General features: G+C 42.0%; 1 protein-coding gene and 1 long non-coding RNA gene across 7 annotated transcripts in view; one reads left to right on the forward strand and one right to left on the reverse strand.

The window, feature by feature from the left end:
• Nucleotides 1-19,999: 19,999 nt before the first annotated feature.
• Nucleotides 20,000-49,497, reverse strand: PEX2 (peroxisomal biogenesis factor 2). Of its 6 annotated transcripts, none has more exons than XM_039527909.1 (3): nt 49,148-49,497; nt 42,124-42,168; nt 20,000-22,172 (listed from the first exon to the last, which is right to left on the reverse strand). In XM_039527909.1, exon 3 carries the CDS (start codon nt 22,153-22,155, stop codon nt 21,238-21,240), a length of 918 nt encoding a protein of 305 aa, XP_039383843.1. In that variant the 5' UTR covers nt 22,156-22,172; nt 42,124-42,168; nt 49,148-49,497; the 3' UTR covers nt 20,000-21,237. The 6 variants fall into 6 exon arrangements, with proteins under 6 accessions (XP_039383843.1, XP_039383839.1, XP_039383841.1 ...); XM_039527905.1 differs by having other exon boundaries at nt 42,046-42,168; XM_039527907.1 differs by having other exon boundaries at nt 42,031-42,168.
• A 6,592-nt stretch (nt 49,498-56,089) lies between these two features.
• The window catches only part of LOC120398348, a 24,346-nt gene continuing 8,346 nt past the window's right edge, over nt 56,090-72,089 (forward strand). The window contains exons 1-2 of the long non-coding RNA XR_005594332.1: nt 56,090-56,578; nt 59,949-60,179. This is a non-coding gene — a long non-coding RNA (uncharacterized LOC120398348). The remainder of the gene's footprint in view (nt 56,579-59,948; nt 60,180-72,089) is intronic.

A 72,089-nucleotide genomic window follows, 5' to 3' on the forward strand; every position in this document is an offset into this window, starting at 1 on the left:
GGAATGAATATAAACGCTTAATTTTATTAATCTCCTTATATTGCTGCTCATTGTTCTGAGTCACCAAAATATGCAGTTTCTGAAGAGCCTGACACTCTGCTTTTCTTTCCCTGCTATATTTTAAGAAATACATATCATGTATCGCTTGCTAATGCTTTCTGTGGGTGGAGATGAGTAATTAAAGGCTTGTGAAATCAGAGCAGCATACGTTTTATAACTGATAACATAAATTCAGTGGATTATTGCAGTTCAGCATAGGGATTAGCTTGTGCTATTTTGTAAATAAGCACAAGAAACATCCTTAAAATTAAATTGTCAAGATTTTCAAAAATTATTAGTGATTTTGGGTGCCCGGGTTTGAAGGGTTCTGATTTTCGGAGCCTAGGTGCTTGGCACTTTTTGAAAATCAGGTCCCTTGAAAGAGTCACAGCTAGGGCATCCCAAAATCACTAATAGCTTTTGAAAATCTTGGCCAGATGTTTTTAATTAGATATAATATATCTTGCAAAGGGTGGGAGTTAACTTCTATTTTTGTAAAAAAAAGAATGGGCTGTAATCTGTATTGAAGTAACTTAGTAGTTTTCTTTTTCGTGTTAAAGTGTGTATCTGTAATAGGGTGTACATTTGAAGCGAAAGGCGAGAGCCCTTCTTTTTTGTTACTACTCAGTTCCAGCTTGGCTCTGAGCATGTGTTTAAGTATGATCGACTTTCCCAAATGCTTGTGGGACATGAGGCAATGTTGTTGAAGGGGAGGAAATGGTCTTGGGGAAGCAATCTAGGGTTTATAAATAAGCCAGTAGTGGTGGCTCCCCAGGCTTTAGGGACCAAAGCTCTGAGTAGCATGAGTAGGTAGACTGAAACACCTCTCTCCCCTCAGTGGTGATGGATCAAGGTGGAACCTGGTTTCAGCCACTTTCTATCTGAAAACAAGAAGATTGGACAGCCTAGTTCATAATGGCAGCCATGTTAGTTACAGCTTCTGGTAAGCTGTGTAAGGAGGCTGTTGGCCCCTTAGAGTATGTCTATACTGCAACTAAACACCCATGGCTGCCCATGTCAGCTGACGTGGGCTCACAGGGCTTGGGCTAAGAAGCTGTCTAATTGCAATGCAGACATTTGGACTCAGGCTGTAGCGTGGGCCATCTACTAAGGCTGTCTCAGGGATGCTGACCCTGTGAGGTGGGAGAGTCCCAGGTTCATCTACATTGCAATTAAACAGCTCATTACCTGAGCCACAAGAGCCTGACTGAGCTTACATGGGCAGCCATGGGTGTTAAATTGCAGTGTAGACATTCCCTTACTGAAACTTAGTGGGTTTTTTAGTTGGCTCTCTCTGAATACCAGAAGAAAAGGGAAGGACCAAAGAGGATTGAGGATCCTGAGACTGACAGGTCCCCAAGGCCAAAAGGAAGAGACCAGCACTCCAAGTCAGCTGGATTGATAGGGCAGGCAGGCCAATGAGGGAGTTGCGGGGCCTGTCCTCCGTGTGAGTTGGAGCCCCCAGGGCACAACCCGGGAAAGCAGCAGCTCAGAGCAGGGGAGCTAGAGCAGCAGTGACCAGCCGCACCGAGGGTGAGCCAGAGGCAGGGGCGGCTCTAGGCACCAGCAAAACAAGCTGGTGCCTAGGGCGGCAAAATCTAGGGGGCGGCAAAAGGCTGGGGCCCCAGCTCATCCTGCCGCTGCAAGCAGAGGAGCGGCCCGTCCCCTGCAGCCGGGGGGGGGGGGAATGGCAGGCTGGGCCGGCGGACCTGCCGCAGTCATGCCTGCGGGAGGTCCACCGGAGCCCCGGGACGAGTGGACCTGCCGCAGGCATGACTGCGGAGGGGGCGCTCGTCCCGCGGCTCAGCTGGACCTCCCGCAGGCATGACTGCGGCAGCTCAAGCGGAGCCGCCGGACCCGCGAACCGTCCGCAGCCGCGGGAGGTCCAGCCGAGCCACGCAGGACCAGTTGTCCCTCTGCAGTCATGCCCGCGGGAGGTCCGCGGCTCCGGGGCGCCTCCCACACATGACTGCTTGGGGCGGCCCAAAAGGTAGATCCACCCCTGGCCAGAGGCAAGCTACAGTGTGGAGCTGCATGACCAGAGCTGGTATAGCAGAAAGTCAACCCAGCGGCAAGTAAACTGGAGTGGTGAGCAGCTGGGGAGAATGAGGTGAGGATCCTGAGCAGAGGGGGCCTAGTGGAGAAAGATATCACCCGACAAGAGGGCCTTGAAGGCTGGTTTGGAGGGGGGGACACAAACCTGATGGGAGGCCTGATTCCAGGGAGAAAGGTCTCACCACCAGAACCTGGAGATATGTAGCCCCCACCAGAGCAGGTGCCTTACCTGTGGTATAACCAGGACACATCCAGGTCCTGGGAAAGAGGCCTGGGATGTGTAAGGAATAGGCTGTGCATGTTCTTGCATTCCAGAGACTATTGTTTATGGTGTTCTCCGTGTTCATAGTGTGGGGTTCCTTATTCCTTTAGTCTTTTCAGTTTTCCACTTATTCTTTTTACAGTTGCTGTTTAATAAATTGTATGTGGCTTAAACTCAGTGTAGTGATCACTGGGGAAGTGAGCGCTCTGGAGTGGGGACACTCTAGTTCCTGTCCTGTGTGACCCATGACGAGACTGGGGATTAAGTCCCCCCAGCTAGGATCCGGGACCCACCCTTATCATGGGTACAAGGACTCTTTCACATAGGAGAAAGGAAGAGGAGTGCTCGAGGTCAGGCAGGCATCCAGGTAAAGGGAGTTGGTGCAGACTCAGATCCTTTCACCATCTAGTTCCACTGGAGTAATATAGAAGGCAGGAAAATTCCTCATGGTAGCGGGACCATTCCCTTGCTTCCATGTGGAATACAAGGAGCATTGATAACACTACTCCTTTCCATTTATCGAGAGAGCAAGAAAGATCCAGTCTGTGCTTATGGTCTAACCTGGAAGAAGGAGACAAATACATCTACATTTTTATTTTTGATTTAGTTGAAATCATTTTGCCGCGCAATGAGTTTGAGGCAGACATCTCTGAAGAGTGTCTGTGAGCCAGTGGATATATTTTGCTAGGTATTTTTTGAAGTAGGTTGAAGTTAAGACAGAGTCCTCGTACCCCTGATAAAACTGTAGGAGGCTGTGAGAATAGAGTTGAATGTAGAACCCACTCCTCCTTCTATTGAAGTTAATTGGATTTTTGCCAATGATTTCAATTGAGAGCAGAAGCAAGTCCTTAAGTAACTTTTGTGCAGTATTTGGAAACGTGTAATACAATGATGTTTGACTGAAGTTACATGTTTTCAGGGATAAGTATGATGTTACTGGAAAAATGAAGGCACGGTTAAATCATGAAAATGAATGGGAAATTTTAAACATCACAGTACCAAGAGTACTAACAGCAAATCAAGTAGGAGATTAGTTGAAAATAAGCCAAAAGTTGCTCTTTTTGATCCCTGCTTCACTTAATTGAAAATACCCATCTGAGAGGATTTGGACCACTGAGTGCAAAAACTTTAACAAATATTTTAGCTGACATCAGAAACAGTATAGATAGTCCATTCATTGTTGTGAAGCTGCAGGGAACTTAGAGGGAGTAGACAAAGACATTTGTATAGATAAGACAAATCTGTAAGATGTCCATAACTTTGATTATATGGAGATTTTGAATTTCTTAGATGTGAGCATTTCACTTATAGATCACCAGTTCAAATCTTGTCCCAGGAGACTGGTAGTGGGAAGTTATTAGCAACTAGAGCTGTTCATTTGCCAATATGAAACCAGTTGAGGCCTGATCTAGCAATCCTTGCTAGATTCCTTGGGTTTTGCGCTCCAGTCAGTGCTTAGGAGTCCACATCACAAAGACCATCACTAAAATTTGCAGCATTTAAGCATCAGTCAGTCAAATAATTAAATGGGCATAAAGACTCAGCCACCTTTCTGCTTTAGTTGAAGTCTCTCCAGAACAGAGGGGTGGTGTGGTGTGCTGAGGAAACTTGTAAGCTTCTGCAATTCTTTTTTTGTGGAGTAAAGAACAAAAAGGACCTCAGACTTCAGAATTATTGCTTATGCACCTTCCAAGTGGACTAATAACTCACTTATGGTGAAATTCATGCATGGTTTGGAGAATCAGTCCTCAGGCTCCATTCCACATAAACACTGTCTGGGGTGGGGTGGGAAGAAGACCATGACAGCTGAAGTAGCCACACACCAGTGCTCCTAGATCCATATTCGGTAGTCTCACTGCTTATTGGAAATGAAAGAGCTGCAACTGCTATTCCAGCCATAAGATGAATAGTAGCCAAGTGGGGATAAGGGGTTGCACAATAATGGATTGAGGCCTCACCAGCTCTTTGGCACTGCTGCCACATAGAAGTGTATATGTTGGAATACAGTAGATTTCAGCATTAAAGAGATTATGAGCTCTTCAAGCAGGGACCATCTTTTTCTTATGTGTTTGTACAGTGCCTAGCACAGTGGGTCCCTGATCTTGGACTGGAATAGAAATGATTAAAAATTATTTGTTATTTTTAATCATTTCAACACGTTACTAAATGTTGCTTGTGATAGTTATGCAAACTATGTTTCTAAAGGGTAGCATAGGACTGTTTTCTTCCACAGGTTGTTTGTCAACATAGTTAAATTAATTTCTGGGCCTGAGTCCAGAATATAGTAAAATATTGTATGATAAGGTTGAAATTGAAGAGTATTTTGGCATTTAGTGTCATTAGCTCCGAAATGCATATAAACATACGTAGTAAAGGAAGTGAAACAACAGCTTTTATTTAACAAAATGTCTAATGGAATTTTACTGTGAATGAGAAATCCATGAAAGAAAAAACAAAAAAGCAGTTGGAGACAATACAATTAAAATTCAAGTTAGGACCAGGTCGGTAAAAAGACAGAGGTCGATATCCTGATACTGTGAAGTATTGAATGCCCTTAACTCCTATAGCTGAAAGCCATCAGTATCATTGATTTAAATGGGAGGTGAGGGTCCTTAGCACCTCAAGTGCAGGACCCAATGTAGGAATATAAGTAAATCTTGACAGAAATAAAAGAAAATACAGTAAAATTGACAAACTATTTCTGTTTGTGTTCTGTTTTTTCAATACATTGAAGATAAATGAGAAGTTTGGTCCACTAAAAAGGAAAGTGAGAAACCTGACACAGGAGATAAAGAACTGGGGACCTTGTTAAAAAGACAGGTAAAGATACTGCAAATGTTTACTCACGTGAATATTCTTATTGATGTGTAAGTAGTGAGCATACGTCAATAAACATCTCTCCTGGTGGAGGATTCGCATGATCAGGTTCATATTTAACAATTTATTTTTAGATGAGGGTGATTCAGTGCAAGAACTATATTTCCTGGTATGGTAGAGAAGTTAACCATCTATACTAAACATTAAAAGCTAGAAATGTGTCCTATGCAGGTAACAATGAGAACAATGAAATCAAGGTTTATTCTTTCTGAAAAATAGATGAAGTACCATGTACATTTCATTTATATCACAGATTTCCTTTATGGAAAAGTCTTATAGAATCTAACAGGCATAAGCATCCAGCACCAGCTACAGTTGAGGGTGCATGGTACTCCCTGGTATACCCAGGGTATTCCTACACTGGACCCAGATCTACCTGCTTTTGAAACTAAGCCCAGTACATCTCGTTTAAAACTACACATGAAGAACACCAGTAGCAGCTGGAACCTTTCATCATCTCTTGATATCATTCACCTAACTCTGAAAGTAGTTTGTTTGCACTATGGTGTTAGCAGGATTGGGGCCTTCGACTCTGGATTTTAACCTTGTTTTGCCATTCACTATTCATCCTTCCTCAACTACACAACCCCACTCTCCTTGCCTGTTCTTCTTCTCACAATTCCCTCTCCTCCTCTTTCACACCATTTCCCGCTCCTCTTTCTCATTTAAACAATTGCTACCTCTTATTGTCTCCAGCTCTGAATGCCTGCTCTGCAAACCTCTCCTCCCTCAATGTAATTAAAACAAATATCTAGAGAAAGAAGAGAGAATGATGGAAATCAGATGCATGAAGTCTTAGTACATATATTGTGCAAAATGCATCATTAGGGGGGCTTCCTATGATTACATGCCAGCTCTAGATAATTTAATCTGATTACATTTACAAATATCAAACTGAAAAGTGAGCTGGCTTGGGGCCACAATTGTGTTCTCAGTTTTTGTCTTTTGTCAGTAGGTATCATGAGAACCAGGTATGCTTAACTGATTGATTAAAATTACTTAATCACTTTGGCTCTAATCCTCTAATGTATTTAGGTGTCTAACTCCCAGGAATCAATGGGAATTAGGCATCTAAATACTTTCTGAGGATCTGGGCCAGTGTGTGTTACATTGTGTGTATCATAATGTTTTCCCAGCAACTATGACTGTCAGTCAATGAGACTATTCATAGAATAAGTTATTACAAATTTAAAGGGGGCAGAATGAGGCCCAATTCATGCATAATATTTTTTTCCGTTAGGTGTGGTGAGACTATTAGGGTACATAAAATGTAATTCATATGCTTTATATTGCAGTGTATGATTTCTATTTATTTAAGTGCAAAGAAAGGGGAAGAAAAAATGGGGAGCAGCCATAGATTTTGCTTTGAATACTTTGTCTTTGCAGGCATGCATTGTGCAAGGTGGCACAACTCACTGAGAAGGGCCAAAAAGTATCCCAAAGTGGAGTGTGGCCAGAGGCAGATTAGGGGCCCTGGGCCACAACAAGTGGGGGGCCCTCCCTACCCCTTCTGCCTGCAATCCCCCACAATGCTCCTGCCAGGGAAATTGGGTCGGGACACGGGGGCTTCCCCTGCCCACCTGGTGCTCCTGCTGGGGAAATGGGGTCAGGGTGGGGAGGTTTTCCCCGCCCGGCACACCCACCCGCCGCTCCTGCTGAGGAGCAGGGTCAGGACACGGGGGCTTCCCCTGCTCCCCGGTAGAAGAGCTGGGCAGGCAGGTGGAGCAAGCCCCCGCACTCCAACCCTGCTCCCTGGCAGGAGCACCGGGTGGGCAGAGCAGATTGGCGCAGGGGTGCCTATTTTTCCAGGGGCCCCCCAATTGGCCAGTGTCCCTGGGCATGGGTCCCATTGGCCCAGTCGCTAATATACTACTGGGTGTGGCAGTTACTAGACAAGCTTAGTTGCTGTTTTATGGACCTCTGTGGAGCACTGGGAGGGAAGCATTTGTCATCCCTAGAAGCTACACAGCCTATGGAATGTATATTTGGCTATTAGCTAACTGCTTTAAACTGGGATTCTCTCCCAGTTCAGCAGGGAGTAGGGGCAAACCTGAACGAGGTGAGGGTTTTTAGATTGTTACCTGATTTGGCTGGGTTTATGGGGAAAAGATAGTGCCCTATCAAATGAGAGCCTTATGAAATCTGAGGAGTGGATACTTTCATCAACCTGCTTAACTACCCTAAAGTCTAGCCTAAATATCCCTTGCTGCAATTTAAGACCATTACTTCTTGTCCTGTCCTCGGTGGTTAGGAGAACAATTTATCACCCTCCTCTTATAACAATCTTTTACCTACTTGAAGACTCTGTCCCCCATCCGTCTTCTCTTCTCCAGACAAAACAAACCCCATTTTATTTCAATATTTCCTCATAGGTCATGTTTTATAGACCTTTAATAATTTTTGTTGCTCCACTCTGGACTGTCTCCAAGTTGTCCACATCTTCCCCAAAGTGTAGTGTCCAGAATTGGTCACAGTACTCCAATTGAGGCCTTATGAAATGCTATTATACGCTTATGTCACTTACAGGCTTTTAAACTCAGATACATATTTTCTGAGAAATATTTAGATTAAATATTTAGAATTAACCAAATAACTTAGTTAAAAGGGAATGTATATCTTTACTACTTATCAATGAAAACAGTGTGTAGATTAATGCTTTTGTTCACTTTACAGTGTCTGGTCCATTGAGCAGTAGAAACTTCAATTCAGTTCAGTGTAGTGTTAATTCAAGGTGGTACTGTGAATCCTGTTCTAGTATTTCAGCAGTTTTTTCCTAAGAGTTAACAGGGTTTTTGTCTGTGATAAGCCTTTGTTGTTAGGTGCAGGAGGAGTTTTTAGTGTCCAGTCATTGCATGAGTACCTCATTTCCTGTTTTGTCCACGGGTCTTTCAGCTTATAGGTAGCAACTTGTTAGAGGCACTAAGCTTCTTGTATTCAATTTTGATGCACCGTTTGTTCACTCATCCCCTTTTCAAAATGCTGATGTGGACCAATGAGACAATTCCTACTTCACATATAGAGCTGAGATGGTCACAAGGATCTGAGTTGTATTTTATGCATCATCTTTTCATAGCACCTGAGAAAATAGGGCAAATGTCTTGTGGTTTCATATTTAGAACTGCACAACATTCCTGTGTGTTTGTCCCAAAACTCAAGATCCATAGACTTTCAAATGCAAATAATCTCGCTTATGCTTTCAGGGCTAGATCTTCAAGTTGTGTAACTGGTTATAGCTCAGCTGAAGTCAATAGAGCTATAACTATTTGGGGCAGGAGAGCACCTCAAAATCTCTGTAATTTAAGAAAACAGATGACACCTATCTGTAACATTCTAGTCTCTTCAGGGTCATGTGACTGTGTTGGCTACCTTTGCAGTTTTGTGTTTCTTCTCAGATTCTAGTTTCTCTCTCTCTATTTCTTTACAGAAATGTCCAACTTGCAATGTGCTGGGATTTATTAAGAATTGCTTTTGATTACTTAATGCTTTTTAATCAGTCCACTGCAAAACAATAACAAAGTCACTTAGGGCTGGTCTACACTGGGGGGGGGGGATCGATCTCAGATACGCAACTTCAGCTATGTGAATAGCGTAGCTGAAGTCAAAGTATCTTAGATCGATTTACCTCTCATCCTCACGGCGCGGGATCGATGTCTGTGGCTCCCCCTGTCGACTCCGCTACCGCCGTTCGTGCTGGTGGAGTTCTGGAGTCGGCGGGAGTGCTTTCGAGGATCGATATATCGCATCTAGATGAGACGCAATATATCGATCCCCGAGAAATCGATCGCTACCCGCCGATACGGCGGGTAGTCTAGACGGACCCTTAATTCATCTGTTCATTAACAGTCATAATTTAGTTAAGAATGAAGAACAAAATACCTGAATGAATCTTCGGTATCTGACTCACTACTTTTTTATTCTTTCTTTTTAGTCTTATTTGACTTATGTTCTGGAATCACTTCATTTCTTTGTCTCATCTGTGTGTCTGTGAACTTCTACTCATACAGTTAACTAGTGTTTTTAGAGCTTTACCTTGGTTGGTTTTACCTTAAAGATTTTCAATTTGCATTGGCTTTTCAACATATGAATTAAATTTTTCCTATAGACTTTGATAGAACATAGATGCTTTAGATACCTTTATTCATTAATCAACATTTCCTATTGAAAATAAAAATGCATTATTCTGTCACTTGTGATTATGCTCTCCTAGCAACTTTCTTGAACTGGCACTTGTCATTTCAATGGGTCTATGTCCAGAAAGCTTTAGATAGCTAAAACTGGATAGGTGATTCTCTGCATAGTTTAATCCTTTCCTCTATATGGTATAATTTTAATTTCTTACTGAAGGGGTTGATGTCTTTCATTTCAATACACTAACGATAGAAATTACATTTCATATGTAAACATAAACTAGATCACAAAAAGAAAAAAGGGAAGTTCTTTTCCCACAAATTCTACAGGAATCTGTAATTAACAAGCTTTTTGTTTTTCATTCCGAAAACTCTGGTGAGGCATAGAAAATGCTTCTGTTTGCTGTATCAGGTCTCAGACCTATAATCCATTGACATGTATATTAATTTAAAACCCACATTTTATAGGTGTTGTTATCAGTGTCAGCTATGCATTTTCTACACATCTGGGCCTCATTCTCCTTCCACGTTCAATGGGGTGAATCACAGTAACTCCAGTGAAGTAAATTGAGTAACACCAGTGTAAAACAAATGGACAAAGAGAATCCGACCTACAAATTTTATAAAGTTCAGTATTGACCCTGGCCATATGTTTTATTGCCTGTATTATTTCTGGGGTTGCAATAGGGGCAGGAAGTATGTCATTGTAATCCTCAGTGAGCATATTGAGGTTTATAAGTTTGCAATACGGCTAAATTTCCTTTCCATTTTTTTCCAGCTCAGAGGACTGTAGTGTTCGATAAAAATTGGAGAATTCGTCTCTAGTTCCTTTTTAACTTTCCCCTTGTGTCTCTCAAAACTCATAGTTACAATTCTCTTATTCCTTTGCTGCTTTAATTTTATGTTGTTATACTAGCTATCTTCTAATACTAAAATTGCTTAGCATAATACATATGTTTTTTCTGTTTGTCCATTAGTCAAAATTTACAGGGTTAGACTTTCTCTGAAAGATCTTACTATATATTTCATTAGACAGACATTATCTGTTTGTGTTTCTGTACTAGTTTCTTTAATTCCTTCTCTGAGTTTTTCCTGGCTTGAATCCTGAGTTTCCCTTTCCTATTCAGTTCCTCAGGCTCCAATCTTCAAGACATTCAATAAAACTCATTTCAGCCTACTGAATTTTCATTTACATAAATTATTCTAACTCACTTTTTAAGGGTAAATTAAATCTGTGATATTTTATTACTTTAGTATTAATTAGACTTCATGCCTTCAATCATGCTAACTTCCCGTATCCCATCATGCTATACCTGCAAGATTCTCCCTGTCCTCCTTTGCCATGTGCCCTTTCTTTCTTCAAATCCCTCCTTAAAACTTCTCTCTTCAATTATTCCCTCCTTCCTTTCATTCCTCTTTAATAATCCACAGAATCTCCTTCTGCTGGACCATAATCTTGTATTTTGTCTTGGGTATATTTGGCTCATTTTATCAAAATTGTGTAAACTCTTTTGGTCCAGCAGCATTGTTTATGGCTCACGTGGTATTGGGAGCTATATCTTTAAGAAGTTTATGTTCCAAGACAGGGCATCTGGATGAGGGTGCTGAAGAAGCCCCAGTTCTGTTATGCAGAGGCAGTTGGAACTGCATCACTGAACAAAGAGGATCCTTTCAAGCAGCTTGCGCCTAGAGTGATTACTCAACACTGCTGCTCTGATCCTGCAATCTGATGCACATTGATAGATTATGGCACCTGCACAGAGCCACGTTGATTATAGCTGAGCCACATCCATGTTTATGCTGCTATACCAATATATTTTAAAATATTAATAGCTCATAACCTTTTCTGTGCATATTGTTAGAGAGTAATGAAATCTCCAGCATAATTGGTCCATCATCCAATAGATGTATACAACCCCTTTGCTTCACTTGTATGTTTAATGACTTAGGCTTAAATCCGCAAAGGTACTTGTGTGCCTAGGTCCCAATTTTAGGCACCGTTGTGACCAGAAAACCCCTGTTCAGCATTCACCTAACCCTGTAGGTGCCTAAACTCACTTGGCACCTAAATTTGGCCCTAGTCACCTAAGTTTCTGCATGCACACTGCTGCCTCACTCTAGATACCTGTCTCCTACCTAAGCTCCAGTGCAATCCATGAACTGAGGTGCTCCTCTTTCCTATTTTCCCAATTTTACCCATAGGGCCTGATCTGATAGGCATGCTCAAAGGCTGCCTATCAGATCGGGTCCCATTCAAAATAATAGTGATGTCAATGCCTATGTTATAACTTTAAGCCTGGTGGTGAGATCACTCATTTGGGATGTGGGAGACCCAGATTCAGTTTCCCCCTCTACCTCCTGGGAGGCCTGCCTTGGTTGATGTAGAAGGAAAGGCCACCCGTTAGACACACACAGCATTGTCCCCCCTCTCTGCATTCTGGTGGAAGCCCCTTTGCCTAAGCGCCATAAAACTTTGGAATGTAGCCAGGACAGGAGGGGCCAGCTGTTCTCTGTAGCATTATACCTGCTGAAAATGTAGATTTCTGCGTGGAAATCTGATCAAGAGTCAGTACTGCTTGAAGCAGTATTAACTTCTACTGGACTTTCTCTTTTGCTGCTGCTAATGACTACAGGGGGAATCTATCCAGGAAAGAGAGGAGTCAGAGAAGCAGCAACGAAAGAGTGCAGTTCTCTTCAAGTATCAGAGGGGTAGCCGTGTTAGTCTGGTTCTGTAGAAGCAGCAAAGAATCCTGTGGCACCTTATAGACTAACAGACGTTTTGCAGCATGAGCTTTCGTGGGTGAATACCCACTTCTTCGGATGCAAGTCTCTTCAGTGCAGAATCTAAAGATGATGGAGGTGGGGCTTCACCTATGGACTAACTTCTGCTGAAGAGAAGATTTGAGAAATATTAGGCCAGTTGAAGTCAATGCAAACTCCCATTGACTTCAGTAGAGCCGGGATTTAACACCTCATGGTGTTTCCTAGGCCTTTTGTCACCTTCTGCAGATTTCCATGGTGGGGTACAATGTAGCCCTTAGAAATTAAAGAGTGATCAACACATGAATGAGTATGGTGAGATTTTGGAAATAACAAAAAAAGCTGTCCCATAGATGCAAGTATTGTTACATGTCATTTAATTTGCTATTCCACCCTGTTGAATCAAACCATTTTACACTCTGTTTAGTTACTCTGTCCATTTCTAATTATTGTTGAGACCACAACTGCATTGAAAATCCTGTGGTTATAAATACAATATATGGGAAGATCGATGCCATATTAAATATATCAAAACTGAGGACATAGAAATGAAGACAATATATGTTAGTTAATACGGATCTGAGATGAGATCTTGGCCCCACTGAAGACAACAAAACTCCTATTTACTTCAGTGGGGCCAGGATTTCCCCCATTACCTATGTTGTAATAGTTACGGATCTCCTTCAGAATCTGTATCTGTATTTTCATGAACAAATTGTATAAAACTTTTATATTAAATGTTGTTTTACATATGCACCTAACTTTAGCATTATTCAGTGAACTCTTCCGTACATGCAAGGTGAGTCTTGTGTAGAAATTTTATTCCATAATTTTTCCCCCTCTCTCCAGATATTATATATCTTAGCTTTCAGTGGGGGAATTGAGAACTTGTATATTCCAAATTTGCAGAACTTGGGGCCACTGTGATGATGTATGTGAGTTAAGAATACTCAGATGCAGGACTGGATCCTAGATTTTGTTCCACTACTTTGTGCAAGTTTAGGGAATTTTTCTTCCTTGATGATGTATTCAGAGTGGCAGCCATAGTGAAGGCAGAGGGGAAAATAATGAAACAGCTGTACATACTTAATTTTGCAGCTTTTTTTCAAATTCTTGGAAGTGAGAATGGGACCTACTGGCAGAACCAAATAATAAGGGTTGTTCATTTACAATCACTTAGAGTTGAACCTAGAAGACATAATGGATGATGAAACAATGAGTTGTATTTTTTTCTTTTGCAAGCCTCTGAAAAAGTCCTGATTTATAAAGTACCAAAGAGTATGAATCTCAATCATCATATGTAAGTTGTTGGGCATTCTGTAACACTCCATAATAGTATCCTATATCTTAAGCTCATAAGGCACAATATGATTATACATGGATTGTGACTAAGGCTATATTTAGGCCTGCCATTGCTGTGTTCACTTCTGTCATATGACTTTGAATTTAGACTTGGTATAGCTTTAAAAATTGAATGCACTAGCTATCTAGCTCCATCTGTCCTCTGGAATCCCTGAGATTCTTAAACATTGGTGTCTAAACTTGTTATCTAGGCCTTCACATATGTTGCAACCTTAACATTTTTAACATAGCAATTTGTGTAGAACTGCAAAAATATTGTACAGTTTAGTTAAAGAATAGGAAGGTAGGAGCTGAAACAAATGACTTCACTTTCATTACTGGATCTAGTTATTATTGTAGCACCTAGGAGCTCTAGTCAAGTCATGAACTAGTACCTCATTGTGCGAGATGCTGGATAGCCACAGAACAAAAGACAGTCCCTACCCCAAAGAGCAAACCAGTTAAAAATTACCTACTTGTCTCTTATAATAATAATTATTATTAATAATTAATAAATAAATAAAAACAACCTCTGTAGAATTTATTTTGTTGACTTTATCTATGTATTCCACTACCACTAGCTTTTTCTCTGAGGGAAAAATTTAGCTCTGATGTTTGCAGACCCAAGTCTTGGAGTCATGGGTTAGTACACCAATGAAGTTCGATGTTACCAGGGCCCTTTAAATCACCGCTGGAGCCCTGCCGCCGCTACCCCGGGGTTGCAGCAGCGGGGCTCGGGCAGCGTTTTAAAGGGTCTGGGGCTCTGGCTGCTGCGGAGCCCCGGGCCCTTTAAATCACCGCTGGTGTCCTGCCACCGCTACCCCGATATAATGGTGTTTCACCTATAACGCGGTAGGGATTTTTGGCTCCCCATGACCGTGTTATATCGGGGTAGAGGTGTATGTTGTATAGCTTTTGGGCACTTGACCTTTTTTCTTTTAGTTCTTTCTGTCTCACTGGTGGGCGGGGGGGAATGTGAAATTTTGTCAGTAGCATTTGTTGCTTAGTATTGGTTTATTAAAATTAATCAGAGAATATCAACATCTTAAAAATGAACATTAGTAGGTGATAATTGGAAATTTCTTTATTTTGAAACCTTTGTAATTCTTTACTAGTGGCATTACAAACTCCCTAACTGTAGGACTGAAGAAGAACTATGCAAACATGTTACTTTTTGGGTAGGCAGTGAATAGAGGACTTTTTCTTTCCAACTAGTTATTCACTTGCATACTTGCTATGGAATCAGCATGATGGGTAAGTTGATAGCCTGTATAAGAAAGTAAAGAATGGCAGGCAGATTACTTTATGGTTATTTTGCAAAACTGATGAGACAACAAATGATATGCAATCCTATTACAAAGACTAAGCACAGCTTCCTCCCCCCGCCTTAAAAAAAAATCCTTACATTCCTTGCATTGGGATTGGGTGATATGATTCTACAGTTCAGGGAGATTGGAAATTAAGAACATCTGCAATGAAATTGGTTTTTTGTGGAAAACTGATGAATCACTTACTGCCAATGACTGGAAGGAAAAGTACTTGTTTATGCCCTTATGTAATGAATTTTTATGAGGTGAAGTTTGCTGTTTATAAAAAATACACTTTAAGCTGCCGCTGATGTAAAATAATAGAATTCAGAATAATGCATCACTACCTAGACAGTCACTAGTAGAATAACGTCTGCTTACAAAACACCAAAACAGTGCTATTACTTCTGTAATGAAATTAAAAAAATTCATCCAGCCTCTCATATTCTTGTAAGAGAAAAAGTATTAATAGGGACACAGTCCACATTTGTCAGAGCCACTTACATACCTTAAAATATGACAATTTTTTTCATATTGTCTTTTGAACCCCAAAATATTTTCTTCTCCTACAAGAAGTAGGGCTGATGTATATTGTCGGAGAAAAATTACTCCTAAGCAATTATTCAAAAACAAACTAAAGGCAATGGCTCCCTGTAATCTTAGGCATCTAAGTACAAGTAACTATTTAGATATCACTCACCACCACATATCAGTTGGCTATTGTTGTTTGTAAGATGTGTACTGAAATTTAAAAGACTCTTGCTTTCTTAGATTAATGTAGCTACATAAAAATTGTTCTATAGATGGTTAAAGAAAATAATTTCATTTCTTTTGAAGGCTACACAATTTCTTTGAGAGCTGACATCAGTTAATGTTTTGCTTTGTTTAGGGGGCAATGGAAAGAGACACACCATTAAGTGATCAAAACTAACTAACAGTTGGGATTAATTAGTAACCTCAAATATGCTCAAAAGGAGCATTCTGTGCCTTACAAGGTAGGTTGTGAACATTTCAATATGAACCCTAATTTGGTAACCGTCAGTGGCAGTAGTAGAAGCTATATTGTGAAAACTCCCACTGGAAATTTTGGGGGGAATTAAGATTGTGAGAATGTCTTGCTAATTTTAAGAAGCTAGGTGAAATATTTTTTTCACAGTATAATTTTGGAGTTATGGTTAATACCAATTTTTTTTTTTTTGTAATAGAACAGCACTCAGCTGGAATGCTTCAATAAAAGATTGCATCTTTTGGAATTACAAATTGCCTTTGCCCACAGGACCCCACCAAATATTTCCTGGAGAATTTATAGGCAGTAAATAGGAAAAACACTAAGGGTGAGATCCACAAAGGGGGACTTAGGTGCTGTGATAGCATTGAAATGTCTAACTTTTAAGTGCCTAGAAAATCCTGGGAAATTTGTGATCCACAATGCCGATTTAGGCACCAAGGCTACTTATATAATGAATGGGGAGAGATAAGTACCTTAGAATCTGATCCACAAATCCAACAAACTAGGAACAAAGCCATCTAAGCTAAACTCTGGGATATACCAATGAGAGGGGTGTGAACTTAGCCTTGCCCCTATCATGAAGATAGGCTCCTAAACCCAGGCTGCAGGGAAGCACTTACTTCTGTTTGTGATCCACAAATGGGAACCTGGTGCCTGGACTGAGGCGGCTTACGCATCTAAACCACTTCTTGCAGGAATTACTTATGCCCCTGCCTCTCAAACCAAAACAGCCAGAGGCGGAGCTGTTGCTGCCACTGTTGCCCTTATAACTTTTAGCCCCATGGTTATAGAATTTGCTTGGAATGTGGGAGACCCAGGTTCAACTCTTGCCATAGGCGGGGCAAGGATTTGAAATGGGGTCACCTACTTCTCAGGACAGTGCTCTAACTGCTGAGCTATGGGGCATTTTGAATGGGGCAGGGGGGAAGCCCTTAATCTCTCCTGTTGAAGCTGTTCTGCTGTGTCCTACCCACTATCCCACAGGTCTCTTTCTTTCTCTGTCTGGTCTAATGACTGTTTAAATATTTATTCCCAGTGGAACAGTAGGAGGTAGGTAGGGGGAGATAGGAGACCCTGGATTTGTCCCCTCCTGCTCCAATCACTCTTTCAGTATTTATCCACAATGGAACAGCTTCAACAGGAGAGACTGAGGGATCCTCACATCAGAATAAACCATAGTTCAGTGGGTCCTCACTTGAAAGACAGAAGATGGGAGATTCCTGTCCAAATCTTTTTCTCCTCCCCTGGAAGAAAAGGGAATTTGAAACAGAGTCTCCTACATAACAGATAAATGCGCTAACCACTGCCTCCTCTTCCAGCTGGATTTGGGATGGAACCCAATCTGGTAAACATGCTCAGTGGTCACCTACTGGATCAGGTCTTGCATGCAATTTAGGTGACCGAATGGCTCTCTTTCCCTGGTTCAAGAGTTGTTCTACGGATTGAAGCAGGAGATAGGCATCAGGACACCTAGACTGGGGAGCAGTGTGCTTGTCCAGAGTCTAAAACCCAGCTGCCTAGACAGCAGAATGTTAGGTGCTGAGTGAGTTTAGGTGCCTACAGGGTTTCATGGACAACAGTGTTGCCATGCAAAGGGACTTAGATGCCTAACTCTAGAGTTTAGGTGCCTAAATTTCATCATGCATCACACCCTAACAATTATAACTTATTTCTAACAACTAATACATTTTGCATTTTTTTTTAAAAGAAGCCCTGCAACAATCTACTTATACCAAACAATGCTAATTGGTGCCCAGGTTGAAATCTTCAAGTACTGTGTTCTTTACAGCTCTTCCCTCTTTGGCCTGGCATCTCTACTCATTTGACATATATTGCTAGTATGTCAGAGTTTCTTAAAAAGGTATTTATAAATAGTTATATGAATATGTCATAATACTGTCAAAATATGTGGCTTAAAAATTGAATATGATTAGGGCTCGTATGATGGTTTAACAGTTAGCATGGCAGTTCTGCAAGGAATCAAAATTATTTTTTTCCCAGGTTAGCAGGGAACGGGAGATGAAGTTATTTCAAGGAGCAAGGTAAACTGACTCCAGTTCTGTTGTGAGAAAAGAGTGATGCACAAGTGGTTGGGAAGATGAAGAAGAGGCATGGGTGTTACAGAATCTCAGTCTCCCTAAGAAGTATAGGTAGGAAGAAAGCACCATGTATACTGTGTTCTGTAATTGTGGAATCTTTCTTTCTCTGTACTTTAGATAGTAATTGCTAGAGAGAATCTTTAGCAACCTGAATATTGGATTTTACAAGAACCCAGCAAACTAAGGGGAAGGTCAGCAGAAGTTAGCACTACTTGAACACTTGAGAAAAATGCTAAGTCACACTTTCAGATTACTGGCTTGACAGTGTTCCTTTAAAGGAAAACATCCTTTTGGTTTTGTGATGGGGTGTATCTACCTGCACTGGCCCCGTAGGGGTTAACTGTGCATGGCAGGCTGAGGAAGCCACACCCCTTCATCTCTGCTGGGCATGCTTAGCCCGAAGAGCCAGGGTAGCCCAAAGGACTCTGACTGCTAGATTGCACTCTCCCGTTTTGTGGATGAGGCTGTCAGAGAGACTAGCAATTGGGGTGTAAGCTCCCAATTGACAGTATGTGACTGGACAACCCTTGATGGGATATATCTACCCCGCAACAGGCTTATCTCAGCAATATGAAAGTCCACAGTAGTAAGTACTTATCTCTGTTAATAGTCTATTTAAAAATAGTGTATGTGATGGTTTGGGGGACAACTTATGTATGTACAACTTATGAATGCTGTTTAATATTATGAACTCACTACATGCATCTATCAAACTACAAACTCCATTTTGTTTTCTGAGCACCATTTTGATTATTACTGTTCTGTGCTATCACCTTTGCTCTGTAGCCTCCATATTGACCTGGAACACGCTGAAAGGTCAGGAGAAATTCTTGCACCTAGCAGCAGGCTAACAACACAGGGTAATTAAACCTTGATGATTGTCCATTCAAATGGAAGCACCTGGGGACAAAGAGCTGGTTACTGGCCAGGGCAAACTAATTTTTCAAGGCCAGTGGTGACCAAGTAACAGACCAACTGGTGGGGGAACTCTGTTCACCTGACAAGGGTTTGAGGCTGACCAGGAAAGTCACATCACTGTGTCAACTAGAAATTTATAAAAGAAATGGTCTCTCACTGGCCCTTTTAGAGAAGAGACCAGAAGGTAAGGCTATGTAGGAGATAAAGAAAGGACAAGGAAGGCCCCAGACTCCCCAGAGAACTCTGACCAAATTCCAAATGCTTGAGTGGTATTAAAAAAAACCCCAAAACCCCTGAAACAGAATTGCATATTGGTGTTTCTTATTTTGCATGGCTTTGTCTAGCTTGTGTTGTCTAAAGTAAAGAGTTATTATTTTAGAAATCCTGCTACAAAATCTGTGTCTGTTTGCTTCCACCTATCACATGTCCCTGAAGGTGTAAACTATAAACAAGAGTGGTGATCTGGGAAAGGGTGTGCTCAGATACTGAGAAGTCTTGGGAGGGTGGGGGGTGTAGGGCAGGCATCCAGCACTGATTGTGGGGTCTAGCATCATTGGATCATGGAATTCCACTTCTGACAAAGACTATCAGACAGAGTCTATGCCCACAGTAAGCCTGGCACCCAAAGACAAAAGACCATGCTGGAGCCTAAAGCTTAGAGCACATGGGTTTGGTGTTGGGATTCAAACACAGGGGCCGGGTGAGCCTCTAGCAGGGTGATCTTGACCAAAGCTGTGACAGGTGGAGTATGTATACACCACAGCTGAGTGTGTGTCCCAGCCTTGGTAGACAGATTTGTGCTAACAGGGCTCAAGCTAGTGTGCTAAAAATATCCATATGAACCTTACCATACTGACAGAGGCTTGGGCTAGCCACTTGACTCTTCACCTTGAGTCTGAAAGCACATCTTCATTTTCAGACTCATTGATACAATGAAGAAGTGCATTCAGACATGCAATAAGGAGTAGAAACTAGCTAAACGGTATATAGTAATAAAGGCTGATAACTTCTAACAAAACTCAGAGTTCTGGTACAGGGTACATAGAACTTACACCAGTTATAGGCATTGGTTCATTCCACAGCTGCACTAGTTACTCTGGCAACATCACTGTTCTAACTGTAGTTGAACAACAGAACTCTAACCAAAGATTTAGTTTAAAAAAAAGACTGAAAAAAGTCATCCTAAAAATAAGGGATTCAGACTGTTGTAATAGAAAGTATCAGCAGACTTTGTTTTTATTATATACACCTTTTAGATGACACTATAATTAGTGATATTTTATCCATACAATAAATGAATAAACATAACAAAAGGCAGTTATCTTTTTAATAGAACACAAATTAGCTGAATTTTTTTCCCCATATCTTTAGGAAAGACGTACATTTTAGGAATTTTCTGTTGTCACAAAATACAGCAGCAGTTAAGATCCTATTTTGAAAATATAACATGAAATTTCAGTGTTAGAGGGAAGCTGCCAACTACTGAAGTTTTAGCTCCAAAATTTCCTCCCTTAAAAATATTAACCCAGTGTCAAATGTCTTCTAAATAGTTTGGAGGGGAGGGGGGAAGAATTGGTTGTTTTGACTCCTCTGCAGCCAAGATTTCACCTAATTACATAGTAAAACAAATAAAATAAAAATAAAATCTAGTATTGCTAAGGAACCGCCCCCCAGACACACACACTAAAACATCTGTTATTTATGACAATTTCAGAGTTTGGTGCTCTGCTATTGCAGAGCTGTACTGATAATTGATATCCAGTGAAATTGTGGTACAACAACAATGGAAATAACCAAAGAGACCCACGTTTATCACTGTGGTATATGAATGCCTATAATGTTTATAAAGGCAATAAAAGTACCCTATGACTTATAATAGATTAGGGTGGTATCCACTTAGTAGCCTGGAATGGTAGATGCATTTGGTTGGGACAATTAGGGAAGAGATTCACTGCAATGAATTTAAACTGACTTAATGGTGCAAAGTGGCAAAAACTGTTTAAAAGGTACTTTTAAGCCTATTCCCCAGTACTAAGAGAATATGATTTTTTTTTTTTGCTGATATATCCTAGGGTGCAGCTCTCCATTTTCTTTAGGTGGTCTCACTACTTTATTATAGATGTTAATGAGTTACTTACCTCAAAAGTAGTTTACAAGGAATGTCTTTTATGGTGATTATATAAGGCAGTTGATGAAATATGTGGATAGCTACCAACAATATAGTCCCATTAATCTTTGATTATAATTGGAATAATGGTTAAATTACAATTTTATATTAGTATATGGAAACTAATGTCAATACAGACTTTATTATATCCACAGACATAAGACAGAAAGATCAATCTGCTGTAAACAAAGATGACAATATGATCAATTTAATAGTGGTTCTGAATATTATACAGTTTACTCTAAAGTATGTGCTTCAAGTGCACTGCAAAAAACTCTAGAGGGTGTGAACTTCTGTCATTTCAATCTTGTATTTCAATGGCTGAATACTGTGTACCTCTGTACCACACTTAGGACAGGTAAAATACATGTCAAATAAGCAGTTGCTTTTAATACAATAGTAGCAGAAAACATGTGAGCAGCCTATGGTATGAGGCATAGTTGGCCACTCCCCACATACAGAACATTCCTTGCAATGTGCTGCTAAAGTGTTTTCACTGTTGGAAAAAACTGAAATAGGCAAAGACCAAGATGAAATTTTGAGTTTGAGCTTTTGCATGTTAATGAGTGGTAGAAGATAGATGAGAAATTCAGCAAAGCCATGCCAAAGAAGTTCCCTGTTCATGTATTCAAACCCTATTTGACGAACATTCTGAGGCCTACAAAAGACAGATCTAATTCCTAAAATACGTTCGGTAAATGTTGCAAATTTTCCTTTCTGAAGGAAAATCAGAAAGTTCAGTAGTCCACAAAGTTTTAAAAGTCCAGCTACAAAATTAATGAAATGCTTGGCTCTGAAGAATGAGTCTAGTTGGCGACTGCTGAACAAATCATAGCATCTTTCTTCCAACCACCTTCCGCCAACAGTGCAGATAAGATACCATAACTTCTGATGTTTGCTCAATGGCTGATATTTCTGTGTTTGAGATAAGTCATTCTTGTACTGAATATTCAGAATAGTTTGTCCCACAGTTGCATTCTTAGAATAGATGGTGAATCTCCACAAGAAAAGCCATAAAAATGCTTTTACTTCTGGTTCAATGTGAGCCAACAGCCCTGGTTTAAATCCATGAAAACAGCTGGAAAACTGGGACCAAACTAGCTGTTCCAAGGCTTTGTTTAGTTCAAGAGCATCCAGCTGACTTATTCTGAGCACAGGGTTCACGCTCTCTGCATTACTGCCACTGGAAGTCATGTCTTCATCACAGCTTTCTAGGAATAAATACAGATAAGCTTATAGTATAAATTTAACATTTTGCATTGTTTATACTTTAATACAGTTCATATAAAATTGTGAATAACAAAATTGAACAAGCAACAAAGCCATCTCTTTAGGAAATATTAATGCAATATTACACACTGCAACCAGCACCATTCAAGAAGTGTCATTAATAACATTACTTTCCATCTTAAAATTACTTAAACTGCACTATTATTCCACACAGTAACACAGCTGTATCCTCTTTGAGCTATTCATGATACTAATCACACATTTAGTACTTCACTATAAGACAATGCATTGCCTGATGCTAGAAGAGTGATCAAATACTAAAATGAAGAGGAAGATTATCAACAGTAATTGTAAAACAGTACACTGGTTTATGGAACTTAATGTGGCAAATAGGTATAGTAAGTAAACTCTTGAGGGGAAAGTAGTGAAGACAAACTTTGCCATATCAACACATCATAAGTTGCTGATAAACTATATACTACAGACGATATTAGGAGATCTGAGAACTAAGCATAGAAGAAATATGGAATGTTAACAAGTTGGGGATAATAAAGCCTTTAAAACAAAGACAGTGATGTTTAAAAAAATGGTAAAAAGATCAAATAAATATTCAGCACACACACAAATTATCTTACAATATATCAGTGATGCCTGCATCTGTTTTCTAATCTCTTTTGACAGGTGCATGGTTTTACTACTGGTTGTATAACAATTTTTCTGGCAAGATGATTAATGTATGCTGGTAACATCAACTAATATGTACTCTTTTCCTGCCTGAGTATTAGAATGAAAAATGTTATCCTAGAAAAATAACTTGGTGCATATGTAATCATATTAACAATTCTGTGCAATGGGAAAACAGTAGTATACAGTATAAGGGCATCAAAGTAATCTTGCATAAAAGTCATGGCATAACATGTTTCAGAAATGCAGGATTCTGCTGTGGGGTACCTTATGTAGTGGTCCTTTCACTGAGATACAACAAATAAAAAGAGTTGCTAGGAGGCCTAGTAATCTAATAAGTGCACAGGTTGCTACCACAGATTTGGGGTTTTAAACTGAGTTCCTCACAAAACAGACCAATAGGACTTAATTGCACAGTGGAGGTAGCATATTTAGTTGATTTAGAAAAGTTGGATAGGAACAGAATGAGTCCCTCCAGAGAACAAAAGTCTGAAATGGAATTTACCAAACTCCAGAGGGAGCTGCATCCAGTCCTTATTTGTTAGAGAGAAAGTTGCCATAACACAGAGGTTTTTTTAAAAAGAGGTGAATGAATTCTCCTTGAACACACACACACACACCTGGGGGGGGGGGGGGGGAGGAGAGAAGAGAAGGAGGAATGGGCGCACAAGTAGGGAGGAAAAATACTGGCAAAACTGTAACAGTTCCAAAAGCTTTACAAGTGATCTACATCTGCAATTCAAAGCCCAAATTATAAAAACTTTAGAGCAGTATTCCTTTGTGTACCTACAAGGAGACTTAGGCCTGGTCTGCATGGGGGGGGGGGGGGGGGGGAGAAATTGATCTAAATTATGCAACTTCAGCTACATGAATAACGTAGCTGAAGTCGACGTACTTATATTGACTTACCATGGTGTCTTCACCACAGTGAGTTGACTGCTGCAGCTCCCGCATCGACTCCGCATTTCGCAGCGGTGGAGTACAGGAGTTGACGGGAGAGTGCTCGGAGATCGAGTTATCGTGTCTAGACTAGACGGGATAAAATCGACCCCTGCTGGATTGATTGCTGCCCACCAATCTGGTGGGTAGTGTAGACATACCCATAGTACTATCGCAAGGAACACATTGTTGAGCTAAATCTTGCAGTAGATGTGATTAGTTTTTCCATGTGTGCTTGAGAGAAATAATAAAGTTAAGGAGATCAGAAAAAATTCAAGATGTTGGCATGCTAAGCTTTTCTTGTTGCCCATGGGTATATCCAATCCTCAAACTTGCAGTGCAATTCCTAGTTCAAGGAGACATACTTTGTATTAGCTCTGATCAAACTAGCACACTAAAAATAGAGTAGTTGTGGTGGCATGAGCAACAGGAGGGGCTAGTCAGCCTGAGTATGTACTTGTCTGAGATGATGGGTACATACTCGAGGAGACTAGCCATTCCTGCTGCTTGCACTGCCATGAAGTGTAGTCAGACTCTATGGCAGTAGCTAAGAATTCTAAGTCCTGGAAATTAATTTATATATAAGTACTTCTAGATAATGTAAGCCACAACAGATCACATCTATTAGCATGGGCTCTTATCCAGCAAACCACTTAAGCACATGCATAACTTTGACTTTAATAGGACTATTCACATGCTTAAAGTTATGCACACACTTAAGTAATTTGTTGGATTGGGGCCATACATCGCACTCATTACCCTCCATCACTACGACCGTGTTGATGAAGCCTGCACTTAACTAGGGTTGTTTGGACAGTTAGAATGTATATAAAAGGCAAGATTCTGAAGTTGCTCCCATTGATTTCAATGTTATCCATATGTGAACATCAAAGGGTAGAATTTGAAATGCCTATTCCCATCTGAATGATAAATATGTATGAGAATCACAATGGTCTTGTGGCTAACTTTTGTTGAAATAATAAGCTTTCACTCCACATATTTCCTGTTTTGCAGCAATGGTGGTTTCTTATTTTACTCTGTTTTTTATCCACTTTTATTTTTAAACAGTACTAACATAAAAGGTCTCCTTTGATTACTTTCCCTGCCCCAACAGTTATTTCAATGCTTCGTTAGACTTGCACTTTGTATTGTTGTCACAGATACTGGCCCTACCATTGGAACAAATATGCAGCTTGGTGTCTGTACCGATAAATAAATAAATACACAGCCTCCAAGTATCATCATCTTTCAGCTTGTATTTTTTCATTGCAATTCTTCATTTCATATTCTTCTGTTTTATACAGATCTCACCAAGAATCTTGTTTTCCGCCATGCCGCCTAATTAACTTCCATTTCTCCTAGTCCCTAATGCTTGTTGTTCTCTTTTCTTCATTTTGCTTTAGATCATTTTAAACTAGTGAAGGAACCAGAATTGTATGCCCAATAATAAATAAAGACAAACACCAGTGTTTCATTTAAGTATATCACCAGGCTAGGAGTACGTGAAGGGAACGCTCAAGGCAAAAATCAAGAACAGATAAACAGTATAGTGCATTCTACTAAAATCAGTGTGATTAAGTTGTTACATAAATATTTTAAGACAAAATGATTTAAAACTAAATATTAAGATCTCCTGCTGACATTTTATCACCACAGCCAATTGCTTTTATTTCACAGAAAAAACCCTGAAAAATCAGTTTTCCAATAATAAAGTCTTTTCCTTCCTTAAATAAGCCCATGCTTTGCTTTTAGTTTAAAAGAAACCAAAACCCAAAAATCTATCTTGTACAGTGCATTCCAAAATAAAACAAATCGTATATCACAAAGAAAATAGGAATTTCTCCAATTAGATTTTAATGCTGTTATTGAATATTGTACAAATTATGAATGAATATATTTTATTTAGAAACATATTATTGACAGAAATCTATCAATAGTAATGTGGGTATTGTCAAGGGCCTGTCAATATTAATGTAATTATGATTAAGGGGATAACATGGATTTTAGCTATAATACCAAGTAACATCTCCTACATTGCTGCTATCAATATAAGCATTATTATTGACCTGTTCTGAGACACTCAGTACTAGATGTATTACCATTAGGCATATTTGTCAATGCATTCTGCCTACAAAAATTCTACGTTTAAATTTACAGCACTATAACCTTTGTCAGCACAAACGCACGAATCCAAGAATCCAAGGGTGTCATTTTCCCCTACCCCGCCTGGCTATTCCATTGTAATAAATTAATTTCCACTGTTCCAATGTCACTGCCATCTTACTCCCACTCTTCTAGCATAATCAACAGAAATATTGTATTTATATATTATTTCTATGCATAAGCTTCAAGATTTTAAAATATTTAAGTGTTTAAAAATGTTCAAATGAAAACATTAATTTTAAAATGTATTCTGTTCACAACTGTTGTAATTAAAAACCTCATTTGGAATGTTATCCTGCATATTTAAATTAGTGGGATCATTCCTGTTGACATAAATGAGTTCAGGATTGAGCACTTTAAAATGATCTCTCTCCTGCAGCGAACTGAGTTAGTTTTCGTATATAAAAAAACATATAAGAGACAAAACAATGGCATCCTGATGGAATTTAGGAGGATATCTATTCCAGAAAAAAAAATCACAAATACTGGCATTGGAAACAAGTTCATAAAACTTTCACTACTCTATACTGATTAACGCAAGCCTTCATTAATATACAGGAGTCCAAGATAAGAAAATATAAAAAGCAGCCAGTGTCCAAACATTTACATTTTAATATCTTAATCATTAAATTGTAAAGGAATGCAGTCCACACCATGGGCTATCAACTAGAACCATCAGCCCCAGATAGTACCCAATAAAACCAAAAGTGAATCATCCCCCTTGCATGGAAGGGGGACTTGGACTCCTCTTCAACACTACCCACCCTGAGATTGGGCTCCATACACAGGAATGTGGTAGGCACTGGGCATGCTGGGGAAAATTTCACATCATCTCTCACCCAGCCCTGTAGAGCTCACCTGGAATAGATAACACTGCTCTACAGTCAAAATGCTTCTGAAATAAATGTAGTCAAACTTTACTAATTCTGGGTCACTGAGAACGAAAATGATGCTTAAAATTGTTGATTGGCTCTAGTTTTCAAGTTATGCTATTGGGTCAGTATATACGACCCTTGACTTGGGAATAGCGGAGGATAAGTGAGTTATAAAGGAAAGGGATCTCAATTTAAACCAGAAATGACTAAAATACATCTTTGACTGAATCTATGAATAAATCTATGACTGGGTTTGGACAGTACTTGCTTTTTAGGCAAAAAAATGAATGATGCAATCTGAAGCTGGTATTGCATCATACATGATATGAATTGCATCATGTTATTCCTAGAAGTAACTCCACCAGAGAGGTCCTTTGGGGCCATCTGCCTGTCCCAAGTCAGGGTAAAGGAGGAGGGTTGGGCGTGGGGCTAGCAACTCCACCCTGTAAAAATCAGCTTGCTACAGAAACGCCAACAATAGAGTTAACAGAGACTTTTAGCCTGGAAAAAGAAGGGTCTTCAACTCGAAGATGCATGACGCTGGGTGGTGAAAGCCGCGAGGAAGCCACTAAACCGATCACCCTTCTTGCAGCCAGGAGGATTACCATCGGCACATGGAACGTGAGGACCATGTACGAGTCAGGAAAGACGGCGCAGGTTGCAGCAGAGATGAGGAGCAACAACCTGACCCTACTAGGCATTAGCGAGACAAGATGGACGCAAGCTGGACAGAGACGACTGTTGACAGGAGAGCTGTTGCTGTATTCAGGACATGAAGAGAGCGACGCACACCACACACAGGGAGTAGGCTTCATGTTGGCCAAGCAGGCACAGAGAGCACTGATTGGTTGGGAGGCACATGGTTCCAGGATCATCACAGCATCCTTCAGAACTAAAATGAAGAGGATTAAGATGAATGTTGTTCAGTGCTACGCTCCAACCAATGACAGTGAAGAGGAGGACAAAGACTACTTTTACAACAGACTCCAGAAAATATTAGAGACTCTCCCAGACAAAGACATTACCATCCTTATGGGAGACTTTAATGCCAAAATTGGACCTGATAACACAGGATACGAACAAGTCATGGGGACCCATGCTCTGGGAGAGATGAGTGAGAATGGAGAGAGATTTGTGGATCTGTGTGCACTTAACAATCTGGTCATAGGAGGCAGCATCTTTCCTCACAAGCGGATCCACAAGAGTACCTGGGTATCGCCAGCAGGCATGACAGAAAACCAGATCGACCATGTCTGCATTAGCAAGAAGTTCAGAAGATCCTTGCAGGACGTTAGAGTTAGAAGAGGAGTAGGCGTGGCGTCCGACCATCACTTAGTGGTGGCCAGATTGAAGCTGAAGCTGAAGAAGAACTGGATAGACGCGTCAGACAGAAGAGCGAAGTACAACGTCAACCTTCTGAAGGACCATAAGACCAAGGAAGATTTTGGATTGACGCTGAAGAATAAGTTTTCAGTACTACAGGATCGGTCTGAGGAAGAGGAAGACAGTGTACTCAACAGATGGCAGAAAGTGAGAGACACACTTAGGTCAGCATGCCAGGAAGTGCTTGGAATTAAGAAACACCAGCAGAAAGAGTGGATCACAGCAGAGTCCTTGACAAAGATAGAAGACAGAAAGAAGAAGAAGGCAGCAGTCAACAACAGCAGGACTAGAGCAGCAAAGGCCAAAGCTCAAAAGAGTATGCTGAAGCCCACAGAGCAGTGAAGAGGAATATTAGGAAGGACAAGAGAGATTATGTGGATGGACTGGCAGCAGAAGCAGAGCAGGCAGCATACAGCGGTAACATGAAACAGCTGTGCGATACTACCAGCGACTGTCTGGAAAGTTCAGCAAGCCAGAACGTCCCGTTAAAGACAAGCAGGGAAAGTCTATAACAGGAATAGAACTACAGATGAACAGATGGGCGGAGCACTTTGAGGAACTCCTGAACAGACCAGCACCACCAAATCCACCAGACATCGACCCAGCCAACGAGGACCTCCCAATCAATTGCGATAAACCAACCAGAGACGAGATCAGAAAAGCCATCACCATGATGAAGAACAGGAAGGCGGCTGGACCTGACGATATCCCAGCAGAGGCCCTGAAAGCAGACCTGGATGCCTCAGTGGAAATGCTGTACCCCCTCTTTGAGAAAATATGGGAAGAAGAAGTGATTCCGGCTGACTGGAAAGAGGGATATCTCATCAAAATCCCCAAGAAAGGAGACCTCAGCAACTGTGCCAACTATAGAGGAATCACACTCCTGTCAGTGCCAGGGAAGGTCTTCAACCGAGTCCTCTTAGAGAGAATGAAGGATGCCATCGATCCACAGCTACGAGATGAACAGGCAGGTTTCCGGCAGAACAGATCATGCACGGACCAGATAGCAACGCTCCGCATCATAGTCGAGCAGTCTATGGAGTGGAACTCCTCGTTGTACATCAACTTTGTTGACTATGAGAAAGCATTCGATAGCGTGGATCGAGAGACCCTCTGGAAGCTCCTTCGGCACTATGGCATCCCAGCAAAGGTGGTCAACCTGATCAAGAATTCATATGACGGCATACACTGTAGAGTGATCCATGGAGGGCAGCTCACAAACAGCTTCCAGGTGCGAACCGAGTCAGACAAGGATGCTTGTTGTCACCACTTCTCTTTCTTCTCGTCATCGATTGGATTATGAAGACATCCACTTACAAGCGTAGGAATGGAATCCAATGGTCACTGTGGACCCAGCTTGATGACTTGGACTTTGCCGACGACCTTGCACTCCTTTCGCACAGTAAACAGCAGATGCAAGAGAAGACCAATGTAGTGGCAGCCACGTCATCACAGGTTGGCCTCAACATCCACAAGGACAAGACCAAGATCCTTAGGATCAATTCCATCAGCAACGACCCAGTCACACTGAATGGAAGCCCCCTGGAAGAAGTGCAGTCCTTCACCTACCTAGGTAGCATCATCGACCAGCAGGGTGGCACAGACGCAGACATCAAAGTAAGGATTGGTAAGGCAAGAGCAGCCTTCTTACAGCTCAAGAACATCTGGAGCTCCAGAGAGCTGTCTTTGGCAATAAAGATTCGACTGTTCAACTCCAACGTGAAATCAGTCTTACTGTATGGAGCTGAAACCTGGAGGACAACCAAAACAACCACCAGGAAGATCCAGACCTTCATTAATAGCTGCCTCAGAAGGATTCTCCAGATCCGCTGGCCAGACACCATCAGTAACATCCACCTCTTGGAGAGGACCCATCAACTCCCAGCAGAGGAAGAAATTAGAAGGAGAAGGTGGGGCTGGATAGGACATACACTACGCAAGCAGCCAACCAACATCACCAGACAGGCACTGCAGTGGAACCCCCAAGGCAAGCGGAAAAGAGGCCGCCCAAGAAATACCTGGCGACGCGACCTTCAGGTTGATAGCAAAAAAATGGGCTATACCTGGAACCAGCTAGAGAGAATGGCCCAGGATAGAAGACTATGGAGATCTGTTGTTGGCGGCCCATACCCCGGTTGGGGTGACGGGCATGAATGATGAAATGATGATTCCTAGAAGTCATGGATGATGCAATCATAACGAAGCTTACATCACTCTGCTGAACAAATTGCCCTATATCAGCTCTAGAAATCATACAGTGTCGTGCTCTCTTATTTGTCAGTGTTTGATTTTGCAAAGGGACACATTTCTGTTTAGCCAAAGTGAGCAGAGATGCCTCGTACTTGTGTGAACAGTGCAGATAACTTCTGCTATGTTTGTGGTGAAGTGACTTTTGCATCACAAAAGCGCAATATAACCACTATGGTTAAGAAAGCCTATCACCTTTATTTTGGCTGCAAAATTGGAGATCAGGACAAGAGGTGGGCCCCACACATATGTTGCAACACTTGTGCAACAAATCTTCGCCAGTGGTTGAACGGGAAAAGGAAATCTATGCTTTTTGCAGTGCCAATGATTTGGAGAGAGCCAACAGATCATACCAGCAATTGTTACTTCTGCATGGTGCCTCCAGTTGGGAAAGGTGTGTCAAAGAAGAAAAAGTGGACTGTGCATTATCCAAACATTCCATCAGCTATACGCCCAGTACCCCACGGAGAAGGACTGCCGGTTCCTGATGCACCAGAATCATTCTCACTTGAGTCAGACGAGGAAGAGGATGAAACTTCTGGTCCTGAACCATCAATGTCACAGGCCCCACATTTTCTCCCATCCTCCTCCTCTGAACCACACCTCATAACACAAGGTGAACTGAATGACCTTGTCAGGGATTTGGAACTACCCAAGAGTAAGGCAGAGCTGTTGGGCTCCAGACTACAGCAGTGGAATCTCCTGGCAGGTGATGTTAGGGTTTCCATGTTCCGTGACCGTCAAAAGGATCTTGTCCCATTCTTCTTCATGGAGGGTGATCTTGTAGCCTGCAACAACATCGATGGTGTGATGGCAGCCCTCAACATCGTTCACGATCTAGATGAGTGGAGACTGTTCATTGATTCATCGAAGATGAGTCTTAAAGCTGTTGTATTGCATAATGGCAATGTTTTGCCATCAATTCCAGTTGGTCATGCAGTCCATATGAAGGAAACCTATGACAACATGAAACAACTTTTCAGGTGCATAAACTATGACCAACATCGGTGGCAGCTTTGTGGCGATTTGAAGGTTGTTGCTCTCTTGCTTGGTCTGCAGACTGGATACACAAAGTATTGCTGTTTCCTCTGTGAATGGGATAGTCGTGCAAGAGATTCCCACTACATCAAGAAAGACTGGCCACTCCGACAGTCATTGGAGCCTGGGAGGAAAAGTATTCAGCATCCACCACTTGTTGAATCAAGGAAGATTTTGTTACCACCCTTACATATCAAGCTGGGTCTGATGAAGAACTTTCTCAAGTCCATTGACAAAACACAAGCAGCTTTCAAGTACCTCCGTGGAAAATTTCCAAGGTTAAGTGAAGCTAAGATAAAGGAAGGTGTCTTTGTTGGTCCTCAGATTCGTGAACTTCTTCAAGATGATGCATTTGACCATGCACTGCGTGGCAAGGAAAAGACGGCATGGAAAGCCTTCCAGTTAGTGGCAATAAATTTTCTCGGAAACAACAAGGCAGACAACTACAGGTTGTTGGTGGAAAACCTCCTCAAGGCATACAAAAGCCTTGGTTGCAACATGCCACTAAAGATACATTTTTTGCACTCTCATCTAGATTTTTTTCCACCGAACTGCGGAGAAGTGAGCGACGAGCACGGCGAGTGATTTCACCAGGACATTAAAACAATGGAGAAACGCTATCAGGGCAAATGGAGCCCATCAATGCTTGCAGACTATTGCTGGACAGTGACAAGAGATGCTCCATTTAATGAATACAAGAGACAAGCCAAGAAGCGCCGAGTAGACACTGAATAGGACTAAACTATGTACATAATATTTCACCTGTCCTGTTTATGTAACACTTTAAAAATCAGCAAAAGGGTTATATAACTAAAATTTATTATGAAACAAAAGGCAAAAAACTATTATCATGTAAAGCAACCATAAACACATGAAAAGACCTAGGTTTACAATTTATGATTAAAACTCTACTATCTACACAATATACATAGACATAAAATGTAAAAACTTAAATATCTTAGAAACAGTAGCCAATCAGTTGTTTTAATTGTCATATTTGAATTCAGCACATCAAAATACATAATAAAAAGGACATTTTATCACTGAAGCAGACGACTTCTCAAAAATTGTAGACCAGTGTAATCAGCAACTCGGGCTCTTTTCTGCAGTCCCCAGCAGATGTCACAGGAAAGTGCCGTGTTAGTGCGGATTCAATGGAGCCGTACTATGAAGGCGATGACGCCATGGGGGGCCAGAGCTAGTGCTGAGATACTGGGCTTCCGCACCAATAGTATAAGATCCTCCAGGTTTGCAGTTGGCCCAGTCCACTCTCCCCTTTCCCTCCAACAGAGCAACAGTGGAGTATCTGCAAGGGGATCCTCATGGAGATTTCTTCTACCTAAGCCCCCTCTTTTAGATTTTTCCATGAGAGAGGAAAATGTGGACCTCAGTTTCCAAGTCATCACTTTTAAATGAGAGAGAGAAATCATATTCCAAACCATCAGTATTCAAACTCTTGTTTACACTACAAATACTTTGAAATTATAGCTAAGACCCTAGTGTAGACCCTTTATGCCGACAGGAGTTTTTCTGTTGGCACAGTAATAGCACCTCTTTGAATGATATTAGCTATTCTGACAGACACACTCTTCTGCTGGCATAGCTGTGTCTACAGTGATAGTTTTACAGGGACAGTTATGTTGGCTGGAGTGTGTGTGGTTTTTTCACATGCCTGACTGACATAGCTATGCCGACAAAACTTTGTAGTGCAGATCTGGCCTTAGTCATCAAGTCTTCCCCTGAATAGAGCCTTATAAACTCAATCCCTGAAAGACTAAAAAAAAAATCTTACACCTTAACATTTGTTTATACACCCTCCAATCTCATCTAGAGAGGGCAGAAGTTCCCCCAGCTCAAAGTAACGTTGCGGCCCTGACTGCGTTATTTCTTAGCCACTGTAAAATTAATTTGTCATCTATCATTAACTCATATAACCTTAAAAATGAATTTTCCATAACCTAAATTTTTTACATGTCAATTAAGTACTTTTTATCATCCAAAAGAATATGGACTTGAGTTCTCTAACCATAATACTTCACACTTACATAAGGGATATTGGTTTCATTTGTTAGTCTCTAAGGTGCCACAAGGACTCCTCGTTTTTGATAAGGGATATCGAATCATTGAAAATATCTAATTATTTCTCCTCAAATTCTTGTGAGGCACAGAAGTATTATCTGCATTTTACAAATGGAGAAACTGGTTTAGAGAGGCTAAAAAATTGATCAAACAGCAAGTCAATGCTAGAACCAAGTTTAGAACTCAGATTACTCAACCATTTGTTCATTCCCATCTTTGGTTATAATCATATTATTGTTTTTTCTGTTGTTTCTTCCCCAGTTCTCAAGAGTGAACAGAAAACTGATCAAAAGATTGAGACTCTGGCCTTACTAATTCCTATTTAGTGCCAGACCAACAAATTCAAGACACGAGTGCCATTCCCAACTGAAACTCATTAAGCCTAGATGTTGTAAAATGGGACACGAGAAATTAGCCACTATTCTGAGGCACCTTAAATATCTAGAGACCACAGGGAACATCAGAGACAAGTTGGCCAGGTTATATTCCATAAAATAACTCCACCCATCAGAGTCAGAACATTAGTGTTTCAAGTTCCACAATCAGAAAAGATTCATAGTAGCCAAGATTGACATTGCAGTAATGAAGGGCAGTTGGAGGTGCTAGAAGCAGTTCATCAGTCCTCTCTGTCAATATCTGATAAAAATTTAAATTTCTATGTCCATTTTTTAAAAATAGAAGGAGATCATCAATATCTTGGGCGACTTTCTCTTGATGAACCAAGTAGTAAGCAAGTTTGTTAGTATCCTGATTTTCAGAAGTGTTGAACACTTAGTTCCCAGTGACTCCAAGGGAATTTGTCATCACTTTGCACTTTTGAAAATCAAGCCACTCGTACTGAATGGCTTCTAGATTACATTGCATAGTCACTGTAATATAACACTTATTGGTTTATACTTTGTAAGAGTATAACTCTGAGTTGTAAGAGTTATTAAAAACTCCTAAAAAATAAATAAATCTATATTTCTGTTCTGTGTAACATCAATGAATGACTCCATCTCACCCAATATTTGGGGATACAATCCCACACTTTCATTTATTTTAAAAAACAGAGCTAACAAGATGAGTATAGTGAAAGAAAATATGATTATGACTGTTATAAAGTCTTCTTTCCCCCCTGTGCTTCCTCTGTTCTTTTTTTGGTCATCCCTTACCATATTATATCTAAATTAGATTGCAATTTCCTCCGGGTAGGGACACATCAGTTTTATTTATCTGTAAATCTCCTTGCATGCCATTTAACCTTAATACAGTGAGATATTTTCTGACCCTTATAGTTAACGTCATATAATGGTTTTCATTCCAAACCCCTCTCCCACCATTTTCAGTCATTTAGGCCTTTCGTTTTTCAGATTGAAATGTTCTTGGCTTCATCTCTATGTGAAAGTGACCCAATTCAGCATAGAACTTAAATACATGCTTAACTTAAAGATTGTGACTGGTCCTATAATCTTCAAATGGAGCAGTATGAGCAAAATTAATAGTTGTTTTAAAATATATATAATTCTCAATCTTGTGTCCACATCCAAAATGGGTGGAAAGCTGAAGTTTGGTGTGGAAATAGTCCTTATTATGGCAAAATACCATAGAGTATTCCAATCAAATATGTTTGAATTGACCAAGTGACTGACCTTTAAAACATACACAATACACTTGGAATGCTGCTTCCCTCCCCCGAAAAGAGCTTGTGAAGTATGCAGCTGAGGCAGCATATCCTCTACAAGTGTAAAGCTAACTTATCTGTGTACTAAAAAGTGAACTGAGACTCCATCAGCTGATGGACACGTTACAAATGTTTGCTGGAGGGAATCCAGCTCTGGTGTACTTTAGGACCTTTGCCTCCCCTAATGTTTACAGGAAAGAGCCTCCCTGCAAACTTCTAAAGCAGGGGTCGGCAACCTGCGGCACACGTGCCAAACATAGCACGCGAGCCGATTTTGAGTGGCACGCAGCCGCCTGCCGCAGTCCTGGCCCCCAGCCCCACCGCTCACTGCTCTCCCCTGCAGGGGCAGGAGGCAGAAGCTTGGTTCTGCGGCAGCCAACCTTCCCTCTCCCCCACTTCTTCCCCCAGTGTGGTGCTTTCCTGCCCCGCCCCCTCTCCGTCCCTGCGCCAATCAGCTGATGGCCCTAGCGAGGGGGAGGGGGAGGGGGGAGGGGGAGGGGGGGAAGAGCGGCAGCCTGCAGGCAGTTCCCTAGAGGAGACAGAGAGGTAGGGGTACGGGGCTTTGGGGAAGGGGGTGGAACAGGGCATATCCCTTCCAGCCCCCTGCCCGGAGCGGCTCAGGGCAGGGGGCTGGGAGTGCCACTACGAGCCGAGCATCCCAGCCCTCTGCCCTGAGCCACCCCCCCACAGCATTCTGCCCTGCAGCCCCCATACCCCCCAACCCTCTGCCCTGACCCTTGAACCCCCACACATCCCCAGCCTTCTGCCCTGCACCCCCCACACCCCGCAGCCCTCTGGCCTGAACCCCCCCACCCCAACACACCCAGCCTTCTGCCCTGCATCCTCACAGCCCCATCCTCTGCCCTGAACTCCCCACACCCCCATCCTCTGCCCTGCACCCCACAGCCCCATCCCTCTGCCCTGACCCCCCCCACACACTCAGCCTTCTGCCATGCACCCCCACACCCACCGAGCCCTTTGCCCTGACCCTTGAACCCCACACCCCCAGCCTTCTGCCCTGACCCTTGACCCCCACCCCACCCCAGCCCTCTGCCGACTCCATAAACCTCCCCACCCAGGTCTGGGGTCCCGGCCGCAGACCCTGCTCAGCCCGCTGCTGGCCTAGGTGAACAGAACCCCAGGCTGGCAGCGAGCTGAGCAGGCTGGCGGCATAAGATCAGCATTTTAATTTAATTTTAAATGACACTTCTTAAACATTTTGAAAACCTTGTTTACTTTACATACAATAGTTTAGTTATATAATATAGACTTATAGAACGAGACCTTCTAAAAACGTTAATGTATTACCGGCATGCAAAACCTTAAATTAGAGTGAATAAATGAAGACTCGGCACACTGCTTCTGAAAGGTTGCCAACCCCTGTTCTAAAGGATTGCTTCTGGATCTCCTAAGGTGTGTGTGAGAGACAGGGTTTCAGGGCCATTTAGCCAAATAGTTCCAAGTTACTGTTATCAATTTATTGAAAAACTAGCAGAGTTTAGAAATCCTGCAGAGTGAAATTCCTTCTTTCATTTTTCTGTGTGATAATAGGAGAAAAATATAGTGGAAAACGTGTTTATTAAAATACTCTTATTCATGAGTAAGCCTACGTTTTAGTCATGGGTATTTTTAGTAAGTCATGGACAGGTCACTGGCAGTAAACAAAATATTCAGGGTCTGTGACCTGTCCATGACTTGAACTATATATCCTGAACTAAAACTTGGGCCGAGGGGGAGGGGGAGGGGGAGGAAGAGAAAGGGGGAAGTCTGGGGGCACCACTGATGCTGGGGTGGGAGACAGGCGGCAGCGCATGGCCCAGGACTGCTGCTGGTGGGGAGGGTTGACAGGGCTGGCAGACTCACTACCCAGCTCCACACAGCTTCCCCGAGGTGGCCGGCATGTCCCTGCTCCTCCTAGGCCCACAGCATTTGTGCAGGCAGTGAGCCAGATTCTGCTATAAATCCAAAATATGTTCACTGAAGTGAACTCCTCTGGTCTAGTCACTGAAGCACATTGCTTTTAAAAGCACAGTACTTTCTTTTAACATAAGTAATGATGTCTGTCCATTTCGTTTTTGTTATTGAACATATCATTTATTAGGATAGGATATCAAAACTGTACGTGTGCCTGGAATCACTAGTCAAATTTAACTGGCCACCTGTTGACATACTGAATTTGCTCATCTCACTCAATGCACACACAATTATGCACTTAAAAAGTTTAAGCTGTTGTAGTCATTGCCAAGAGATCCTGAAATGGTCTCTGATTGAATAGTCATATAATATACTTATTTTGACCCAAAACTATCTACTGGTGATCTTTTGTTTAATGTTAATTAATTTGAAGTGGAAGCATAATTATCAATTTTTTTTCTTTTAACAGGCAGAAAGAAGGTAGAATTTAATAAAGGTAAAATCTATTTCCCCCCCCACCCCCATTTTGAGTATATGTTGTTGCAATACAGCATGGGTGAAAATGAGGTCCAAGTCCCATATATTTTCCTTGGTAAACTCATTTTAAAAAGGTATTTACTTTGTTCATGTTCTCTTATGTTTCTTGGCATTGATGGAGTACAGTACATAAACTTCTTGAACTTTTGCTCCCCCCCGGCCCCACATTCTCTTTCAAGCTGCCAGTGGCAAAAAAACAGTAGCATTTAGTAATTTTCTGAACCCCTATTTTAATCTTCTATAGGCACACTTGACCTTCCCCTGTCTTTAAAAGGCCAATTCTTGACTTGCCACCACCATAGTTAGTGTTACCATACAGGCGGAGGTCCAGGGATTAAAAATGGGAGTATCAACATCAGAATGCAGGAAAGTTCTTCTCCCATCCTATACTATGAAGCCTCTGGAGGAGGCAGAATGGTGTATAATAAGTTGTTTAATTTAATTTAGCCATAGGTCCACACTTGGTTCATATGGAATCTTGAATTGCAATAAATATCATTGACCCAGTTCTCAGCACGTGAATCACTGACTCCTTTATGAAAGAAAGTTACATCCGAAAAGATTATGTCCAAAGAACATGAAGAGTCATAAGAACATTCGGATTCAAGGTGAAAGCTTCCTCTTTAAACATCTTGTTGTTTAGCTGCATTATAAAACTGGTTGTTGACCTTAACACTTAGCTTTTGTTTATAATAAATTCTGCTTCTTCTCTTGTCAAATGGTTTATAAATGCACGAGAAGAGTTTTTTTTCCTTCTTTTAAGGTGTGACCATACAGAATTTAGAGTCTATTAAACAGTCAGTTCTAATTTAGAACTATCTGTAAGTGAAAATATTTGTATTTAACCCTAAATTTTAAGGCCTTTGTTTCTGTAGGGTTAATCATACTTTTAATAGTATGCATTCTTCTAGTTTATATCTAAAAAAGTGTCACCTGAAAAATAACTCAAGGAATGAATGATGATAATATGATGGGTTTTTTTTTTTTTTTTTTTTTTTTTTTTAAGTTTTGGAACACCAAAATCATGTAGAGCAGACCCATTTCTAATGCTCAATGATCCACCACTGTGAACCAGACTGTGACATCACATCTACCAGAAACCCCATTAATCCTTGCATAGTTTTAAAATGCATCCCAAGGTCCAGTACTTGTGAAGTGAAACATAGCCTCTATATCTTTATTTTGAGCAATCTGGACATACTTTCCCATATCACAGAGTATAAAACTTCTCAAAGTGATCTTTATTAACTGAACTGAGTCGTTCAGCTGTCTGATGTCCTTTTACCATCATTAATGTACATGTTTGCATCCCCTGAAAAGAATAAAGGCAGCTAGTCTAAGTCCTGATTCATCCAGCTACTTAAGCATAATTTTGAGTTCTAATTTCACTGTTATACAACAGAATCCCAATTGAAATTTATTAAATATTTTTGGATGTTTTCTACCTTTTCTAATACATGATTTCAATTACAACACAATACAAAGTGTACAGTGCACATTTTGTATTATAACATTTGCACTGTAAAAATTAAACAGTATAGTATCTCTCCACCTCAAAAGTACTGTAATGCACTATTGTAAAAGTGCAACTTACAAATGTAGATTTGTTACATAACTGCACTCAAAAATAAACAATGTAAAACTTTAGAGCGTATAAGTCCACTCAGTCCTACTTGTTCAGCCGATCGCTAAGAAAAACAAGTTTGTTTATATTTACAGGAGATATGCTGCCCGCTTCTTATTTACAATGACCTGAAACTGAGAACAGGCATTTGCATGGCACTTTTGTAGCCAGCATTGCAAAGTATTTACATGCCAGGTATACTAAACATTCGTATGCTCCTTCATGCTTCGGACACCATTCCAGAGGACATGGTTCCATGTGGATGACGCTCATTTTAAAAAAAAAGCAGCATTAAATAATTTGACTGAACTCCTTGTGGGATAATTGTATGTCTCCTCTGTTTTACCTGCATATATTTCATGTTACAGAAGTCTTGGATGATGACCCAGCACATGTTCATTTTAACACCTTTTCCCTGCAGATTTCACAAAACGCAAAGAAAGAACCAATCTGAGATTTCCAAAGACAGCTACAGCAGTGATAAGCTGTCAATGTTAATAACCAGTTCCCTACCAGCTCTTCGGTGGCAGGTCGTTCAGTGCCACCGAAGACTCGGAGTGAGTGAATGACCCGCCGCTGAAGTGCTGCAGATGACCCAGTAGGGAACCCGTTACTAAGTGCCACCCATTGAGTACAAGCCCAAGACCCCCCACCCTAACTGCCCTCTCCACAGCCCCACCCCCTACCCAACTCGCCCCGCTCCCTGTCCCTTGACTGCCCCAACCCCATCCACCACCACCCCAACAGATCCCTGGAACTCCCATGCCTACCCAACCCCCCCCCGCCCACCCCACCCCCCATTTTCCCATCCCCTGACAGCCCCCCCCCGAACCTCCACCCCCTTCAACAGCTCCCTGCCCCTTATCCAACCCCTCCTCCCAGCCCTGGCCCAGCCCTCTTACCATGCTGCTCAGGGCAGCATGTATGGATGCCGCATGACCCCCTGGAACTTGCAGCCCCATCCCCTTACCATGCCACTCAAAGCAGCAGGAGCTACAGAGCTGCTCAGGAGCGGTCCAAAGCGCTGGCGCAAGGCTCTGCAAAAGGGAGAAAGGTGGGGGTGGGGCCGGGGGAGCCTCCCCAGCCGAGAGCTGAGGCAGACCGGACAGGACGGTCCCATGGGCTGGAGTTTGCCCACCCCTTTAACAACTGGTTCTAAATCAGCTTCTAATTTTAAACAACCGGTTTGTGCGAACTGGCTCCAGCTCACCACTGAGCTACAGTACTCAACCCAAGGTTTAAGAATCTGAAATGCCTTCCGAGTTCTGAGAGAGACAAGGGGTAGAACATGCTTTCAGAAGTCTTTAAAAAAAAAAAAAAAAAAAAAAAAAGCACAATACTCTGATGCGGAAGCTACAGAACCTGAACCACCAAAAAAGAAAATCACCCTTCTGCTGGTGGCATCTGATTCAGATGATGAAAATGAACATGCGGCAGGCTGCATTGCTTTGGATCATTATCAAGTAGAAATCATCAGCATGGACGCATGTCCTCTGGAATGACGGTTGAAGCATGAAGGGACATATGAATCTTTAGTGCATCTGACACAAATATCTTGCAGCACCGGCTATAACCGTGCCATGCAAACGCCTGTTCTCACTTTCAGGTGACATTGTAAACAAGAAGTGGGCTGCATTATCTCCTGCAAATGTAAACCAACTTGTTTGTCTCAGCAATTGGCTGAACAAAAAATAGGACTGAGTGGCCATGTAGGCTCTAAAGTTTTACATTGTTTTATTTGTGAATGCAGTTATTGTGTACATAATTCTACATTTGCAAGTTCAACTTTCATGATGGAGATTGCACTACAGTTCTTGTAGTAGGTGAATTGAAAAATACTATTTTTATAATGTAAATATTTGTAATAAAAATGAATGTAAAGTGAGCACAGCATACTTTGTATTGTGTTGCAATTGACATCAATATCTTAAAGAGTAGAAAACATCAAAAAATTTAAATAAATGGTATTTTATTGTTTAACTGTGTGACTACTCGTGGTTAATTTTTTTTAATTGCTTGACAGCCCCAATATAGAACCAACACACCTTTTAAACTTCTATTAGTATTCCTCTCCTCTTTGATTAGTCAAATAGTTCTCCATTAATATGTTCCATTTAGCTTATAGCTGTTTAATATTCACACAAACAATAAATCTATTAGAATCATAAGCTAGATAAGCAATATAATGGCTGCTTCAGCAGATATCTAAATTGTACACACAAATACAGTTAGCAAGAGCCAGTGTGCATTGAGTGACATAAGCAGAATTGTTTCTAGCCAGTGCTGTTAACATTTTTGTTGCCATTTTCTGCACTAGCTTGAGGCAACAGGATTGTGTGGGTAAAGGAGTCTCAGCGGTCTGCAGGATCAGAAACTATTCTAGGGGCCTCACAAATTTTCCTCTTAATCATTAAGGCCTTCCTTCCAAGTATCTTACCAATGCATCTGTCACTACATAATTTTACATATATATAGTTTCATTTTAGTAATATTCAATTGCTAGTTTTTACTATTTCTTTTGTGGGGCACACAGAATGGCAGAAACGTCACTTTAGAAGACTATTGCCTAAATTGGTAGGCACAATGGAGAACATAAATTAGATGTTCGCAAAATACACACAATTGTTTATATAGGCAGTCCTTGACTTTGACATTCGACTTAAGAATGGCACTTACAACATTTCTGAATTTACCCCGATTTGACTTACGACAATTGGTTCGACTTTACGATGCTCGCTCCCACAATGGAGTGTATTGCGGTTCCGAGTTACGACACTTCAACTTACGAGGCAATGTTCAGGAACCAACTGTGTCGTAAGTCCGAGGACTGCCTGTATAGTTAAGAAAATACTTTAAGCAAGGTGCCATGGGCTTAGTAGAGGAAGAACATTCCTGTGCACCTAGCCTTAACTCATTTTCTTATAAATTCCACTTGGATTAAGACAGAATATTGTGTACTGGACAATACGCTTCAAATAGGTTGGTTCAAACTGATGTACATGAAAGAATGTCACTACATTTAAGTTGTCTGAAAACAAGACTATTGTGGAGAAACTAAATGAATTCTTTGCTTTGGTCTTCATGGCTGAGGATGTGAGGGAGATTCCCAAATTTGAGCCATTCTTTTTAGGTAATAAATCTGAGGAACTGTCCCAGATTGAGGTGTCAATAGACGAGATTTTGGAACAAAGTGATGAATTTAACTGTAAAATCAGGAGCTCAAATATGAAACTGAAGAACAATTAACTGTGGTACATAACTTATTGCTTAAAATCAGCTTCTGTACTAGATAATTGGAGGATAGCTGATGTGACACCAATTTTTTTTAAAAGGCTGCCAATTACAGAGCAGAAAACTTAACTTGAATAACAGGAAAATTGATTCAAACTATAGAAAAGAGTAACATATTGTGGAAGACTTAACACTGCTTTTGTAAAGGGAGATTGGTGAGGCATAATCCATTAGAATTCTTTGAGGGAGTCAATCAGCATGTGAACAAGGATGATCCAATAAAAATAGCGTGCTTGGACTTTCAAAAAGCCTTTGATAAGGTCCTTCACCAAAGGCTCTTAAGCAACGTTGGCAATCATGGGATATAAGTGGAAAGGTCCTCTCATGGATCAGTAAGTGGTTAAAAGATAGGAAAAACAGGATAGGAATAAATGGTCAGTTTTCACAGCAGAGAGTAAGCAGCAGGGCCCCCAAAGGATCTGTTCCGGGGCCAGTGCTGCTCACATATTCATAAATGATGTGGAAAAAAGGATAAACAGTGACGGGGCAAAGATTGCAGATGATACAAAATTACTCAAAGCTAAGTCCAAAGCTGATTGTGAAGAGCAACAAAAGGATCTCACAAAATTGGGTTACTGAGCAACAAAATGGCAGATGAAATTCAATGTTGATAAAGGCTTATTGAAAAACATAATCCCAACCACATATACAAAATGATGGTGTCTAAATTAGCTGTTATAGCTCAAGAAAGTGATCTTGGAGTTACTGTGGATAGTTCTCTGAAAACATCCACTCAACATGCAGTAGTGGTCAAAAAAAACTAATAATTACAGAAGGGATAGACAAGACAGAAAATATCATAATGCCCCTATATAAATCCACAGTTCACCCACATCTTGAATACCACATGCAGTTCTGGCCACTCCATCTCAAAAAATAAATTAGAGCTGGAAAAAGTAAAGAGAATAACAACAAAAATAACAACAGCTGTATGGAACAGCTTCAGTAGGAGAAGAGATTAAAAGATGGGATTGGTTCAGCTTGGACTAGAGACAACTAAGTGGGGATATGATAGAGGTCTATAAAATCATGAATGGTGTAGAAAAAGTGAATATGGAAGTGTTATTTACCTCTTCACATAACGCAAGAACCAGGAGGTCACCCAATCAAACTAATAGGCAGCAGGTTTAAAACAAACAAAAGGAAGTACTACTTCACACAATATACAATCAACCTGTGAAACTCGTTGCTAGGGAATGTTGTGAAGGCCAAAACTATAACAAGGCTCAAAAAATAATTAGAAAAGTTCACAGATGGTAGGTCCATCAATGGCTATTCACTCAGATGGTCAGAGGTACAACCCCATTCTCTGGGTGTCCCTCAACCTCTGACTGCTAGTAGCTGGATGAAAGGGGATGATCCTTCAATAAGTATCCCTGTTCTGTTCATTCCCTCTGAAACATCAGCACCAACCACTGTCGGAAGACGGCATACTGGGCAAGATGGACAATTGGTCTGACCCAATATGGCTATTCTCATGTTCTTACTCTTTCAGAAGAAAGAAGAGGAATTTAATTTTTTTGTTCCAAGATGATGCTTTTAAGGTGCATATTAATAACTGTAGTAGATATTCAACTATCAATATTATTGCCTATTTCCACAAGGAGTGCTGGTGGAGTTAAGACATAGTTGTCAAACACCTGCTCTGCATATTGGATCTAGTGCTCCTCATGTATCTATGCGACCTGCATGAGCTATTCAGAATCTACTGAAACATAATTAAAAAAAATATTCTAGACATCTAGACATCTGCTAGGGAAGAGACTGAAATCCAGGACGTCTATGGTGGCATTTTCAGAAATGCTCCCGGTTCCACGCGCAGGGCCAGGTAGGCAGGCAGAGCTTCAGAGTCTCAATGCGTGGATGAGACGATGGTGTAGAGAGGAGGGGTTCACGTTCATTAGGAACTGGGGAAACTTCTGGGATGGGAGGAGCCTATACAGGAGAGATGGGCTCCACCTAAACCAAAGTGGAACCAGACTGCTGGCACTAAACATTAAAAAGGTTGTAGAGCAGTTTTTAAACTAGGAGATGGGGGAAAGCCGACTGCTGCAGAGGAGCGTGTGGATCGGACACAGACTTCTCTTAGGGGAGAGTCTGATGATAGAGAATCTCCGGGTTATAGTCAGGAGCAGAGGAATGAGAAGTATAATGTAAGGGCCGGATCAGATGATAAACAGTCACATAAAAAAGAATCTGGCACATCAGAAAAAGGCAGGCTAATAAACAGGGACAAGTTTTTAAAGTGCTTGTACACAAATGCCAGAAGTCTAAATAATAAGATGGGTGAACTAGAGTGCCTTGTGATAAAGGAGGATATTGATATAATAGGCATCACAGAAACCTGGTGGACTGAGAGCAATCAATGGGACACAATCATTCCGGGGTACAAAATATATCGGAAGGACAGGACAGGCCGTGCAGGGGGAGGAGTGGCACTATATGTTAAAGAAAGTGTAGATTCAAATGAAGTAAAAATCTTAAGCGAATCCACAGGTTCCATAGAGTCTCTATGGATAGAAATTTCATGCTCTAGTAAAAATATAACAGTAGGGATCTATTATCGACCACCTGACCAGGACAGTAATAGTGATGATGAAATGCTAAGGGAAATTAGAGAGGCTATCAAAATTAAGAACCCAGTAATAGTGGGGGATTTCAATTATCCCCATATTGACTGGGAACATTTCACTTCAGGACGAAATGCAGAGATAAAATTTCTCGATACTTTAAATGACTGCTTCATGGAGCAGCTGGTGAGAACCCACAAGGAGAGGCGACTCTAGATTTAATCCTGAGTGGAGCGCAGGAGCTGGTCCAAGAGGTAACAATAGCAGGACCGCTTGGAAATAGTGACCATAATACAATAGCATTCAACATCACTGTGGTGGGAAGAACACCTCAACTGCCCAACACTGTGGCCTTTAATTTCAAAAGGGGAACTATACAAAAATGAGGGGGTTAGTTAGACAAAAGTTACAAGGTACAGTGACTAAAGTGAAATCCCTGCAAGTTGCGTGGGCCCTTTTTAAAGACACCATAATAGAGGCCCAACTTCAATGTATACCCCAAATTAAGAAAAACAGTAAAAGAACTAAAAAAGAGCCACCGTGGCTTAACAACCATGTAAAAGAAGCAGTGAGAGATAAAAAGACTTCCTTTAAAAAGTGGAAGTCAAATCCCAGTGAGGCAAATAGAAAGGAGCACAAACACTGCCAACTTAAGTGCAAGAGTGTAATAAGAAAAGCCAAAGAGGAGTTTGAAGAACGGCTAGCCAAAAACTCCAAAGGTAATAACAAAATGTTTTTTAAGTACATCAGAAGCAGGAAGCCTGCTAAACAACCAGTGGGGCCCCTTGATGATCAAAATTCAAAAGGAGCGCTTAAAGACAATAAAGTCATTGCAGAGAAACTAAATGGATTCTTTGCTTCAGTCTTCACGGCTGAGGATGTTAGGGAGATTCCCAAACCTGAGCTGGCTTTTGTAGGTGACAAATCTGAGGAACTGTCACAGATTGAAGTGTCACTAGAGGAGGTTTTGGAATTAATTGATAAACTCAACATTAACAAGTCACCGGGACCAGATGGCATTCACCCAAGAGTTCTGAAAGAACTCAAATGTGAAGTTGCGGAACTATTAACTAAGGTTTGTAACCTGTCCTTTAAATCGGCTTCGGTACCCAATGACTGGAAGTTAGCTAATGTAACGCCAATATTTAAAAAGGGCTCTAGGGGTGATCCCGGCAATTACAGACCGGTAAGTCTAACGTCGGTACCGGGCAAATTAGTTGAAACAATAGTAAAGAATAAAATTGTCAGACACATAGAAAAACAAACTCTTGAGCAATAGTCAACATGGTTTCTGTAAAGGGAAATCGTGTCTTACTAATCTATTAGAGTTCTTTTGAAGGGGTCAACAAACATGTGGACAAGGGGGATCCGGTGGACATAGTGTACTTAGATTTCCAGAAAGCCTTTGACAAGGTCCCTCACCAAAGGCTCTTACGTAAATTAAGCTGTCATGGGATAAAAGGAAAGGTCCTTTCATGGATTGAGAACTGGTTAAAGGACAGGGAACAAAGGGTAGGAATTAATGGTAAATTCTCAGAATGGAGAGGGGTAACTAGTGGTGTTCCCCAAGGGTCAGTCCTCGGACCAATCCTATTCAATTTATTCATAAATGATCTGGAGAAAGGGGTAAACAGTGAGGTGGCAAAGTTTGTAGATGATACTAAACTACTCAAGATAGTTAAGACCAAAGCAGATTGTGAAGAACTTCAAAAAGATCTCACAAAACTAAGTGATTGGGCAACAAAATGGCAAATGAAATTTAATGTGGATAAATGTAAAGTAATGCACATTGGAAAAAATAACCCCAACTATACATACAACATGATGGGGGCTAATTTAGCTACAACGAGTCAGGAAAAAGATCTTGGAGTTATCGTGGATAGTTCTCTAAAGATGTCCACGCAGTGTGCAGAGGCGGTCAAAAAAGCAAACAGGATGTTAGGAATCATTAAAAAGGGGATAGAGAATAAGACTGAGAATATATTATTGCCCTTATATAAATCCATGGTACGCCCACATCTCGAATACTGTGTACAGATGTGGTCTCCTCACCTCAAGAAAGATATTCTAGCACTAGAAAAGGTTCAGAAAAGAGCAACTAAAATGATTAGGTGATAAGAGAGGGTCCCATATGAGGAAAGATTAAAGAGGCTAGGACTCTTCAGTTTGGAAAAGAGAAGACTAAGGGGGGACATGATAGAGGTATATAAAATCATGAGTGATGTTGAGAAAGTGGATAAGGAAAAGTTATTTACTTATTCCCATAATACAAGAACTAGGGGTCACCAAATGAAATTAATAGGCAGCAGGTTTAAAACAAATAAAAGGAAGTTCTTCTTCACGCAGCGCACAGTCAACTTGTGGAACTCCTTACCTGAGGAGGTTGTGAAGGCTAGGACTATAACAATGTTTAAAAGGGGACTGGATAAATTCATGGTGGCTAAGTCCATAAATGGCTATTAGCCAGGATGGGTAAGAATGGTGTCCCTAGCCTCTGTTCGTCAGAGGATGGAGATGGATGGCAGGAGAGAGATCACTTGATCATTGCCTGTTAGATTCACTCCCTCAGGGGCACCTGGCATTGGCCACTGTCGGTAGACAGATACTGGGCTAGATGGACCTTTGGTCTGACCCAGTACGGCCTTTCTTATGTTCTTATGTTTATAAAGTTAACCCTCTAACTGCAAAGTGAGTAACTGATGTGAAATTCCATTAACCTGTGGACAGCCTGAAACAATAGATTTTCAGGTATGAATTCCTTCACACCAGTTAATCTAATTGGAATATTAATTCCAGAGACAAATGCTGACAAATATTTAACAATTTTATTGATGATCACTTAATCAGATGAGCTGGTGATGATGAAGACCACGCATGAATGGAAATTGGGAGCTACTGTACAGGAAGGAAAATAGAAGAGGGATATAAATAGAGAAAATAGGATAGGGAAAGGAAAAAAAATGTAGAAATTGACTCTATAAAGGGTAGAAATAATGGTGGTCCTAAATGTGAACATTTACCTACTGTGAGATGTTGACTTGTGAGTTAATAACTAAAAGTTTAGTTTACTACAACCAGGCCCTTTTCCCTGCACAAGCTGTGCACCTCAACCTTTGTGCAAGTTTACAACTGATAGTGGGGGCAGATGTGGATGGAAAGAGAAATAGGAGGGTGATTGCTATGGACTAAAGGAAATGTACAGTCCTAATTTTTTTTAACCCTGGCCTATAAATTAAAAATAGAATTCAGCTGTCTTCAAAAATAAGTTTACCACTAGCAGATTAAGGGATAAAACTGTATTCACTATGTAACACTCATACCCCACTCAACTGGTCATCCGGAGCCCAAGTGCTATCAAGTGAAACCAGAGGGCAGCCATCCTTAGCAGAGAACAGCCCCAACGTGTAATGAGCATAGCAAAGACTTCAACCCCAGCATGTAACACCCCATCTTAATCCTAAAGGTCTAGTGGTCAAAGACTACAGGACCTGGCTTACAGGGTTCCTATAGCTGCCACTTTGGACATGGCACATTCCAGGCTGGGTGGGCCCTGTAGTCTCTCCATAGGCCTCCATCAAAGAGAAATGGGCAAGAGATCAAAGGCCGCACAGAAAAGCCTGAGTAAGCTTTTCTATCGCCACTGTACTGTGACCCTTGCTGCCAGCTAGACACCAGTTGGCGTAGCTGGAAGCCTATAAAAAGTGATCCAGGCCCAAGTCTTTGACTACGCCAGGGGCAGGGCCTGAGCGCTCCTAGTCCCCCAGGCAGGGGCAGTTCTGGAGCCATTAACGGTGAACTCTTAGGGAAGGGGGGTTTCCTTCCTAGGTCTGAGAAATAAGAACCTAAAATTCACTAGAATAAACAGCTTCCCCCTCCCCCACCGCCCCGCCGCATCCTTATTCTCCCCCGAACTCCTCGAACAGCTGCCCCCGGTGTGCCCCAGACTGACCTCTGCTGCCGTCCCGGCTGCTGCCCAGAGCCGCCTGGCGCTGAGGGGCGGGCTCGGCCGGCCCGCTCGCCCCCCGGCTTTGAGGCGAGGAGAACCTGAGCGTCCCTCTCGCCGCCTGCTAGTGGGAGGCAAAGCACCCGGTGAGCTGCCAGGGCTGGGGCACGGCGGCCCGTCTCGCGCCCAGGCCTGGCTCCGCTATTAACAGCAAGTTGCAACCCGGATCATGGAGCCCGCGCCCACTGCCTAGAACGGCTGTCACCCAGCCCAACAGATACCACAGAGATAGACCCCGCCGCCTAGAGTGCCCCCCAACTAAATGGGAAATGCCATCGAGCTGGGGTAGCCAGGCTCGCGCTTCCGGGGCTGCCAACGCTAGCCGCTATTTAACTGACAAACCATTCGACCAATCAGAGGAAGGAGAACAACTGGCCAATGGGGTGAGTCTGATAGTAAGTGACTGGATGCGGCGGTGTGTGCAAGGACGGGAGCGCGGTAAACTTAGTCTACTCTTAGGGAGAGGGTCGGGTGCCGGGGCCTGCGGGGCCAGCCCCGACTATTGCTTTAATGTGGGGTCTGTGTTTCGTTCCTTCTCCTGCCACCGTTTTAAAACTTTGTGTTTTGTAGCAACGGCCCGTCACCGCCAAAATCAGCCTCGTCCCCACTCGCCCCCGGCCTCCGCCAAAATCTCCCCCCCCCCGCCAAAATCACCCCGTCCCCACCCGCCCTCCTCCGGCCTCCGCCAAAATCTCCCCACCCGCCAAAATCACCCCGTCCCCACCCGCCCTCCTCCGGCCTCCGCCAAAATCTCCCCGCCAAAATCACCCCGTCCCCACCGCCCTCCGGCCTCCGCCAAAATCTCCCACCCGCCAAAATCACCTCGTCCCCACCTGCCCCCTCCGGCCTCCGCCAAAATCTCCCCGCCAAAATCACCCCGTCCCCACCGCCCCCTCCGGCCTCCGCCAAAATCTCCCCCGCCAAAATCACCCCGTCCCCACCCGCCCTCCTCCGGCCTCCGCCAAAATCTCCCCGCCAAAATCACCCGCGTCCCCACCTGCCCTCCTCCGGCCTCCGCCAAAATCTCCCCGCCAAAATCACCCCGTCCCCACCGCCCTCCTCCGGCCTCCGCCAAAATCACCCCCGGCCAAAATCACCCCATCCCCACCTGCCCCTCCGGCCTCCGCCAAAATCTCCCCCTCCGCCAAAATCACCCCGTCCCCACCGCCCCCTCCGGCCTCTGCCAAAATCACCCCGCCAAAATCACCCCGTCCCCACCCGCCCCCTCCGGCCTCCGCCAAAATCTCCCCCTCCCAAAATCACCCCGTCCCCACCCGCCCCCTCCGGCCTCTGCCAAAATCACCCCCGCCAAAATCACCCCGTCCCCACCCGCCCCTCCGGCCTCCGCCAAAATCACCCCTCCTCGCCAAAATCACCTCGTCCCCACCCGCCCCTCTCCGGCCTCCGCCAAAATCACCCCGTCCCCACCCGCCCCCTCCGGCCTCTGCCAAAATCACCCCCTGGAAAAATCACCTCGGTCCCAACCCCCGCATCAAACTCCCCTCCTCCACACACCCCGCGTCCTAACTCTGTCTCTGCCCTGGCAAAGTCACCCTCTGGCCCTGCCCAGCCCAGTCCTTTCCAACGCAAACGACCAGCCTCACATTTGGGGTCTTTCACCCAGGGGCGGCTCTAGAAAGTAGGCTGCCCCAAGCAGCGCGGAGCGCTGCGCCGCCCTTCCCCGGTCCCGCGGCGGGTCCCCTCTTCCCGCGGCTCCGGTTGAGCTCCCGCCGGCATGCCTGCGGCAGGTCCACCGGAGCCCGGGACGAGCGGACCTGCCGCAGTCATGCCTGTGGGAGCTCAACCGGAGCCGCGGGACGACGGGACCAGCCGCAGTCATGCCTGCGGCAGGTCCGCTCGTCCCGGGCTCCGGTGGACCTGCCGCAGGCATGCCGGCGGGAGCTCAACCGGAGCCAAATGCCGCCCCCCCGGGAAACGGCCGCCCCAAGCGCCTGCTTGGCGCGCTGGTGTCTAGAGCCGCCCCTGCTTTCACCCCTCACTCCCCCGGTCCATCCCACATCCTGTTACTGGCAGGATAAGCAAACACGTGCGTTTTGTTGCTGTCTGTGAAGCCTTATCTGTCCCCACCTGCCCCCGCCCTACTAGAGAGGAGAGATGGCAACAACCAATAAAGTGCTGAAGACAAGTATTTTGACACCAACACACCCCACCTACCTAAACTCTTGATAGATTTCTTTACCATTATATGATCCAAGGCACTTGATATGCCACTGAAGTGCAGCCATCACTGGGGTGAATGTTTAATTGAGGCATATAATTAATCTTATTATTTATAAGAAGGCAGTCGCCATGTAAGATACTTAAAAAAGCCCTCTTCCTCCCCATCAGCAAACAAAAACCAAACCAGCTGTTGTGTGACAGATCAGATATAGAATCAGAGAACTGGAAGAGACCTTGAGTGTCATCTAGTCCAGTCCCCTACACTCATGGCAGGACTAAGTATTATCTAGATCATTCCTGATAGGTGTTTGTCTAACCTGCTCTTAAAAATCTCCAATGATGGAGATTCCACAACCTCCCTAGGCAATTTATTCCAGTGCTTAACCACCCTGACAGTTAGGAATTTTTTCCTAATATCCAACCTAAACCTCCCTTGCTGCAATTTAAGCCCATTGCTTCTTGTCCTATCCTCAGAGGTTAAGAAAAACAATTTTTCTTCCTCCTCCTTGTAACAACCTTTTACGTATTGAAAACTATTATCATGTCCCGTCTCGGTCTTTTCTTTTCCAAACTCAACAAACCCAATTTTTTCAACCTTCCCTCATAGGTCATGTTTTTGAGACCTTTAATAATTTTTTGTTTCTCTTCTCTGGACCCTCTCCAATTTGATCACATCCTTCCTGAAATATAGCATCCAGTACTGGACACAATACTCTAGTTGAGACCTAATCAGTACGGAATAGAGTGGAAGAATTACTTCTTGCTTACAACACTCCTGCTAATACATCCCAGAAGGATGTTCGCTTTTTTTTTTTACAACAGTGTTACACTGTTGACTCATATTTAGCTTGTGGGCTGGCCACTATGACCCCCAGATCCCTTTCCGCAGTACTCCTTCCTAGGCAGTCATTTCCCATTTTGTATGTGTGCAACTGATTGCTCCTTCCTAAGTGGAGAACTTTGCATTTGTCCTTACTGAATTTCATCCTATTTACTTCCAGTTTGTCCTATCCCCCAAAGCACTCACAACCTCTCCTAGCTTGGTACTGTCTGCAAACTTTATAAGCATTCTCTGTATGCCATTATCTAAATCATTGATGAACATATTGAATGGAACTGCACCCAGAACTGATCCCTGTGGGACCCCACTCATTATGCCCTTCTAGCATGACTGAACCACTGATAACTACTCTCTGGGAACAATTTTCCAACCAGTTTTGCACTCACCTTATAGTAGCTCCATCTAGTTGCATTTCCCTAGTTTGTTTATGCATTCTCACTTCTATTTTCTTCTGACACACCTAATTGCTCTTGCTATCCTTCCTGGTGTGTTAGTATGGAAATCAACCTGGTAGCATGAGAAAATGTAGATCCACTGTCTAGTAATATAACTCCAGGACACAGCATGTATGAAGATGTGTACCTAACAACTCCATTCCTGATCAGACCAATTTTACAGATTAAGTAGCTGGAACTGATTTGTACAGTTATACAAAATTTAAGGAAGAGAAGCTGTAAATTGCATTGCTGGAAACTGAAGAGTAAAGACTTACCGGTACATAAGTTACAATACTAGTCTCGTCAAGAAGTAGATGGCTAATACAGTGAGATATTTTCTATTTCCGGTTTGAAGAAAATTTCCATTCTCTGTCTTTCTTCAGCCATAGTTCTTGAACTGTGGTCATCTGCTGCATTTTTGTGTCCTTACAGAAAATGAAAATAATTAAACTCTTGATCTGTGAGATGTCCATGTAGCATATTTCAGAGAGCAGTAGTGCAGTCGCTTTGCTGTTAATACTCTACACACACAGCAAAGAAGCACAACTAAGGAACTGGAATTTGAGGAGGGAGTGAGGGATGGAGGGAAAAATTAAAATAAGATGCATACCTTTCATTCATGCCTAGTATTCCTTGTCACATTTCCCCTTCCCACCCCCTAACACTTGAACGACATGATCGAAAAATGCCCCCAGTCCCCATAAAAAACACCCTAAATTTTTTCTACTACTTTGAGTGCTTGGTGTTGGTTTAAAAAAGGAAAGATTTTATATACATTTAATAGCCTGTAGATCTGTCCCAATGCTGAAGAGGCCTCTGTGCTTGCCTAGTAAGTACTCTTCATAAACATTTTTAGAATATTTGACCTTAAGCATGACCTGAAGATTAATAGGTATACATTGTATTACTTTAAGTGGGCCCATTTTCCCCCTCAGTGCACATGTGACTTCCATTAAGGCTAATGGGAGTAAGGTGTGTGCCTAAAGGTTAGAAGAAACTTCTAAAGGTGCGTATTAATGATCTCATAATTGCTGAGGTGCAGCTTCTTCTTATGGAAGCAAACTAATTAAAAAATCCTATTGTATCTTGGGATAGCAACATACCTGGAATATATCATGTGTATGTTTCTTTGAGTTCTCTAATACTTAGATGCTGTGGGCCAAATTAAAGGTGGAGTTTGAGCCCTAACTCTGAACTTCCTTGTTTTTAAGTGTCTTTTTGTATGTTAAGTTTTACCTTTTCAGTGTTTATCAATTACCTCTAGTCAAGGCGATAGAGTTGGTTCTTTTAAAATATATACATTGAAAAGAACATGAGATGTAAAATGAATCAATCAAGAGGATTTAGTGGATTTGCGCCCCAAGGAAGAGCAGTTGTTATTGTTTGTACATTTATACAAAACTTAAAGAGAAAAGAAGCAGTAAATTGCATGCAGTGAACATGATTTCTCCTCTTTCCTTTTAATGAGTTTATATAGAATACAAACTGAATACTGGTAGTAAAAATATTTGGCCCTTTCAATAGGGCATTTGAGCATTATGCGTGACATATGACAAAACACATATACTTTGAAAAAAAGCAATGACATGACCCTTGGGGTATATTTGTTGTCTGTAGTGTGTTTGTGGAGTACTTGCTGCTTGACTGAAATATACCATGTGGTCTGTTTGTTTGGGGGATTGTATGCTGAGCCTAGCGGCCTGCTAGGCAAGGCTGAGAGCTTCTTAACGAGGCTTTGATCCCTAAGCCCTTTAGCACCCATCAAACCTTAACCAGGGGGCAGGGCTACTGAGGAAGACCAGGGCTTTAAAAAGCCCGCTCCTAAGCGACCAGAGGAGCTAGCAAACAGGGGTGTTTTGCGAGGGAGTTTAGTGGGAGAGTGGGGGGTTGGATACACTTAACATTCTTTAAACTTAAGGCCAAATACAGCCCCTGATAAAAACAAAACAACAATGGAACGAGCTGCAGGAGAAAAAGAGAATGCAGGCAAAAGTCCAGCAACAGAGTGGGGGCTATCTAGTTTATTATACTCAATGCAGCATGTATGATTATCTGTCGTACGGGCAGGTTGCATATGTGTGCATTAGGAGCAAGGAGCTCCTGGCCCTCAGAGACCATGTATGGGCTTTGGAGATCAGAGTATCTGAACTGGAGGAGCTAAAGGAGACAGGTACATGCATGAGAGTTTCTGGGACACAGTAGAATGGTCCCACCCGTGATCTGACAGCCTATGTGCTGTTGAGGAGGATGAAAGTCTCAGGGAAGGAGAACATCCAACTGGAGTAGAGGGAAACAATCCCATAGTTGGGATCCTCCTTCCAGATGATGTGATGGTATCCTCTCACACTGAGGATTCCTCTCCAGGGGAGGGAACTCCAGTTACTGGGAAGAGAATGGTAATAGTTATGGGGGATTCAATTGTTAGAAACATAGATAGCTGGGTTTGGGATGACCAGGAGAATTGCATGGTGATTTGCCTGCCTGGTATGAAGGTTGTGGCTCTCTTGAGATTTCTAGCGTGATGGGGCAAGGCCAGATAGCTATATTAGCCCCAGGTTAAACAAATCCCTAGTACCAGGATAAGTAAATGGCAGCTGTTCCAGGTCAATTAAGACACCTGGGGCCAATTAAGATCTTTCCAGAAGGCAGTGGAGATTGCTAGGTTGATTGGGACACCTGAAGCCAATCAGGGGCTGGCTGAAACCAGTTAAAAAGCCTCCCAGTTAGTCAGCTGTTTGTGTATGTCAGGAGCTGTGAGAAGTTGTGCTGTTGGAGAGACTGAACTGTACACACCATACTAAGTACAAGGAAGGAGGCCCTGAGGTAAGGGTGAAGTGGAGCTTGAGGAAATGGGGGCTGCTGTGGGGAAGTAGCCCAGGGAATTGTATATGTCCTGTTCCTAAAAGATCAGCTACCATAGCTGATACTATTGGGGTCCCTGGGCTGGAACCCGGAGTAGACTGTGGGCCTACCCCCCCCCACCCCTTTGCCCCCTGCTTAATCACTGAGACTGGGAGACAACAGACTGTGCAAGGGAGGATAGCTTCTCCTCATCTCCCTCACTGGCTTATGGTGAAAATGGCTCAGTAGACTGTGACCCTTGTCCCTAGAGAGAGAAGGGTTAAGGAGAGGGTCACAGTGAGCCTCTGAGGCTAGCGAAATCTGTCAGGAAACGCAGGATCCATGGAGATGAGGACGGAGCTTTGTCACACTAGATAGACTTGTGTGTAGTTCTGGGGAGAAGCTGGTGGTCGCGGAACATGTAAGTATCAATTGTGAGCCTACACCCCATATTCTTCATAGACATATGCTTCTGATATTCATATGACATAACTAAGATATGTGTTATGCAAGATGGTCATGTGAGGTATCATTGGAAAGGTTCTGTTTTACTGAAATTCATTATCCTATTTGTATGCATGTATCATTTCTGTATCTGAAGTTAGGAATATTGTTTACATTTGGGGAACGTCCACCAGACAGTATGCAATAAGCCTGGATGGGCCATTTGGAGAACAATAGGACTCTGAAGATGCTAATCTTCCACCTTCCTGAGAAGTTTCCTGGAATGCTGTGATCATGTCACCTGGTGCTGGATTACATCTTGGACTTCTGGTATCTTTCCACTAGGGGGTGAGGGAATCGCACTGAAACAAAAGATTTGTACCATATGTAAATCCTATTTAAGGCAGGGAAGTGAGGTAATCAGGGTTCTTCTCCACTACCCTCCCACCCAAGAAGGAAGACTGCTGAAAACACCTGAAGAAACAAAGGAGCTAAGCTCAGGGGGTTGGGAGGCAGGGGCTGAGCCCTGGTGAGAAAGGTCTAGCCTGTGAAAGGAATACCTGGAGATCTAAACTGCACTGCTTGCAGCTTACCTTCAAGAAACTTTACAACCTACAAAAAACAACACTTAAGGTGAGAATTTGCTACTATTAACCAGTTAATTTAGTGTATTAAGCTTCATTTGTGTTTTGTTTTATTTGCTCAGTAATCTGTTTTGATCTGTTTTGCTATCCCTTATAATCACTTACAATTTATCCTTTGTAGTTAATAAATTTGTTTTGTTTTCTAAAACCCAGTTTGTGCAATTCATAATGGGGGTGGGGTAGGGGGAAAGCTGTGCATATCTTCCTTCACATTGAGGGAGGTAGTGAATTTCATGAACTTACGCTATACAGTTTTCTGTGCAGTGCAAGATAATACAATTTTGGGTTTATACTCCAGAGGTGATGTGCACTTGAATGCCTGGCAATTTCCGAGCAGAGGTGATTGTGGTGTCTGTATGATTATATAGCTGGGTTTGTTCTGACCTGTATGTTTGCTGGAGGAGGCCAGAGAGCCTAGTTCAGCAAAACAGTGTAAGGGAGCCCAGGCTGGTGGAGGAGGTAGGCTCTGAAACACCAGTACATCAGGTGGCATCTTGGAAGGGGGGTCCAACCCACCATACCAATGACATAGGGAAGATAGGAGAGAGGTCCTGGAGTCCAGATTTAGGCTTTTAGGCAAGATATTGAAGTCAGGACCTCCATGATATGTCTCTGTCTGAACCATATGCTCCAGGCTAAACCATATGGGGGGAGGGATAGCTCAGTGGTTTGCGCATTGGCTTGTTAAACCCAGGGTTGTAAGTTCAATCCATGAAGGGGCCATTTAGGGATGGGCAAAAATCTGTCTGGTCCTGCTTTGAGCAGGGGGTTGGACTAGATGACCTCCTGAGGTCCCTTCCAACCCGGATATTCTAAGATTCTATGGTAGCTTTCTCTTAAATGGTTCTAGTTCCACATGCAGGGCCAGTTAGGTAGAACTGCAGGGTCTCAATGCATGGATGAGATGATGGTGTAGGGAGGAGGGGTTTAGATTTATTAGGAACGGGGGGAACTTTTGGGAAAGGGGGAGACTATACAGGAAAGGTGGGCTCCACCTAAACCAAAATGGAACCAGGTTGCTGGCACTTAAAATAAAAAGTTTGTAGAGCAGCTTTTAAACCAAGGGCTGAGGGAAAGTTGACCAGTGCGAAGGAGCATATGGTTCAGACAGAGACATACCTTAGGGGAGGATCTACTAATGGAGATTCTTTCCCTCCAGTTTAGGAGAGGAGGATCTGATGAGGAAAGTCAAATGAAAAAGAGTCCCATTCAGTTACAGATGCCCCCCCCCCCCCCAACTTACACAATCATTCCATTCTGGAAAGCATTGCATAACTCGAATTTTGCATACATTGGAAATGTATACCCATATGTTATGCAAAAATTTCCGCAACTTGAAAATCCTATTTCTGGCTTATGGAACTTTTTCCATAGGTGCGAATTTGCGTAAGTCAGGTCTTGCGTAACCCAGGGAGCATCTGTACATTATGCAATGGCAGACAGGTAAAAAGTGACAAGTTTTTAAAGTGCTTATATACAAATGCTAGATGTCTAAATAATAAGGTGGGTGAACTAGAATGCCTCGTATTAAATGAAGGTATTGCTATAATAGGTATCACAGAAACTTGGTGGAATGAGGATAATCAATGGGACACAGTAATACAAGGGTACAAAATATATCGGAAGGACAGAACAGGTCTTGCTGGTGGGGGAGTGGCAGTGTATGTGAAAGAAAGCATTGAATCAAATGAAGTAAAAATCTTGAATGAACCAAACTGTGACTTAGCATCTCTATGGATAGCGTTTCCATGCTCCGATAATAAGAATACAGCAGTAGGGATATACTACCAGCCATCTGACAAGGATGGTGATAGTGACTGTGAAATGCTCGGGGAGATTAGAGAGGCTATAAAAATAAAACACCTCAATAATAATGGGGGATTTCAACTATCCACATATTGACTGGGTACATGACACCTCAGGATGGGATACAGAGATAAAGTTTCTTGACACCTTAAATTACTACTACTTGGAGCAGCTAGTCCTGGAATCCACGAGAGGAGAGGCAATTCTTGATTTAATCCTAAGTGCAGCACTTGGAATCATCTGTTCCAAGAGGTGAATATAACTGGACCACTTGGTAATAGTGACCATAATAGAATTAAATTTAACATCCCTGTGGTGGGGAAAACACCACAGCAGCCTAACATGGCAGCATTTAATTTCAGAAAGGGGAACTACACAAAAATGAGGAAGTTAGTTAAACAGAAATTAAAAAGTATAGTGCCAAAAGTGAAATCTCTGCAAGCTGCATGGAAACTTTTTTTTTTAAAGACACCAATTTAAATGTATACCCCAAATTAAAAAACATAGAGAACCAAAAAAGTGCCATCATGGCTAAACAACAAAGTAAAAGGAGCAGTGAGGCAAAAAGGCATCCTTTTAAAAAGTGGAAGTTAAATACTAGCGAGGAAAATAGAAAGGAGCATAGACTCTGGCACGTGAAGTATGAAAATATAATTAGGAAGGCTAAAAAATAATTTGAACAGTTAGCCAAAGACTCAAAGTAATAATGTTTTTAAGTACATCAGAAGCAGGAAGCCTGCTAAACAACCAGTGGGGCCATTGGATGATTGAGATGCTAACGGAGCACGCAAGGATGATAATGCCATTGTGGAGAAATTAAATGAATTATTTACTTTGATCTTCATGGCTGAGGATGTGAGGGAGATCCCTAAACTTAAGCCTTTCTTTTTAGGTGACAAATCTGAGGAACTGTCCCAGATTGAGGTGTCTTTATCAATTTGTTCCAAAACCTCCTCTAAACAGCAATAAGTCACCAAGACCAGATGGTATTCACCCAAGAGTGCTGAAGGAATTCAAATGTGAAATTGTGTAACTTTTAACTGTGGTTTGTAATCTATCATTTAAATTAGGTTCTGTACCAAATGACTGCAGGATAGCTAATGTGATGCCAATTTTTAAAAAGGGTTCCATTGGTGATCCTGGCAAGTACAGGCTGTCACGTTATTGACTTGAACTGGGACCATATAGAACATGGTTGCAACCAAGGTCCTGTAGTGGCACCAAATCTGGTATAAAGGAGGTCTAGGTGTCTAAGACAAGGTTATGGTTTGCTGGTTATGATTATGCTATTTGTATGCATATATCATTTTTGTATTTAAAGTTATAAGTATTGGCTCTATACTGTCTGTATTTCAAATTATTATGCTGTGCTTCTGTGTGACACCCCAGACAAGTTGGTGTCAGCTCTGCCTAGCCTGTTTGATGGCCCATTACGGACCATCGGCTATACAATTGACCCATTGAGAGAAGGCAAATAGGCCTTGTAACTCAGCAAAGTATGCAGGGACTTGCCCATGTGACTCCAGATTCCATTTTGCTGTAATTTTCCACAGTAAGGACAAAGAGGTGTTCTTACACCTGGAAAAGACTAAAAGGCTGATGCCTCATCTCCATCATGTCTTCAGTCCTGTTTCATACCTCTGGAAGGACTTTGCTACAAACAGAAGCTCTACACAAATGACTGATGACCTATCCCAGCTGTGGATGCACTCCAGAAACTTGATTTGAACCTGCAGTTTATTCCATCACGGCTACAAGCCTGAACCAAGAACTTTGCCATTACTGTATGTAACTGATTCCATTTAACCAATTCTAGCTCTCATCTATATATTTTTTTCCTTTTACGAATAAACCTTTAGATTTTAGATTCTAAAGGATTGGCAACAGCGTGATTTGTGGGTAAGATGTGATTTTTTTTTTTTTTTTTTTTATATTGACCTGGGTCTGGGGCTTGGCCCTCTGGGATCGAGAGAACCTCTTTTCTTTTACTGAGATATTGATTTTTAATAACCATTTGTCCCCATAAAGAGTGGCACTGGTGGTGATGCTGGGAAACTGGAATGTCTAAGGGAATTGCTTTTGTGACTTATTGTTAGCCAGTGGGGTAAAACCGAAGTCTTCTCTGTTTGGCTGGTTTGGTTTGCCTTGGTGTGCGTAGAAACCCCAGTCTTGGGCTGTAACTGTCCTGCTTTAAGCAATTTGTCCTGAATTGGCACGCTCAGTTGGGTCCTGCCAGAACCAGCATCATTACACAGTCCAATAAGCCTGACTTCAGTACCAGGGAAATTGGTTGAAATTATAGTAAAGAACAGAATTGTCAGACACATAGATGAACATAATTTCTCGGGAAAGAGTCAACATGATTTTTGTAAAGGAAAATCATGCCTCACCAGTCTACTAGAATTCTTTGGGGGAGCCAACAAGCATGTGGACAAGGATGATCCAGTTGATATAGTGTATTTAAATTTTCAGAAAGCCTTTGACAAGGTCCCTCACCACAGGCTCTTAAGCAAAGTAAGCGTCATGGGATAAGAAAAAAAAGTCCTCATGGTTAAAAGATAGGAAACAAAGAGTATAATTGGTCAGTTTTCAGACTGGAGAGAGGTATATAGTGGTGTCCCCCAGGGGTCTGTAATGGAACCAGTAGTATTCAAAGTATTCATAAATGATCTGGAAAAGGGGGTATACAGTGAAGTAGCAAAATTTGTAGATACAAAACTACTGAAGATAGTTAAGTCCAAAGCACACTGTGAAGAGCTACTAAGGTATCTCTCAAAACTGGATGACTGGGCAACAACATGGCAGATGAAATTCAATGTTGATAAATGCAAAGTAATACACATTGGAAAACATAACCCCAACTATACATATAAAATAATGGGATCTAAATTAGCTGTTACCACTGGAGAGAGATCTTGGCATCCTTGTGGATAGTCGACTGAAAATATCCACTCAATGTGCAGTGGCAGTCAAAAAAGCAGAATGTTGGGAATCATTAAGAAAGCGATAGTTAATAAGACAGAAAATATCACATTGCCTCTATATAAATCCATGGCACACTCACATCTTGAGTACTGCATGCAGATGTGGTCACCCCATCTCAAAAAAGATTCAGAAAAGGGCAACAAATGATTATGGGTACGGAACTGATTTTTCATCTGGGGGGAGGGGGAAGATGACTAAAGTGGGATATGATAGAGGTCTATAAAATCATGACTGGTGTGGAGAAAATAAATAAGGAAGTCACTTTTTTCCTCATTTACACACAAAGTAGGGATCATCAAATGAAACTAATAGGCAAAGATTTAAAACAAACAAAAAGAGGTATTTCTTCACACAATGCACAGTCAACCTGTGGAACTCTTGGCCTTCACAATATCCTCCGGCAAAGACTGTAATAGGGTTCAAAAAAAGAACTAGATAAATTCATGGAGGATAGCCATTGATGGACCTATTAGCTAGGATGGGCAGGGACATGGTCCCTAGCTTCTGTTTGCCAGAAGCTGAGAATGGGCAACAGGGGATGGATCACCTAATGATTACCCGTTCTGTTCATCCACTCTCGGGCACCTGGCATTGGCCACTGTCAGAAGGCAGGTTATTGGGCTAGATGGACCTTTGTTCTGACCCAGAATGGCCGTACTTATGTTCTTATGTTTTCCAAAATGAAAAGCTTGCAGTTTTGTGAGTGTATCACAAGAATGTAACAACTGAGTCCCTATGATGTTATGCTTATCTCTGTCATTTGTATCTAACCTAAGATACCAATATGTTTGGGTTTTTTTTTTTTAACAACTCACTTGCTTTTTATCATTTAGCCTATCACAATATTTTGACCAGACCCAAACCAAGCCAATCTGAAAGTACTAAACACACTTCACTGATGCTGAGTTATCTGGACTGATGTTTAGACCTTCTTAAAAATGACAACATTTTTAAAATTTTTATTCAAAAATATTGTTCAGAGAGCCTAAATGACTTAACCTAAAAGCTTTTCTTCACTGACCAAAAAAAGTGTGGTGTGTTTTGTTTTTTTGGTTTTTTTTACTGTGGGATAACTGATGTTCTGTAAAAACATAGTGGAGACAAGGCTCTCTAGTTTTACTTGGCGGTAAACTAGGTGAAGTCAACCCTAGGTGGGGGTATAGTGCTGACCTCATCTAGCCACTTCTGGTAAATACTACAAGTGCCATGGTTCCACTTAGGATTTTACAGTGAGATAACTATCACACAGGTGCTCTTATATAGCAAGAGCAAACTTTTAAACAGTGAAGAGAAATCTACAGCCCATTTTTTTTTTAATTATTTAGGTAGCTAGGAGCCTTCATTTCATTGACTTTTAGTGTGACCTAGGCAGCTCCTAAGTCTCCTAGGCACATTCTGAAAATTTTACCCCATGGTTTTACTTCTACAGTTTTCCACCACTTAGGAAAAAAAACTCAGATGCAACCTTCTTCGCAGATAGATTTGGAGTAGAAATCAAATTCTTAAAATTTAAATTCTAGAAGTAAAGGAAGGAACTCAGGACTAGGTTGTGTTCCCCACATTTAAAACTTTTTTTCCTGTCCTGGTTTCAGCCTCTGTATTTAGGATAAGCCATATTGACTAAGTAATGGAAAGGGTCCATAGCATCTCTGAATTGTCTTTTTTATTTTGTCTTTGTGTGGTTCTAGTTCTTTGCTAATTAGATCAAAGCAGATTTCCACTGAGACTGTAACAGTAGTGTCATCGGCCTGTAATCTGGCAAATCCCTAGGAAATCTCCTTCAATTGCTTATGTAAATGTATTCAGGGTTGGCAGTTTCCCAGGAAAAACTAGATTAGGTCAGGATACTGGTAAATACTGATTTAAACTGTGAAAGTTTGAAAATATTTTTTTATTAAAATGTACTAATGAAAACCACTGACAAATATTTAGCAATTTGATGACTTTTCAGTAAGATGGTTTGTTTAATTTTAATGAAAGGAAATTAAAAAAAAAAAAAACCTTCCCCCCTCCCCTAACCCCTGTATGGTATTGCCTTCGCTATCTCAAACAGAAACTGAAACTTCTGAATCCAGGAACACCCCTTCCCTAGATGGGGAATTCCTGGATTCAGAAGTTTTGTTTGTTTGAGGTAAACTGCCAAACTAACTGTCCAGTCCAGTAGTCTGTCTCTTGGTCTGGCTGGCTGCAGTGCAACTCCTGTGATTGAACTCAGTGAGTACAGTGATTCAAGACGAAATATTTCATCATGAGCTAAGATAGAAGACTAGTTGACCCAATTTATGGCTATTTTGACAAGTTTCATGAAGATGGCAGAGAGCCTTAGATGCAGAAATAGTAAAGGAAATAGTAAGTGGGAAGGCTCCAGAGACTCCAGAACTGCTGACTTTGGCTAAAAATACATGAGTATTAGAATCAGACTCTGAGGATGAAGGTACTGATAATACTGGAGTGTCATTGCCAAGTACATCAAAAGGAAGCCATATACAGCTCAGCTAAAGATGAGGAAGGGGAAGTATCATGGTTTTAGAACCGCAAATGGCTGTTTGTAACAAAAATATCTCCAGAATTGAAACAAAGTAGACTTGACTTGAAAATTACAAATATTTTGTGTGTAATATTCCCTCTTCTGTTATTGAGCATCCAATTTTTCAATCAATTATCAGCTGCCTAAGGCCAAGCTATAAAGCTCCCTGTCAAAAGAAGGTAGTAGATCAACTGTTAGATACAGTTACGGATGACTTAAAGGTGGAAGCACACAACAAATTATGTGGAAAAGCAGTTACATTAATACAAGATGGCTGGAGAAATGTGCACAATGAGTCAGTGATAGCTAACTTTGGCTTCTCTATTGGTAGTTGATACTGGAAGCAATAAGAAGACTGGAAAGTACTCTGCTACACTGGCAAGAGAAGCCAAGGCATTAGCAAATGAACTGTACCATTGTGTAAAGAGCTACCTGACAGACAATGAGAAAAAGATGTAATTTAGAACAAGAGGACAACACTTTGGTTATGTATAGATTCACATCACATTGGCTAAATCTACTTGGACAAGACCTTACATCAAGTGCTTTGATGAAAGATGTTGTAGATTTACAAAAGCATTTTCGTAATTGTCATCAGCCTGAAGCCTGGTTAAAAGAATGCCAAGTTCTGTAAAACCCCAAATCCCTGGTGATTCACAATGGAACAGTCAAATAACATGCCTGGAAACATATGTTTAAAAATTGGCCTCATTATCTCAGGATTCTGACTGACCATGAGGCAGAAGTGAAGATAGTTGAGTTGTCAGTATAATTAGGACCATGCCATTTTGGTCAATTTCAGGGTCATAGGATTTTAAAAATTGTAAATTTCATGATTTCAGATATTTTAATCTGAAATTTCATGGTGGTGTAACTGTAGGGGTCCTGACCCAAACAGAGGCCCAGGAGTTGTGGAGGGCCAGAGGATCACAAGACTATTGTAGGGGGGTTGCATTATTACCTCCCTTACTTCTGTGCTGTTGCTGGTGGCAGCACTGCCTTCAGAGCTGGGCGGCCAGAGAATGGCACCTGCTGGCCATGAGCCCAGCACTGAAGGCTGCGCCGCCACCACCAGCAGCAGCACAGAAGTAAGGATGGCATGGTGTGGTGCTGCCGCCTTCAGAGCTGGGTGCCCGTTGAGAAGCTGCTGCTCTCCAGCCACCCAGCTGTGAAGGCAGCACAGAAGTAAGGGTGGCAATACTGTGACCCCACCTACAATAACCTTGCAACCCCCCCCTCCCAGGCCCTTTTTTGAGTTGGGACCCCAGTTTGAGAAACGCTGGTCTCCCCCGTGGAAAAAAGACTAGATTTCATGAGAGAGATCAGATTTCAGTCTGATGCTGTTGTCAGGGCCGTGAATTGGTAGGGCCCTATTAATAATCAAGGGATTTACCAAGAAGCAAATAATTCAATCAGACAATTAAAATCAGTTGCTGTGAAACTTCACACACACAACACATGTTGGCCAACCTCCTTCATCCAAAATATGGAAGAAAGGAATTTGTCACTTGAACAAAAAGAAATTGCAAGGCAGTGGTTACTGAGTAAAATCTTGACTTTCTCTCATATTTAGCTTGATTTAAAGTAGAAGAATTGCTGTATCCAAAATAATTGTTTTCATCTGCTATCAAGGAAAAGTTTCCCTTTCAACATGGTGGAAAAAATTATAGAATGATGATATTCTGTCTGCCTTGAGGTACAATTGCATGTGTCCAGCAAGTTCAGCAAGCATAGAACTAATCTTTTCAAAATTTGAATACAGCCATCCAGAAATAATGTATAGGCTTCATCTATCCACTACATCAAAGTTGATCTTCTGCTACACAATTTTGAATGGCCAAGTGGACCTAGACTGGTAGTCTGCAATTCTGCATGCTTCTAATTGCTTAATGCTTCAAGCCTAAAATTCTGGATTGTTATTTACATATAACCAAATGTTTTGATTCTTATTTATAAAATATTGAAAACAGAAATAAGTCCTGACATCTACAACTTCTTTGAGATAATACTGAACCAAAATGTATACAGATATTCTGACAGTCAGTATTAATTACATATAGTTATGCTCAGTGCAATTTTACTTTTTATTTGTGATAAAATCTCACAATCTCCTAGTGCTCTGTGTAATCACAATTTGAATATGTAACTAAAACTATGTGTAATGTGGCAGCAATATAATCAAGGACACAATTTTTAAAAATAGAAAATGTCTTAAACTGGGACTAACTAGTTTTTCCTGAGTTAGGAAAAAAATAATCTAACCAGCTAAAAAACATCTCTAGTAAATACCATGCTGTCCCTAAGTTTAGTGCCTCTGCGTAGAATCCCTTGTGTAAAATGTGTGCTATGTTTTGATCAAAGTTTTAATTGTGTAACTTGCCCATTAATTTGATTTAATTTCTGCTGTTTCCATTTTAGTAATCTAGAACTTTCCCCTCCCCATTTAAGGAAAAAAAGTTATTCCTCTTCTGTATTAGTGAAAAGTGAAGTTAGCCTGCTTGATTCTAGTTTCTATATAGCTGCTGATCCATTAAAGTAAAAACAGGTTCATTGTATAAATGAGACCCACAAGAAACTTTTAATTCCCTAATTTTATAGTTTATTTCTGTGACACTTGCTTACATAGTCTTTTGCATGGATAAATGTATGAACACATGCATAACAGCCTTCCAAAATTGTCATGAAAGTTGGACGTAATCAGGCACAAAATTTGCTTTTTGAGGGAAATAGTCTTATGTTCAAAGTACTGGACTTGGACTCGGAAGATCTGAGTTCAAATCCCGGTTTAGCCACAGATTTCCAGTGTAATCTTGGGCAGATTACTTTATCTATCTATGGTTGAGTTCTCCCTCTGTAAAATGGGAATAACAGTATTTCCTTTATCTTGTTGATAGATACTATAAACTCTTTGGGGCAGGGACTGTCTCTTAGTATGTGTTTATACAGTGCCTTTTACAATGGAGTACCAGTCTTAGTTGGGACCAGGTGCTACTGTAATACAAATAACAACAACCCCACACTCTTAAAATGATAAATGAAAAGGCTATATTTTAATGCCTGTCTTAAAAACAAAACAAAGAATTCCAACAAATAAAATCTGTTAAACCAAGGTGATTGGGCAAGTAGAATTTTAATGGGGTAAGTTACAGAATATGTATACAATGTTCTAAATCTCAAATCAGAGTGCTTTCTTGGAAATAGAAAAATAGTATACTACGGGGAAGGCAAGGCACTTTCAGAAGTGGTGTGCCAATTTCACTGTCATTTCAGGTTTTGCATGCCGGTAATACATTTTAACATTTTTAGAAGGTCTTTCTCTATAAATCTATATTATATAAACTATGGTTGTATTTAAAGTAAAGGTTTTTAAAATATTCAAGAAGCTTCATTTAAAATAAAATTAAAATGCAGATCTTATCAGTTTAGTGTGATCCTAGCCCTCGCTTTTCCTTGCTGAGTTTTCCAGTGTGGGCTATAGCAGGGGGTGACTGAAGAGTGCTGGGTCGAGGCCAGGAGCAGAGCGCTGGGCTGGCTGCCGGTACCCCAAGCTGGCAGTGGGCTGAGTGGGGCCAGTGGCCGGAACCCCAGACCAGCAGCGGGATGAGCTGCTCAGCCCACCGCTGGCTCAGCTCAGTCCGCTGCTGGTCTGGGGTTCCAGCAGGGATGAAAGTAACTTAAATTTCTTACAGGTACTGTCATATTGCAACCCCCCTTGTGGGGAGGAGCTCAGGGGCTGGGGATGTGTGGGTGTGAGCACTCAGGGCAGGGGGGTTGGCAGGCAGGGGGCTCAGGGCAGGGGGTGGGGATGTGGATGTTGCAGGAGTCGGGGCTGGGAGCATGGGGGGTGCAGGAGGAGTCAGGGTTGGGTGGCATGAGGGACTCAGGGCGGGGTGTGTGTGTGTAAGGGAGAAGTCCTGGGGGGCGGAGGCTTGGGGCTGGCCTGGGACAGTCCTGGTTGTAGCCAGGTTACCTGGATGGTGGATGGGTCCCTGCCCCACGCTGTTCCTGTTCCTGCTAAGGGAGCTGTGGGCACTGCATCTGCAGGCAAATGGGGGACGGCGGTAGAAGACCCCCTGGCCCGCCGCTCACTTCCCCTTCCTCCCAAGGGGCCGCAGCTGTGCACGCTGCAGGGCTGGCACGTGCCTGTAGTGCCCTGGTATCCAGCCACAGTGGCGAGAGAGGGGCAGCAGGACAGGCTGGGATGCGGACACCTCCACCGTGCCTCCTGCTGGCCCCTTTCACTTGCCTGACTGCCTGCTGCTTAGTCGGTGCACGGGGTTGCCAGCGCCAGCCTGCTGGAGTGTTCCAGCCACAGCAGAGCCTCCAGCCGCAGCGGAGAGCCCCAGCATCGGCTGCTCCGAGCATGCACGCTACACCTTACTTTCACTTCTAGGTTCTGGCTGCCGGCCCCTTGCCAGTCTGGGGTTCCAGCCGCCGGCTCCTGCCAGCCGGGGTCTCAGCCACCGTCTCTGCTCAGCCTGCTACTGGCCTGGGGTTCCCTTCAGCCAGGCCGGCAGCGGGCTGAGCAGGGCCAGTGGCCGGGACCTCGGCGTGCCATTAAAAATCAGCTCGCATGCCACCATTGGCACGCGTGCCGTAGGTTGCCGACCTCTGGTATACTAGTACTTATACATAAGCCTCTATGCATAACCTAACAAGACAGATTACCTTGCTAAATTTCATAAGATTAAAGTTGTTCAATATCATATATTTGTGATGGATAAACAAGAATAAAGGTTGTTCCGAGCTGCTAATGTATTTATAATGAAGTTACCCATTGGATGAATTAGTATATTAAAAATATTCAAATTATCATGACTTTAGTATCGTAGGACCAACATGGCATGATCTTCACCTCCAACTAGTTAAGGAAATCTTTGCATTTGACTGTTTGTGGGTGGGGAATGACATTCTGTTGTATTCTGACACTAACAGTAACTTAAATCACATTGACATCACATCAGAACAATGTTTTATAGCCTCTGCCAATTTAAAAATCAAATTGATGTTAGATCTGTATAGAACAACATATTTGACTGACAGGAAAGGTAGTTATATATGGATGTGATGTTCTATCCATGTATAATAAGGTTTTTGACTGACAGTTTAACAGTGGGACAATTTCTATCCCTTAGATTCCAAATGATTATTATTGTCGTACAAAAAAACACTTTTCCACTAGCTCTGTACAGAGAACATGCATACTTTTTTGTGCAATAACATTGAGTCTTTTGAAGTCTCCGATGGTGACAATTAATGAAGGCACTATCAGATAATTGTAATCAATGTCAAGGACTGCTATTGTGGTGTATGATGTGGAAGCCATTGGGTACATAACTCTCAGTGGACGATCGGCACAAATCTTTGACATATTCTGCACAGTGGATGAAATGTCTTTGGAGAAGTGACAGAAATATTTCTTAACTTGAAGGCTTCTTATAATCTCTTTTCACCTTTGCACTTCTCTACATCACTATAAAATGCAGTTTTAATCTGAAAAATAACTATATGCAAATAGTACCTCTGAATCCAACAGATGCACTCCCTGTATGTTAGGTCCAACAATTCTGATTTCCACAATCTGAAGCCTAAGGTTGTTCAAGGAAAGGATAATTGGGGATGTGAAAGGTATTTAGTTCTTTGGTTTACCTGTCTCTTTTTTGTCCCTTTCCCTAGTAAGCTTCTCATTCCTAGGCTTTTCACTCTTAAGTTCTTACTGTTTGTATCCTGACTGGTTCCTTACAGGATGGGGACTTTATCTTGTGAAGCAGTGACTCTGAAAAGAACTTGGGAGTAATGGTGGATAATCAGCTGAACACGAGCTCCCAGTGTAATGTTGTGGTCAAAAGGATGAATGCGATCCTGGATGTGCAAACGGGTGACTCTTGGTAGGAATAGGGAGGTTATATGATCTCTGTATTTGGCACTGGTGCAACTGCTACTGGAATATTGTTTCAAGTTCTGGTGTCCACAGTTCAAGAAGGGTATGAATAAATTGGAGAGGGTTCAAAGAAGAGCCAGGAGAATGATTAAAGGATTGGAAACCATGCCTTATAGCAGCAGACTCCACAAGCACAATCTGTACAGTTTAACCTGGAGGTTAAGGGGTGACTTATTCACAGTCCATAAGTACTTATATGGAGAACAAAAATTTGATGATAAAAGGCTCCTCAGTCTAGCAGACAAAGGTAAAACAAGACCAGTGCCTGGAAGTTGAAGCTAGACAAATTCTGACTAGAAATAAAGTGCAAATTTTTAACAATGAGGGGAATCATTGGCACAATTTACCAAGAACTGTGATAGAGTCCATATCACAGGGAACTTTTAAATCAAGATTGGATCTTTTTCTAAAAAAGATGCTCTTGCTGAAACAGGAGTTAATTCATGGCAGTTCTACATCCTGCATTATACAGGAGGTCAGACTAGCTGATCACAATTGTCCCCTTATGCTTAGTAAATATGAGCTCTGTGTTTGACTGAAGAGGTTGTTGGAGGAGTTAGAACCGTCACTTTTCAGTAGGATAATTCTGATGGAGAATCCCAGAGAGAAACGGTCTAGTCATGATATTGTTTATTTTAGTAGTGAAGAAGGAGGTGTAGAAAGAAGATCAATTTTCCCAGGTAAGGGAGAAGCTGTTAGTCACTAATTGTGTTTAGACTTTTTTTGTGTGGCTGTACAAATTGGGAGAAGATTAGGACTAGAGCCTGTTTTAACACTATTGTTTTGAAAGAATACATTTTTACTGGCTTTTATGAAAAATACATTTCCTTGTTGAATTATAGATTATTTGAGTGAATTTCCTCCTCAATCTGTCTGTTTGTGAGCCTCACACTGCTAGGTAGGTGATGTTTTAGAAGCATCTGAAGACATGAAATGAAGGGTACAGACTACTCAGAAAATATTTTAATTCAACAGAAAATAATTACTCAAAGCCGTATTATATAGATTTTTATGTAATTTCTTAACTTTAAAAAAAGCAAACTGAAAAAAACAAATTCCGTCATGTGGAAATATATTAACTCCCACATGATTCATCAGCAAGGTTTGAACTTTTAGATTCATAGCACAAACCTCTGCCACTTCAGTTACTCCTATTAACAGCTGTCCTTTCTGCAGTGATAGGGACACCCTGGTACACATCTACATAGAATGTAGCAGGATGCAACCCCTTTTTTGACTCCTCTAGAACCTCTTTCTGGCTGCACTTCCCACACCTCCTAATTTTCACACGCACCCTATCCGTGGCCCTACAAAGTTGTGAGACCCCCTCCTCATCCTCCTCCTGGCATTGGCCAAGATGGCCAGCCATCACAGCAGGAAGAGGAAACTGGCTGGTACTCTGAGGCTGTGGGACCTATTTCCATTTCCTTGTTCAATCAAGTCTCCTTGCAGAGTTCCCTTTGGCGATGTCCACTGACTCCTTAGATGCCTTTAAGGAGCAGTGGGTGCTGTGGGGGGTTCTGTCCTTGGTGTCTGCTTCCGGTTCCCTAATTTCACCCTATGACATTTGTTCCTATCGCAGTTTTTTGTCATTTTTGTCTTCAGTATCCACTTTGAGAAAACCATGGGCCGGGTCCACCTCTCCCCTGCAGTTAAGGAGGAGGGCTTTTAGCGATGGGCAGGCTTAAGCCTGCCATCTCCCAGCAACCACAGTAAGTTCTCTATTAACTTATAGAAGCTGTCATCTTGTATAGAAGTTGTCATCTTGTATTTGAGCCAGCCACTAGACAATCCAGTCTATCTTGCCATCCAGGCAAGCGGGTCTATGTGATAAATGGTCACTTACAACAAAAAAGACAAAATAATCAGTGCCAGGAGACCAGTCACTCACCCAGGTCAATTTCCATCCTAGATCTCACACCAAAAACAACGCTGATAGCCAGTAGTATAGTAAACTAACTAAAGGTTTGTTAGCTAAGAAAAAGGAATGACAGCTACTGAGAGGTTAATGCAGGTAAAAATATATGTACAGATGAGTCATAGTATATAATTTCAAAAGGTAGCAGAGATGTAGTAATCTGCCAGTTTCCCAAAAGTCTTTTAGGGCTACCCAGCGTAACTCTGGGGATCTCTATCCTCTCATGCAGTTATTCTTCTCTGTTTGGATTCTAACAGGATTTTTCCTTGTGTCCATATGTATAGCTTTTTCTCACAGACCCCAAGCTGACAGGAAGGCCCCCA

This window comes from Mauremys reevesii, linkage group 2 (genome assembly GCF_016161935.1).
Source record: "Mauremys reevesii isolate NIE-2019 linkage group 2, ASM1616193v1, whole genome shotgun sequence".
Classification (NCBI taxonomy): domain Eukaryota; kingdom Metazoa; phylum Chordata; order Testudines; family Geoemydidae; genus Mauremys; species Mauremys reevesii.

Excerpts from the sequence above, each read along its gene's own strand:
- PEX2 (XM_039527910.1), bottom strand. The coding sequence starts at position 22,155 with ATGACTTCCAGTGGCAGTAATGCAGAGAGCGTGAACCCTGTGCTCAGA.